The sequence below is a fragment of the Pleurodeles waltl genome, chromosome 11, assembly GCF_031143425.1.
Source record: "Pleurodeles waltl isolate 20211129_DDA chromosome 11, aPleWal1.hap1.20221129, whole genome shotgun sequence".
Classification (NCBI taxonomy): Eukaryota; Metazoa; Chordata; class Amphibia; order Caudata; family Salamandridae; genus Pleurodeles; species Pleurodeles waltl.
In genome coordinates this window covers 13,871,875-13,943,963 of record NC_090450.1, presented here as the reverse complement: position 1 = coordinate 13,943,963, position 72,089 = coordinate 13,871,875, and the positions used below count along the sequence as shown (strand labels likewise).

General features: G+C 46.1%; 1 protein-coding gene across 1 annotated transcript; it reads right to left on the bottom strand.

Annotated features, from left to right (window-relative positions):
• Window positions 1-29,614: 29,614 nt before the first annotated feature.
• On the bottom strand, window positions 29,615-47,866 carry SST (somatostatin). Its single transcript, XM_069215393.1, has 2 exons — window positions 47,533-47,866; window positions 29,615-30,076 (listed from the first exon to the last, which is right to left on the bottom strand). The coding sequence occupies exons 1-2, from the start codon at window positions 47,668-47,670 to the stop codon at window positions 29,864-29,866; spliced, it is 351 nt and encodes a 116-aa protein (XP_069071494.1). The 5' UTR covers window positions 47,671-47,866; the 3' UTR covers window positions 29,615-29,863.
• Window positions 47,867-72,089: the final 24,223 nt, after the last annotated feature.

Below are 72,089 nucleotides of genomic sequence, written 5' to 3'. Positions count from 1 at the left end.
TATCTTCTGCATTCAGCAGACCTCACTGAGCAGCAGGAGTGATGAGGCGGAGGTGGTGAAGTTGTGTGTCTCTGTGTTCTCTCTTGTCACATTGCCCCTCCCCCGCTTCTACCATTTGCCCTCCTATCCCAGTGTCTGTGATCACTGATGGGAATGACAACCAACAAACTTTCCTCCAATTCTACCCTTGCTGGTAGGAGTGTGATTCATTTCCACCCCAATCTCTCTTTCATTGCCACCCCTTGATTTCTTTTTCATTGCCACCCCCTTGATTTCAGTCTAACGCTTGAGTGCCGGGAGCGGGTAACGATGCCCTTAGAATGCGCACCATGAGCAACCAAATTTAGACAGCATAACCTTTCTTCGGCCCTCGTTACATGCGGCCCGCTTAATTGTCATATGTGCAGTAACTGTTGCCGCACATTTCGCAATTACATGTTTTGTGATAAATGCAGTAGGTCAAGCCTCCCTAAGTTTACCGAGGGAAAATGTCCGGTATTTACCGGAACATTGGGATTGTGGTAGAACAATTACCAAAATCTGCATGTTATTCCCCAAAAACTTGTGTTTGAATGGTATCCGTTGCACAGTGGACTTGGATTTTATCAAGAAGAATAAATATTGCACCAACTACCGGCCCACTCGTAATGAGATCCTTGGTTTTCTCCTTGATGTGTCTATGCAAGTGATGATGTCATTAACAGGCGCAGGATGGACTGGCGGTGTGATCTGGATAATTAACAGGAAAATTTGTTATGTCCAAGCTACGCATGAGAACTTGTGGCTGTGCAAGTTGAGAGTAGACTATTTGCCTTTAGCCCTCTTGGCTTGCGATGAAGCAACGCGTGAAGCGTTTCCCGCTGAATGGTTCTGGCGCCAGCAGGATCCTCCCATTGAGAACAGAGGCTGATGATCAAAGCTTGCCCGCGCGCCACAGCCCATGGTGTCATCATGATTCACTCACTCTGCCAGGCAAACACAGCTCCTCTTGGGAATTACATTTGTCCGACTCAACTCCAGGCTAATTGGTTGACCAATCCGCTAATGATCAAGTCAAGCTGAACAATTTAACATCAGCAGCCACACTAGGGAGAATTTAATATATGGAAAAAAAAAACACTCCAGGGCTAAAAATAGCCCCTGCGTTAATAATGTCAGGGAAAATATTTTGCTGCAGTAAATGTACTTCTTAAATGAACCTTAACTAAGCAAGTCAGTGGCCTAATTTTAACATGGAGGACTGAATGAGCAGATAATGCACCGGTTCCAGCGGAGCCAGGCATGAGTAATAGACGTCTACGCAGAAAACATCGCGACTAATGAATCCCACTGCAGCTTTGAACAGAATCAGCTGATTAAAGCTAATGATAGTTTTTTCTTGAAAATCTGACAAGGGTGCATTTAAATATTTTTTATACATAGCAGGAAATAGGGTGTACTTACATTAGTGCCTGCTGCGGGATGTGAAAGGGCTTCCTGCTAAGGGCGGGTGGCTTCTGATCTGTAGGAGCCTCTAAGATGGAATGTAATAGCATCCAATGAGGTTAGGTAGAAAACCAGATTTTTCTTTCACAGTGCAGGGACATTTTTACAAAAGTGCAGGTGCTTGAGCACAGTTCAATGCAAAAGGTGGCGTTTATTTACTTATCGCTGTAAAGCAGAAAACTGCACCTCTGTCAACTTTAGTAAATAAGGGACTCAGCACCATATGACAAAGCATTTTTGTGGTTGGAAACGGCCATATTGGGCATTATCCGACTGCAAAACTGCTTTTAAATATGTACGTAACAGAAATTGCAAATCAGTAACAGGTTACCGCATCGCAGCTTGTGTTTACCATTCGGTATTGTTTACGGCGTTCCTTCTAAGTACCATATATGAATGGAATGTATGAAGGATTTGTAACCGAATTACCAACACAAAATATTCATATTTTACCGACTCATGGTGGTAACACATTTGCAAATGGGAAAGGGTCCCCTTCGAGAATGGGAAACAAATATCTTTTAAGAGCAACCAGTGGTGCCATGGACCACTGTTTACTCATAGAAAAGAAAACTTCAAAGTTCATTTTTTTGTTTTTTAAATACATCCTGTTTTCCTTCAATGAAAACGGGCTGTATTAAAAAAAAAAAAAAAATTGCTTTATTTAAAAGCAATCAGAGACATGGTGGTCTGATGACCCCAGCAGGTCACCTTCCCTGTCATGGCTGTGATTCCTAATGGGTCGCAAATTACGACCTACCTCATTAATATTCATGAACATTCTACTGGAAATCACAAATAAACCTCAAAACAGTTTCATGCATTAGAAATAGCGATTTGTGTGATTCACAGGAAATCCCAAATAAAAAATCACTTTTTCAAATCTTCATGCGTGTGGCACAAAGTTTAAGGCCACAGGTACAGGCAGTGTTACCTTTCGATTGGCCAAACGTCTTGTTTCCAATTCACACAGATTGGGCTTTGGGTCTGCCCCTTGTCCATGATTGGGTGATTTTGTTGTTTACCTCACTTCCATGCTCCCGATTTGATGGCTTTCATCCCTTTTCCTGAGTTGTTCCCACCAAGTTCCATTTCGTCTCTCATCGTTCTGATTGGGTGAGTTTTAGCCTTATAATTCTTAGTTTAAGGGAGTCTTTTTTATTATTTTATTTTCAACACTCCTCGTGAGTTTGTTGCTCTCTCCCCATGTGCTGCCTCTCCCCTCACATTTCCGTGGTCGCCTCCTGATAAGCTTGGATATTGCTTCCTTTGTTCCCCTCTACTCACCTTTGCATTTATTTATGCATTTTTTTAAATAGCCCTGCCATTGCCCCACCACCCCTCCCAATCATCTGTTTTTAAAATATTTCTTAAAATGCAGTTTTGCAAACATTTAATTATTTTTTACTCTCAATTTACCACATCAGGCCTTGGACCAGTAAATTTCAAAAAAACTAAATGGTGGGCTTGTCTTGAGGCATGCTCACGCACACATGATGTATGTGCACGTACAGGCCGTGACACATGAACATCTGTCATGAAGCCTGGAGGCCATCTTGGCATGGGTTTCTTTTAACAGGAACCCCATTTAAAAATGTCAGCCGTACATGCGGAAGAGTTCCCAGGCAGGTGCAACAAGCAGTGGTAGAACCAGTAGGTCCACAATTTACCACCACAACCTACTGCCCCCAAATGCTCATTTTTTCACCAGGGGAATTGTACTGTTTATACGAGCCGCACTTGTAAACTTTGTATTTGCACAGGGTGTTGCATTGGGTATGTGAGTCTGTCCCGACGCTAGATGCCCCTAAAAGCTCCTTATTTTCACGCAGGTGTTGCGCTGCACTGGGAGCTCCCTTCCCAATATCCTTGAAGGCTCCTGATTCATCTCAGGGTGTTTGCTGGTTAGAGAGCAGGTCAGGGTTTGGAAGAGGTTCTGACATGACCAGGGGAGGGGTATCCTAAACTCTCACGCCTGATTTGGAAACCCTGCGCAGCCTCAGATAGTGATTATGACTTGCAGGTGTGTTAAAATAGGACCTGGCTTAATTCAGGCCTTAGAGTCTGATGAAACCAAGCAATTCATAACATCTGGTTTGTGGCTAATAGTTCTTTAAAGTGAAGCCTTCATTCTGTCTTTCTGGGTAAGGCGGTCAGTGTCCATGGAAGAAAGACTAGACCGGAAGCAGTGGTACTGAAAATCACGAGGATAGCACCAGGGGCCGGTTTTTGGTAGGGTTGGACAGGGATAAAAAATGTGCCTGGGCACCAACTGAAAAGTGTCCCATTAATGAACCAAATTAATGCATGTTGGGAAAACGAAGGACTGAACCACAAAGTTTTTAACAACGGAAGCCGAATTGTGACAGTGTCACTTCTACGAACATCTCACCAACAGATGTCAATATCACCTCAAAAATACCATCTCAATGACAACCAGTAAGATGCACACACATTCCAGGAATCCCGAAGTAGTTACTTGAGACTCCAGAGCTGTTTGTTCTAACTCACAGAGCAGCCAACTTAATTAAACTTTTCACTGTGGGACGTGGCTGTGAAAGGTGCGGGACCTCTTGCAAAGAACTTCTGTAAGAGGCACTCCTGCCCCGTCCACACTCGATTGCCCCAACTCTAAAAAGCAAACAAACAAAAAAAAAGAGCAAAAACTTGCTGAGGCTTCTGCCACCGATATCCTGGGCTGTTTTCACACTTCTTAATTGACGCAACGGCTACTCAGCGCCTCTAGAAACGTCAGAAAGGCCCCTATTCTGCAGAGGTTTTCAGCTGCTTACCCTACCACCGTGTGGTATTGGCTCCTCACCTGGTAGCTGTCTGAGGGGAGCCGATATCATGTGACGCACAGTGGCATCGTGTGAGTTGGCAGGCCAGTGCTCAGCACAGGCATCACCCTCCTTCCCCGTCTCTCCGGCAACAGCTCCGGACAGGAACTGAGCTCAGGCTGCGAGCCTGTTAACTTGGGGCGGCTCCTTCACTATGGTGAAGGAGCATCGCCCCACTGGCTGAGCCAGAAGCAGAAAAATAAAATTATATTTAACTATTGTTTTTTTTCTGCTCCTGGCACAGCCAGCAGTGCAGGGAGGGGCGGAGCTCGGGCATAGGAAGTGGGAGGAGGGGAGAGTGCACCGAAGTGCGCATGTGTGTTTGGACGGCTGTCTGGGTCTAGATAAACACACAAGTGAACTTAGGTTTCTCCAGCCCGGCTGTGTATAACAGTGGGGATAGAGAAACTGCACAGACCACAGAGCTGTGTCTGAGCTGCAGTCCGAGCCACTCAGACCAACCCTGGCGCTGCTTTCATGCTAAGTTTAGCATGAAAGCAGCTCCAGGATTTCTGGGGAGCCTGTGTTGGTGTCCCAGCAGTGAATGCTGGGACACCACAAGTGGAGCGACGAGCGAGGTGGCAAGGACGGAGGCAAGGTAAGTGAGTTTTATTCAATTTTGTTTCACCTTGTCAACGTCAACACCCCCCCTACCCCTGCCCCTGAGTTATGGGGCAGCAGGCAGTGCTCTTAACAGAGCAGCAGCACTGAGCCATAAACATGTTTAAACATTTAATTTCCATGAATAAATAAATCGGAATAATAATGGAAAAAACTAGTAATTGCATTTTTCATAATTATTTATAAAAGCATAATAATCAAGAGATATTCGTTTTTTAAGCTTTTTCAAGATATCCCAGATGTACTTTAGTCCTACCTTTCTTTTTACCACAATTTTTAGAGTTTTGCCAGAAGTAAAATGGCATTTGTAATTTGTGAAGAACATAAACAAACATAACCATTGTACGTACAAAATAAATACATATTCAGTCAGAATGTGACTCACATAATTAAATACAGTGAAAAAAATACTTTTATTTCAAATAAGGGCATTCCTCTGAAAATTCGTATATGTGTAGCCGTCCACCATTTTGCTCTCAGCGGTACACTGACTCCGCGCCCGACCCGAGGCTTCTGTGAGTGTCTGAGAAAAGTATATCGTGAACACACTGCCACCTTGCAGTGAAAGTCAGTAAAACGATAACAGCAATGTTAAAACAGAGGGCCTGATTTAGTTCTTTGCTGGACGGGTTACTCTGTCACAACAGTGACGGATAACACGTCTGCCAAAATTGAAATCCCTTGGAAAATAATGTGATTTATATTTCGGCCCAGATTACCTTACATCATGCATATTTTATTTAGAAGATCCAAAAATAATGTATTAATTTTACAAAATCAACAGATTATTCACTAGATCACAAGGAATTTAATTTTGAGACACATGTCAGAAACCTAATAATGTAAGTCAACATTTTAAAAAAATGATGATGCCTTTAAATTCTGAATTAATCAGGAATTTTATGACAATTTTAGAATAATTTGTTCTTTGTTAAAACATCATAATAAATAAACATATATCACTAATACCCAACTTTCAAAAGTTTAAGGACTTGCCAGAGCCCTTGGATGCTACTGTAGAAATGTATCTAGACCGGAAGCGTCCCTCAAGGCAGGTGCTGGAGAGTCCCCGAGGGGATAAATTAATATGCTAACTCTGCGGGGGACATCCTTCAGGGCAGCTGATGGACAGGGACTGGGGGGCCAACTTACCATTCTCTGTCCGCCGGGGCGTCCCTCAGGGCAGCTGATGGACAATGACTGGGGGGCTAACTTACCATTCTCTGTCCGCCGGGGCGTCCCTCAGGGCAGGTGCTGAACTTAGGGCAGGTGATACAAAGATCACAATATCAAATTTAACAAATGGATCCCATTTTTTTTTTGTTTTAACAGATAAATCTACCAACACCAAATCTGCAAAACTGAAAAACTTCACACCATCTTCTACAATAAAAAATGTATTCTCATGGTAACTCGAGAAAATTTAATTTTGAAAAAGAAGTGAATAGTAAAAAAAATTAACTTTAATAAAGCAACAGTGAGATACTATTTTCCCCTTTGAGCAGCAAGATACTGGACTGCTAGTATTTAGAAAAGTACTAGCAGTCCAGGAAGAGCTACTGAAAGATCCAAACTTGTCATACAAGTCCAATTTTCGAAACAAACACACAAAGCAATTGCCAGAGATACTTTAAACTAAATATTTCGTTTATGTAATTAAAAGAACAATATTTTTGTATAGATAAAAAAGTTAACTAACAATAAAACTTTGCACTTCAACAGTACATTGATAATTTTTCTCTTTCTCCCCAGAGTCTAAAAAATGACATGTTCTTTTTCCCTTTAAGCAGATTAAAACACCACTGAACATAAATAATTGCACACACTAAAATTGTTTTAATGTATGTTTAATGTAAGGTTTTCTATGTCTTTTGTTTCTACAGGCCTAACACTTATGGCATATGCAAGACAAGCAATGTACGTGAGGTCAAGCTGTGGAAATAGAATTCTATAGTATGGTAGCTATCTTCATTGCAAGGAGAATATAACTGAGTCCAGGAAGTACTGGAGGTGTGTGCAGTATTTTTCATCCCATCGCACAGGCAGAGATGAAGATAATACATTAGAACATAGCCTCTCTGCCTCTGCAATGGAGATTGAAGTAGGACAAAATATTCAGCACATTAAAATGCTGGCATCCACCTCCAACGATCCCTGTGGCTCAGTTTTGAGGGAGGTAGCTCAAAACACTCCCATGCACGTTGCAAGTAGTACGCCCACTGGACCCAACCTGAGGAGAATGGTGCAAGGACAAACACAGGCAAGTAATCCCCAACGAGCAATCCCTCAAACCTATTCCAACATCAACATTACCCCTGAACTAACTATTACTCACAGTGATAAACCTTTCCTTCTGCAACCAAAACCCTCTTTAAAAATACTCGTATTTAGCCCAACCCATAACCTGGTAACCCTAAGAGAATAGTGATATTTGCATAATGAATGGGACTTCAAAGTCCACCCCGTCCTTTCACCCAAATATGCACTATTTATGATAACGTTAATAACACATCAGTCCCATTAGCGTATGGCTTACTCAGTGAAAAGCAATCCTCAATGTACACTGATTTTTTAGCAAATTTTAAATGAAAAACAATGAACAAAAGTCCTAGAAAAGTAATAATTGACTTTGAACTGACACTGATTAACACAGTTACCAAACTTTACCCTGAAGCTCAAATTCAAAGATTATTTTTTTTCACTTTTCACAGGCATTTTGATGTAAAATTCGAAAAACATCCTTAGTTGAGGAATACATGTCAGAGAGTAAAATGCAGAGTGAATTTAAAAAAAATGTACTGTGTTATGCTTTGTGCCTCCCGCCAGTGTAGATGAATACTATACTTCAGTTACTGAACCAGATTATTTTACCCAAAATGAAAATAAAATGCCCCCGCTGCTAAATTAATTTCAGGATAGATGGATTGCCCCCTGAGCAGGTTGGGTCACAGGAGTAAGCCACGAGTTCCTATTGGATGGTTGAACTGCTTCACGTCATGCTTAGAGGGTGGGACAAAGACTAACAATGCCATTAGGGGTGATGAAATTCCTTCAATAAAACAATTGGTAAACATCACCCCAACCCGTACCATGTTTTAGAAAAATTTGAAGGAGGAACAAAGTTTCCAAGAAATGTGAATTGCACAATCACTGACAGGTAGTCTGAGCCCATGTGTTTAAAAAAATAGTAAGGAGATGTCAGAGTGACTATTGGTAAAAATGTAACAGTTTTCTTTGTTGGTGACTTCAGACTAAATGGACAGTCTTGCATATATCTTACATTACTAATCCTAACAGTAATCAAGATTACTTGCCTGTTTTGGGTTAAGAACATAATTCTTTTGGCTTTAAAAAAAAAAAAAAAAAAATGTGTATCCCAAATTAATACCAATCCAAAATTATACATCTTTTTTATGTGTTCATATTTTTTATTCAACATTTGAGTAAAACTAACTGTCCGAATGTGGGCATACAAACCCAACATTTATGGGAATGTTAAAGTGGTAAAGATCCAAATACCGACATTTTATTTTTACAGACACTTTACCTTCCTCCTCTCTCCATACAATGAACACAGCCACCTGTATGCTTTGAAAACATTAAATGAATCTTTATTACCAAGCCGCAGCACAGACGCACATCCACATACATGAGACCTGACAGAAAAAACAAAAAATAAACTTTTTTTTGCTCTTCAAATCATGGTAAAAAGTATGAAAATACTTTAAAAATTATTAAGAAATATGTTTTTCAGTGTGAATAATTGTATTTACACTTTATTTTTTATTACAAATGCTGTATGTATAACTGTATATTATTAATAAACATTTAAAATATGATTTATGGTGTGATTATTTGGCATTGAAATTACAATTTTTAGAAAGATGTATTTAGTTTGCTGCAAAGTATGTTTTAAAAATTGCTCTACTATTAAAACTTTTTAACAATACCCCACATAATAATGGGTTGATTACTAATACTCAGGTATCTAAATTAATACCTGATTATTAATAAATTTTCCCCACCCAAACCCCTAGGACCCTTGCATCCTGTCCCTATATGGTATTTTTTTTACAGTATTTTTAAATTAATAAGCTATTAATTTTAAAAACGTATACCCTAAATTTAACACATATAATATTACTACTCTGGTATCTAAATCAATATCTGAGTATTAATACACTTTCCCACCCAATATCCTTTGCATCCCAACCCTAAAAGTTATGCGTCATAGTATTTTAAAATTAAAGAAAATATTAGTTCAAAAACCACATACCCTGTATGTAAACCATATAGTATTACCACTCGTATGTAAATTAATACCTGAGTACGAATACACTTCCCTACCCAGTACCCCTGTATTCCATGCATCCTATCTCTAAGAGGCATGCGTTAAAAAATAAAAAATCATTAAAATATTAATTCCAAAAACATGTACCCCGTGTGTAAATCATATAGTATTACTATCCATGTATCCAGATTAATACTTGTGTATGAATACTCTTCCTCACCTAGTACCCATATAGTCCTTACATCCTGTCTCTTAAAGGTGTGTGCTACAAAAATTAAGAATCATTAAAATATTAATTCAAAAAACATATACCCCGTATATAAACCATATAGTATTGCTACTCAGATATTGCAATCAATACCTGAGTATAACTAAGCTTCCACAGCCGATCACCGATATCCCTTGCAACCAATTCATAATAAATAATTACGGTTATTATTTAATGAAAAATATATATGTGTTAATCAGCATAGAAAAAATATAAATACATTAATTATACTTCCCGAATCGACTCAAACTGTAATAAGTCTTATTTCTAGTGCAAGTAGAGGGTGTTCAGCACACACTGAGTATGTTTTCACAGGCAGTTGGGCACACTACTTCCATACCTCTGACGTCAGTGGAAAGTGGGACGCAGGATGCAGGATGCTGAAATGTCTTTCGTCAATTACTGCAACAATTACGAGCACTTTGTTACGTTGTTACTAAGGCTTGCTTTATTAAAGCCCGGATGCAGGAGTTCCTTTCTTCAGTTGGTAAGCTTTGTAAAAATATCAGGACCCTGGAACTCCTTTCTTCAATTACTGCAGCAGTTAGGAGCGTTTTGTTATTAGGTTTCTAAGGCATGCGTTATTAAAAGGCGGGACGCAGAATGCAGGAGTTCCTTTCTCCAGTTGGTAAGCTTCCTTAAAATAGCATTTCGTTATACGAGCTTCCGCTGTTAGAAGCTGTGCATTAAAGTAACCTTCCTTGAAACGCCTTGCCGTTGTTAAGGCTTTGTGGTAAAGGCAATTTGTCAAAAGGGATGTATCCTGTCGAAAACTGCCTGGATTCGAGCTCTCTGCAGCAAATATTTGTTCTGGTATCAGGGAAATCAACAAAACAGAGGCCCACAAACAGCCAAAATAAGTCCCACACACTGACCTGTCAGACCAGCTCTTCAAGTACTGCCAGGCTGCCCTATGGGCCAGCCCGGCCCTGATTTCTGGTGGGGTGAGTGAGCTGTAGTGCTCAGGGATGCCTTGGTTGTCACACCTCTCCGCCAGGTGGAGACCAGTTCAGTTTCCGGGCAACAAGACAGTTCAGTGTAAAATCCTGCGCTGAGCCCTGCCACGCCCTCCTGACCACGCCCCTCTGACCGCCCTCAATGTTACTAAGGGCGTCCGGCCCGCTGAAGCACTTTCTCAGGTAAACTCTGAGGTCAGAGGCCAGATCCCAGAAGGATGGTCTATGAAGAGGGCTCATGAGTTCACCACAGTTGCCCCTCCATCTCTACCCCTCCGTAGTAGAGTTGCGCAGACCATCTGTTTCTACCTCACACTGAGCCTGACTAGAAAAGCAATTGAACTATTCATGACCTCTCACTTACAGGAACCACTGGCTTGAGTGCAAATTGCCTTTGAAATTCACAAAACGCAATTTTGTATTATGGTGTGCCATTGAGTATGAGTAAAGCCTCTCCCATTATCAAGCAGTGTAGTAGAGTTCTGGTAGTAAAGTAAAAAAGAGGAAAACACTGGGCTACAAATACAAATGATAGGGTGTAAAGTGCTATGCACAGTGCCGATCTGACAACCTGCTCCACAGGATTCTATTCTTGCAGACCCCGTATATTTCCTGGTGCCAGAGACTGCTGCCAGAAGTCTCATAGCATCAGCTTTACATGGTCATGTCATGTTGGCCAACAACACATATAGAAAGCTGCAGCTAATTTTAAGCTGTATTACAGGTCTCTTTTGTCAGGAGAAGGTTTTGCTGGGCCCCGGCATTGGTGGGACCCCTGGTATGTATGGAGCTCCGAGGGATATAGGGGTCGCCCCTGGTTACGCTTAGTCAGAGCATGTTGTCTTTTCCCCTCAGCCGTTTGCCACTCGGTACATTGTTTCTCTTGGTTTCCTCCTCATTCTATAATGTTTTATGAAGCAAGTATAACTGTTTGGCTTCAAGTACCGAACAAAAGAAGAAGAGAACTGTTGCCAACTGGACAGAACTAAGCCAGTCCCAACTGGCCAGCCTTTCATTTGCAAACCATAGACAAACAAGCACACCTCCTCCAAGGTCGTAGAAGCAGCAATGCCACCAAGGCATGCTGCCACCCTCCCAATGCAACCACAACAGGATCTTGCCTGGCAGTTTGACCTGGAGTGTTCCCATGAGGAGAAGGGTCAAGACTGATTTGCATATGGCTGGGACCAAGCTGAGGTGGCATGGTGGGCAAAAATAATTATGAAATGTGATGTGGTCTGAGCGATCACCAGTGTCTGAGATTAATTCAAGCATTCCATCCATCACCTTGTTGTTTTTTACATTTGCCACCCTAAGTGCACCGGGGATGCCCAGATGTAGGTCCCAGGCTCGCTATGCCACTGGATTTAAGCTAGCCTGGCTGATGGGGAGGGATACCCTAAAACCGGTCCCAGTTTGCTTGTTTCCAGTCCAGGAAGTACCTGGCCTGGCAGTTCGGCTGGACTGTTCCCATCAGGAGGAGGGTCAAGACTCATTTGCATGTGGCTGGGTCCAAACTGAGGTGGCATGATGGGTAAATAATGATGGATTGGCTGAGACTAATTCAAGCATTCCATCCATTACCTTGTTGTTTTTGCCTTTTCCACCCTCCCAACAGCAGTATGTGCTGGAACGTGCTGGGAGGTATGAGACCTCAAAGTCACCTCTCGGCCTGTTCCTTCCCTAACTAGCTAAGGTAACATGGATCAAACATATTGCAGTCATCACGCTAAAAGGTGTTCAGTTTTCAAGGGCCTGATCTATTTTATAGTAATAACTTTTTTTTTTTATTTAGTGCCCTACAAAACCTTTTGATCTACAGTAAAAGTATCTCTCATTTCCTATGCAAACTGTTGCTGACCACAACGTGGAATCCATATCTCCTACACAAGCCAAAACTGATCTCTTCTCTTCCTGGCTTCTCTTTGATACCTCCCTATGTCCAGTCTAGATCTCAGCCATCCCTCTCGGAATGCAAGCCATCAACCTAAATCTATTTTCCACAATATCTGTCCACCACAGCCTAAAATTCATCTGACCTCTTCCAGTTTTTGTGAGATCCCATCAGCCCTTTTTTAAGTTGTTCCTTTGGCTGAGAACACTCATTCGTTTTAAACAAAGTTGACCTGGTGGGATTGGCTGGTTCTCTTTCTGACGTTACGAAAACAGTTGCTTGATCTTAGGTCTGGTACCTGTTGAGCACTGAAAAACATTCCTTTGTTCAATTACACATAGCCTACTCGGGGGGGTTTTCCTTGCACTTGTGAAATTGAATTTACATTTGTATGTCAACAGCTAGACTCTCAGCTGACAAACATTATACCTGTACAAGGCCTAACTGTGCAGCCATGATGAATTTACAACATATAAACCTTTTTTTGCCACTCTGCTTTGCTATCTCACTTGAAGAAACCAAACTCCAGGTCTACAGCTCACCTGTTTCTCACCCTTCCCACTCTCTGCAAGCAGCAGATGGGTGCATGGTGTATCTCAATATGTGAGGATGCCCCCAAAGTCCCAGCTGGTGTCTGGTGCCCCATCTGAGAGACGCAGCAACAGCTGGTGGAATACCTGCTGTCTCCCTGGGCACAACAGACACCGAGAGACCTTTTTAATTTACACATGAGTTTTGTAACTCAAGAAAAATTGCCTCAGTAATTCCGTGTCTGAGATTAATGGAAGCAATCCGCTTGTCACCCTTTTGCTTTCCTCCTTGTCATGCCCTAAGTGCAATGGGTACGGTCAGACGTGGGTCCTGTGCCCACTGTGCACAAGACTCAAGCTGCACCCTACTAATGTAGTTCAGATAGGAAGAAACCCATCTGGGGCCTTTTGTATTCCTGTTCAGAGGGCACATGGCGTTGCATTTCAGGAGGACTTTTCCTATTGGAGCAGGACCAAGGCTGATTTGCATATGGCCGCTTCCTGTCTGAGGTGGTATGGTGGGCCAAAAACAGTGGACTGGAATGAGGCATAGAACATTTACAAATGGCTGAAAATAATTCAAGGAGTCCATGCCTCACTTTTTTGTTTCCCACATATAGGGCTAGAAATGTCCCACTAACACTTGGGAATACAGATCCATAGGGTGCACATAAGCAAGTAGAGGCAAATGTGGTTCTGCAATCATAGGGCGGAAAGATATTTATGGTATATATACATAGCATCCTGCAGTTTATATGCACATACGGTATAGACAGTGCTTAATTTGACCTGGCGGTTTGTGGTACTCGGTACCTGCACTCAACTGTAAACAATGGCATTTATGACAGTCCGCCACATGGTGGCACTTTTTGTCTAATTCAGAGATGAACACAACATTTGTTTAATAATTTAATAAACATTAAGCATGACTAATACCCGTGACTCAAGCCATTCTTATAGCTTTGGGGGCCCACAATAGTCTGAATTGTGACACTTGTAGGTGAGTGATGGTTAGCAGTGGTTTAGGTGCTGGCAATGGCAGTGGAGGCGGGGGCAATGGGTGGGGCAAGCTGCAGTGGCCTCCTGATGAGGGCCCTGGTACTTATAGTTTTACAAATTAAGCATTGGGTACACATAAGCAAAATGAGCTGGAAGAGGTCACACACTTACCCCTGGGAGCATTGATACATATCATATATATAAATATATATATATATATATTTATATATATATATGTGTGTGTGTGTGTATAGTGTATATATATATATGTATGTATATGTGTGTATATATAAATATATTGTAATTGTAATAGTATTTATATAGCGCTTACTACCCCTGACGAGGCGTTGAAGCGCTATTCGGCGAGTAGCACGCTACTCCGGAACCCAAAAGGAATTGTTGGTGGATTAGTATAGGGAAATATGAGCACAGTTTTCGTATTATTATGAGTTAATTTGGGCCGCGGATATGTGAGTTTGTTATATATACACCCAGGAGAGGGTCAATGGAGCGCAGTGCAGATCTATAGGGGAAGCCCAGGCACCCACACCTCCTCTTACACATTGCCAAAGCCCCCGCCCACCACACCCCTCCCCACCGCTGCCCCCAGTACTGGTCTGTTACACGGGTGCCCTTGTCTGCGATTGTTCCAGGAGGAACAGTTTCTGTTACAGACCAGTTACCGCAGCAAATATATCGATAAACACCGAAAAAATACTTGTTAAATGTCTACCTGGCAGCGAGAACGATTCATGTCGGAATGACTCCATCACATCAAGCGAGATCCAATCACATTGCCTCGATTATGTGGCAGATCACGAGGGAGAAGGAAAAGCCGACCGGGGGCATTTAAACACAAAACTCTAATCCCAAGAGTTAAATGCCGGAGACGAGCCCACGCTTACCGAAGGCTTGAACCCGCTCACAGGGGCCGAGCGCTCTTCAATACTGAACCGACCGTGACTTCCGGGCCACCGAGGACGCTGCAGGAAGTTTGGAGTTTTTGGAGCTCCGGGTTGCGCCACCGCATACATTGCGACGATAGAATATTTCTTTGTGATGATGTTGTGATGAAATCCATGGATTGTGAACTTGGACAGTTTGTATTGCTGTTGCCAGTTCCTTTAAAGAATAATAAAAACACTTGCAGTTCATTTTATTCTGATTACTATGTTTTTTTAGGAACACAATGTTTTTGAATGTAAAGGTGCAAATGGCCAACGGTGTTTATCCTTTGTCTGTAAATAAACTCTACCTGTTGCTCAGTTATGATTCTGGCAGCGGACGTGTAGCGTGTAAATAGCTCCTGGAAGCGGGTGCTGCACGCGGGGTGTAAGCTGTGAAGGGACAAGTGATCCCACAGAATCTGCTTGTGCAGTTTATTTACGAACATCTTCATCTGAACCAGGCACAATCAAAATTGCTCTTGCAAATATACGTGAATACGCAAAAAATGGGTACTTCGGCCGTAGGCGTGGTCACACGTCCAGATCAGAAAACTTCCACTCTGAAAGCGTTCCTTTATCAGAAATAATTGTAATAAATCATTTGTATTCTCCATCTCCTAATACAATTCCTGACTTGCGTCAGGTGGGAACGCGGACAACTCACATCAAGGGAGATAAAAATAGTGTAATGTGAATTGTTTTGGGAATCAACAAATTACTTCATAAGAAATGCTCGTTTCCTTTTATCAAGTTCAGTTTCACAGCTTGACTACTTCATGAAAACTTCCCTTTTGCATATGCAAATTAGGTGGCTTTGATATGTGGCTATTCATAGGTGCCCATCACGGCCTGTGTAGGAAGCAAGTGGCCGGACCTCCTCTTGCAGCCATGTGGCTCCTGCCAGGGCAAGAGGGGGCAGACTTCAGCTAGCCCTGCCTCTGAAATCCAGCTTCCTGTCCCTCCTAAGAGGGATCAAGGAATTGGAAACGTGCATGGTAGCACTGATGTAATGCATGAGTGCAGTAATGTGGGGCTCTGGAAGAGGTCCAGGGCCAGGTGTGGCCCCTCAGGGGCTTGCCTCTTCCCTTTCCGTGGCAGCACTTTGGCAGACCCTGCATAAAGGAAGGCCTCATTGGTGTTGCATTCCTTTGTGTGTCAGTGAATGTACTTGCCTCAATGATGGATATCCAGTCCGCCAAAATATAAATCCAATAGGATATAATGGGGCTAAACTCATTTTTTGAGTGAGCTGGAAAAAACTTTTGTGAGTATGAGCCGGGTAGTGTTACTGGTGCCACACTGTTGGCCGGCTGTCTGCATATCATCCGCGCACCTCTCTCTCTTTTCTCAGACTTCAAAGTCACCTGGTAGGAACTCATCACTTGTGTCTTCACTGTCCCTGACGAAGGAGCTTTTGCCCACTCAACTTATCGACGTGATCCACAGCATTTGCTTGCAAAACACTACATTACATCTGCCTGATGAGAAGTCCCGAGCAACGAAATGTTGGAGGAGTGGGCGGGAAGCCGCTGGTGAAAGCACTGTGTGTATGGTTGGTGTGCATGAAAAGCATTCCTACAGCTATGGGGTGCACACGTAGCTTTAGTGATGGAGTCACATCACTCTACGCCACCGTGAACCCCTATCTGAGTACATGTGGAAATTCATATAGCACAAATCTAGTTAGGAGGTAACTGAGCGCTTTACAGAGGTGTGGGTAGAGAGAATGGTGTAAAGTAGATGAGTGGAGGGACTTTACAGAGGTGTGGTTAGAGAGCAGGGTGTAAAGAAGATGAGTGGGGGACTTTACAGAGGTGTGGGTAGAGAGAAGGGTGTAAAGAAGATGAGTGGGGGACTTCTCAGGGGTGTGAGTAGAGAGGAGGGTGTAATGAGGATGTGTGGGGGGGACTTTACAGAGGTGAGGGTAGAGAGAAGGGGCATAAAGTAGAAGATGAGTGGGGTACTTTACAGAGGTGTGGGTAGAGAGAACGGTGTAAAGGGGAAGATGAGTGGAGAGACTTTACTGAGGTGTGGGTAGAGAGAAAGGGTGTAAAGTAGAAGATGGGGAAAGCAACAACGGGGATTTACAGCTGCGAGGCCATCATCCAGGGGTTACCCATGGGTAAGTTCTTGCTCAAAGGGGCAGGATTCAGTTCCTTCATAAAGAACTGGACTGATGGCCCTTTAGAAGAGGGAGGTCTCCACGTCCCTCCTGAGGAGAAGAAGAGGTTGAGTTTATTGAAGAAGACGTTGTTTCCTTCCTAAAGAGCCACAGTGCGGAAGCTCCTTAAACAACAGGGTCTGCACCACCATCCTGAGGACCAGGAGCAAGGGAGCTTAGAAAGAGGCAACCTTTAGTTCCGACCTTGAGAGATGGAGTGAAGGGGTTTGTAGAAGAAGGCATTCACTTCCTTCCTAAAGTGCCAGAGTGAATGAGCTTCTTAAAGTGGATGGTCCTCACTTCCTTTCTGAGGAGCATGAGTGAGAGAAATTGTGGAGGACTAGAGTCTTCAGTTCATCCTTGAAGAGCAGGAGTCAGTGAGCTTACAAAGAGTTGGATCTTTAGTTCCTGCCTAAAGAGCCAGAGTGAGGGAGTTTGTGAAGAATTGGCCTTTGCTCTCTTCTTGAAGAGCAGGAGTGAGCGGCAGAAGGAAGTTCATATCTCAGGAGTGTGGCTGAGTGACTCCTTTACACATAGGGAGAGCCTACATCCCCCCCTCCCGCAACTCCAAGCTGAGATCTTTGAGGGACTCTCCCAGCAGAGGATCTTTAGCAAATCTCCATAAGGACGAAACTACAGAAATCACCAACAATGGCCAAACAAAGAGCCTGTTCTGCCCTCTAGGTGAAGCTGCAGAAGGAGCTCAATTTCACCCTTTCCTGACTAGATCCACTCAAAAGTTCTGTCTGCTCCTCAAGAGCACCTCGGTGTACACATGAAATCCCAGACCAGTTTCAGCCTGTGTAGGCCCCATGGTTAGGTGCAGGTTGAGGCTGATGGTACAATGAGCAGGAGACCATGTCTGGGGACATCCTTTGCAAAGAGCTTGTACATGCAAATCCATGGGCCACTTGGTGCTTTATTACACAAGTTTTTTGTTATCCATCTCAATGACACTCATTCTATTATTCTTGGATTATTAATGGATTCGAAACTGGGACTGGAGGTCAACCTCAACCCCTTCTTTGGATGGATTGGACCCCTGTGCCATCAGACCCACCTTAACACACATTGCATCATTCAAACACTGGGCCCGTGCTTCTGTTATAGGTCATCCTTTTTTTTACTAAGGATGACCCTGCATTGTGTGCCAATTCTGAGGCCATTAGTTGTTTTTCTGCTTTTTTTTTAATGCTGGAGAAGTGATAAGCATCATTAGCTTTACCAAGCACATCTAGGCTATGTCATGAGCAATTGCTTCATCAGTTCTTTGGCATTAGTCAGACCACTCACGCTGTGTCATGTTGTGTTGTATGGTATTTTGTTTAGCGTTTGTATTGCACTTCTGTCAGTCTCTTTTGGTGTTAGGGGGCACAGGGGAGACCGGGGTGACTGGGCCCCAATCATGGTGGTTGGGGTCTTGGGATCACTCGTATTATGGACCTGCAGTCTGGGCCAAGCACAACCATTTCACACTTGACTCACAGGGTAGTGAGGGTGAACAGTCAAAGGCTTCTCATGGAGGTTGTGTGGGTGGGGGGGCAAGAGTTCAGAAATTCACAGTCACACAGCAAACACAATAAAATATTGTCTAGCCCAGTGCTTACCTTTAAATTAAAATAAGGTACTTTAATCTGACAGCCAATGCTAACTACTATGCAGTTCAATAGATGCATTTGGTATAGGGTTGTAACATCATGCACAATCCTTAGTGAGGCTCTAAACCACCCCCGGTGTCCTCTCCCAACGATAGGATTTCACTAATATCCACAGTGCCCTGTATGGAATGGGAATAGAAATTAACGAGGCACAGGTACAGTTCCCTCTGGATTATCCCACTGGCTAGATGCTGAAATAATTTCATTGCTTTAATTGATGTGGGGGTCACAGTGGTGGCCTCCCTCCAACCACCAGCCGCTGGGTCAGATCAACGTGGCAGGCTGTCGCAGTGGTCATTTTCTGCCTTCTAGTACGGTGCAGATGAGGGCTCAGTAATAGCAGTTGAAGTCTCCAGGCTGGGTATTCAGTAGATGTGATCTTCTAAAATTGCAGCCTCTGGGTAGATCAGTGCTTCCAATTCAGCTGCAATGGGGGATTTTCAGCTGTGATGTTGGGCACCACCAGTCTCCGGTTCCCATAGTAGGATGCAACTCAACATTGTTGATGGCTTGCTCTTAAAAGTCTTGTGGGATTTCACAGTGGGAACTGTTCAGGGAATGGGATACACCTCACAACAATGGTCACTCTTGGCTTCATTCTCTAGGTGTAGCCTATGTGTAGCCAACAGCAGATACCACTAAGGAGGCCCTGACTTAATGGGTCACAACTTGCTTAGCTCCCTCTTTCAAATGTAATTTTCTGCCTTGTTCTCGGACAGAGCCTTTGAGAAAGGTGATGGCACTCACAGCAGGTAGCACTGGTGCTGGATGCAAGCAGGAGTTACCAAAGCGAGGGCACATTGAAGATATGTATCGCCAGCCTTCCTGGAGAAGTAATCAGGGACAGACAAGAGGAGAGGCCCTGCCTAGATTCTTCTTCACCTTCAGCAACAGTTACTGCCGAACCATCACTTACCCTACTATTTACTAAATGGCAGTACTCGGGAAGAACTAATCAGCAGCCGTCTGCTAATGGGCACATCACTGACTATCTTAGGGTAGCTCTCTCGGTATAGTCCCTCACTTCAGGGTCCGGATCTCCATCCTACACCCACAGGAATGCACAGAATACACTTCCTTTGTCTGGGAAGCTGTATCCACCAGGATAAACCAGAGACCATCTAAAACTGATCCTACTGAGAGTCTCACCATCCACTGAGTCCTATTACAACACATGTGCTGCATATCCACAATCCATACGTGCCCTTGACACACACACAGAACGTCAACCCACAGGTCTACAGTCACTTAAAAGCAGAACTCTATATGAGAGTAGACAGCACTTTCCTTTAGGACAGGATAAAGGCTGGTCATAATGATTCCCAAAATCTTGGAGTTCTGCCACCACCGTTTTATGTGAGATACCCAGGGTAGGGACACCGGTCCTCTCTCAGCTATGTTGGCACGATTGGGGCACCCCTCCTGCTTATGGAACAGGTCTGTATCTTGCCTTTCCATGAACAGGCCCAGGCCTTTGCACACACACTAAAAAATCAGGATGCCTGTTTTACATCTAGTGGGACACACCTGCTTACCAAGCGGGGGATGTTCCTGTCCCAAATAAATCGTAGCATTGTCATGGCCCAAAAGCACTCCCCTGGGACGTTGAGTAAGTTGCAACCCCTTTTTTGTGCATGGGAGATGCACTATGGGTTTAAAGTCTGTACTTTGTGAACACAATGATGCTAGTACTGGAAAGCAGAATCCAACATGCTTCTTTAAACAGGAGCATAGCAACAAGGGGCACAAAGCTGAAAAGTCCTTGAATTGCAATCTTGCATATTTTTTACAAAATATTGGAAGCTCAGGACCTGCTGAGGCTAGAGGACAATGAAGGGAGAGGGCAATATTCTGGACAATGCTTCTTGTTGCCATCATGGCTCAGTCATGGCACAGTGAGGACTGCCACGCAGAGTGGGCGCCCACCGTGTCCCCTGCTGTGAGCCCGGAGCATTGCATCCCTGGCTGGCATGTATTACCCATATAAATCCATTCCACATTTGCAAAGGATGTTTTACTTTACTGCTTGGTACCCTGACATGATCACTGCTGGTAATCTTGCAAATGGTGGCCTCTAACCCAATCTTGTCTGATGACGTCACTATCACAACTCTTATAATAATGAGGTGCAATATAAGATGCTGAGCTTTTATCGAAGCATGGTGGGATCATGCAAGGTATTTTGTATTCCTCTTTATTGCGTAGTGCGCTAGTGAATTTCTTCTACCTGACTACTAAAATAAAATTCTTTAAAAAAAAACTTTCATTGAAAAAAGTATGTCCTCTTTTTACAGAAAACTTGGGAGACTCCTGGTGTGACTGCATTATTGGTATTGTAACAAGAGAACACATTCTGTTGGATCAGTACATTATCTATTGGAAAGGTTTCCTTGTCTCGTGTGAGGGGACAAGCTACACACACATCCACCTTTTGGTGCTCAACAAGAAGCTGGCAAAGAGATGTGAACCTCTGGGCAGATGTTCTGTTTCTTCACATCACAGAGATCAGCAGCCAAATGCGCTGCACCGCGATTTACAGGGGAGAATAACACAGAACCGAGACATGTCTGCTTGGATTGACCTGTTTATGCTGGCATCGCCTGCACGGGCGCTTTAATGAGGCTGCTTTATACTCTGATGGTCCCTCACAGCTCAGCACAGCACAGCACAGCACAACACAGCACAACACACCCCTTTGATTCTTACAGGAACAGAGCTGAAGCGCACACCTGGCTGCTGCAAGCTCGGCATGTGTAACACACCTGATCACTACAGTGGTGCACAGTGATATTCTGGGGCACAGTTTTCTTGCATATTACACACTTGTTTCTGCACCATCTCCGCCAGGCTTCCAGTGCCATGCTGCTGCTATGGCATGGCAGACACAACATTCTTAGGGGCACGGGAGTTTAAAAATGAATGCACCAACGTAGAGTGCCAGACTAAGATTCTGGCAGCGCGGGGGGGGGCATTGTGCCCACCACATGGGACCTTTCACTTTTACCCCTCCCTCGAAGGTAACAATATATGTCACACCCCTTACCTCCCGTTAGAGAAGGGAATCATTTGGTGACTATCATGTGCCAACCCCTGGCCCATTGGACAGGATCACGGGATGTTCCGAGCAAGTTATTGGCCATGTGTGACTAAATCAGCCAGGACCCACCGACCGCCAGGCCCCAGTCTCCAGCTTTCCACTTCCATGATTGGTCGGGGCCGGGTGGTGGTCCTTTGTGTAGGAAATAACCAGGGACTGCAGACAACTGGACCGAAGACAGCCTGCATTGGGGCATGCAACCATCATGTTCTCAGGGATGTATGTTTTTATGTGTGGAATTTATTTAATGCTAACCTACCTACAAGACAACGGATCATCTCTCATTCATGGTAACCATCCATCCATCTATCCATCCATCCATTCATCCATCCTTCCTTCACTCAGTCTGTTCAGCATTCAATCCATCCACCCACCCATCCCTCAGTCTGTCCAGCATTCAATCCATCCATCCACCCTAACCCATCCATCCATCTATCCATCCACCCATTCATCCATCCATCACTCAGTCTGTTCAGCATTCAATCCATCCATCCAAACCCACCCATCCCTCAGTCTGTCTGGTATTCAATACATCCATCCACCAATCCATCCACCCTAATCCATCCAAGCATTCAACCATCCAACCATCCATCTCCACCTGAAAGACTAGCGACTACTGTTTATGAATAAGTAATGGATGATGGATTGCAAAAACAAAACTGTATTTGGCTAATCTGTTCCTTGGACAGAGGCATCGTGTCTATCCCACATTCTGCCAAAATAATCCCCAAAGAGTCTGTGATTTAGTAAGAGAGAAAGCCTCTCTCACTCGCCCTAACCTTCTGACCACTGACAAACCTTTAGGGGTTATTACCACTTATGGACCAAACATTGGTGAAATGTTATATATATATATATATATATATATATATATATATATAGGCCCTAAGGTAACTATAACTTTTGCCCTCTTCATGGACTGCTAATTACTGCACTGAAAACATAAATACAAATTACAGCTCTCATGACATCTTTGGTAACATCATTGATAATATCAATGTTATATTTGCAGTAACATTTTTGATGAAAAAACTGTGCATGGCAGGGGTACGAATTATAGATACCTTAGGGCATGAGTTATAGTTACTTGAAATACCTAACAGGGGAATTTCTATGGTTTGCTACATTTAGACTGGGAGCCTAACTATAACGGCCCTGTAACCTTTGTTTTTTTTTAGGTGAAGCTATATATATATATATATATATATATATATATATATAAATATATATATATATATGGGCCTAGCTTTACTATCGTTTGTGCTGATGCAAAGTGATACATTGGTGCTCCTTTTCCAGTGCAAAACGTATTTTGTACAAGGAGAGTGTGCTCTTAGGCTGCCCCCTCCAGCCTAAGGCTCCCCGTGGCCACCACAGAAAGTCCTCTTACCGTCAGGTGCCAGGATGGAGGCTGCAGTCATGGTATCACCCGTGGCTGCACAAGCTCCAGACATGCTGTTGCCAGTGGCGACCTTGGAAGAGGGACCTCCAAGGCACAACGTGTCCGGCACAGATAGGATACAGAGCAGGACTGGAAATTATCACTTCAGGGATCACCTTCTCAATTCTTTGTTTACAGGGACAATGGTGGTCCTCGTGCCCTTCAGCGAGGGTGCACGGGTGACGCGCCCGATGCACGCGGAGTATTAGATATGACGTGCAACAACCATCACATATTCACTTACTGTCATCTGAACATGCTCCACACGGAGGAGAAGAGTTCACCTGGGTAGGAATCTGGTCTACCCTTGGCCAAGCATTGGGACTTGAGTGACGTCATCACAAATTGTGGAATAGCTTATGTACACACTGTCTTGTGTCAGTCGCTGACCATCAAACTGACCACCTGATCGACAAGGGTATCCAGCTAACTGGACAATGATGAATGTGGCAGTGGTTGTTGCTGCGTCCAGAGCTTCTGGCTGAAATTCAGTTGCACCGTAATAAATGAACGATCGATAAGTCAGCAACCTTCCCTCTGTCTCCACGGTATTGTCGTATTTAGATTCAAATATTTCCTTATATTCAGACGTAAAGCAAAATCTAAACATGGAGCTCTGGGCGATACAGAAGGCAATCAGTATTGTGAGTTTAGGAGGGAGAAAATGTGTATCAGATTTTCTGTCCATTTATGTCTCATTTTAATGTTAATTTTAAAAATTCTTCTGGTCTTTAGAGCAACTTTGATTAACGTGCTTTACCTTCCTCAGTCCTCTTATGAAATACTGACGTGATAGGTTGTCCTTCCCACACAGCAGCTCTGGGTAGATACGTTTGTGTGCAGATGAGTTTGATAAGTTTGAGGTATGTGCTCGCAAATATTAGTAAAAGCCAAAATGTTACCCTGAATGTATGTACACATTCGTAAGTGATTTCTTGGGGGACTCCTGTGGCACACCCCAAGAAACTCCCACTATTAAAGCTTAACAGTGGAATGGGTGTGGTAGTGTTGTGTAGGTTGCACTCTCTTGTTTCACAACCTACAGCAGTTCTTAAACCTGTGTCACCACCGTGTAGCTTACACATGTTCACATCACTTCTCGGACTGGGCTGAAATCAATAATCGGTCAAACCGTTTCCTCAACAATAGGAGAGTCTTAAAATTGTCTTAAGACTGTCAAAGGCCAAGATAAAACCCTTTATAATTCTAGTTTACCTTTTTTTATCCAACTGAGAGACACATTCCCACTAAAGTATCCAACATCTCACGAAAAATGAACTAACCACTTTCTCACAAGGAGCGCTTTGAAGCCTTGCCACTGGTATGCAGCTGAAAAGCGCTCCTCCAGTACAATGTAATTTGTGTTTTTCATGTGCACAATTCAGGGGACTCATCTGGGTGCTCGTGTTTTCCAGTATTTGACAATATCTTTTGAAGTTAGGGACTCCTTGCTCTGGTTGAGTTTTAAGATTGGTGGCCTCTGTATTTTTAAAGTCCATATATTTGAAGTTGACTCTTGATAGCATCATATTGCCTCAGTCCGAAAGATGCAATCTCAGTCTACAGGTCTGATCTATAGTGTGACGAACAGTTTCCGTCCACCAGGGTGACGGAGATGCTATGTCTCCCACGCTGAGGGACTATCATCCCCCAGGGAGTTCCTTCCCTGGGTGTGGAAATAATTAGTGGCATATTTATACTTGTTTTGCACCGAATTTGCGTCATTTTTTGAAGCAAATTTGGGGCAAAACTAACTCCATATTTATACTTTGGTGTCAGACCCGTCTAACGCCAAATTTATGGAGTTAAAGTCATTTTTGGGATGTGGAAACCTACTTTGCATCAATAAGATGCAAAGTAGGCGTTCCCGTGCAAAAAATGCCTCTATGGCCTTAGCGCCAAATGTATCCCCCATGCTAAAATCATGCACGGGGAGGAGGGGTCAAATAATGGTGCAAAGCTTGCTTTGCACCATTATTTAATGCCTTGGCCAGGGCAGGCGTTAGGGGACCTATGGGCCTATTTCCATGGTGGAACACCATGGAATAAGCCCACAGGTGCCCTCCCCGGGATCCAGGGACACCCCACCCACACCAGAGGGACAGCGGAGGATGGGGGACCCCATCCCAGGTAAGAGGTAAGTATAGGTAAGTACAGGTAAGTATTTTTGATTTTTTTTAAAGTGCCATTGGGGCCCTGAAATGGGTGCAATGGCCATGCCCAGGGGACCCTGGTCCCCTGTGATGGCCATTGGGGTGGTGGGCATGACTCCTGTCTTTTTAAAGACAGGAGTCATGTGGAATGGATGGCTATGTGTCAGAAAATGACGCTAGGCTGGTTAGAGTAATTTTTTTTTTACTCTAACCTGCCTAATGTCATTTTTTGGTGCAAAACCCTGCTCCCCATATCACCAGCCCCACCTGGCTAATGACATTTTTTTTTACGCTAGCCTACCCTTTGCACCAGCTTACACCATTCCATAAATATGGTGCCTGGCTGGTGCTCAGAAATGGTGCAAGCCGGTGCTAAACTTTTTGGTGCAAAACTGCACCTCCACGTTTTACCACCTTTAGATCATCAGATGAAATTTTCCATCAGCAGAGCTAACGGGGGCCCCTTCGACGGATAGATGGCCGCTCTATTGTCCCTAAATAAGGCGAGACCTCCATCAGTTTGATGGACAGGGTACACCATTCATTTGTAATCGAGGACCCTGTCAAACAAATTATAAATCAGCCCCAAAGTTGGGGGTACAATGTCTGCGCAATTCAGAATATGCATAAAATGTGGAATTCTCAGTAGCGAGTAGGTCTTTGTTAGCGTTGGTGCTCATGTCTCCTTGACATGTTTGTTATTGTGGGAGAAGGCTGGGGTGCCTCCAGTGTATTCTACAAATACACGGAGGCCCCAGTTTACTAATTTATCATACAACGCATCACAGCAAGCAAATTTCCTGTATAAGGTGGCAAACACAGTGCAACTACATATCTTAAAATATTGGGCAGTTGCTGGTGTCACCCCATGCACTGAAATGCAAAAAGGTTGCCTAGCGCAACGCACAGCCTCACACCATGGTGCAGAGGTAAGTGGTCCCTGCGTAGCAAAGTATTTGTACTGAAGGAATACCCTTCCAAGACAAAGTCCATGCGTAGACAAATTCAGAAGTTTCCCACCCATTGGGTGTGTGCTGCCGCTGAGCACACGTGCAGTGTGTGTGTGTGTGTGTCCTTTAATGAATTAACACAATTCCCCTTGTTTGTACCTGTTTGAATAAGGCATTAGTTTATTTTGTAGGCAAAGCCCGGTCTAGCTGTCTTAACGGATCAAGATTTTTTCTCAAAACCTATAGCAGTTTAGGGTCAACTCCAGCAATGCATGTTCTGTAAAGTGGCATTTTTGCGCTTTGAAAAGTACCTTTTTCAATTGCAACATCTATTGCTTTAGATAGTCCATAGCATGTGACATTTTCATTTGTTTGCATAGCGTTGCCTCAAGCTAAGGGTGGGGCTGAGCCTTAATAATTCTCCACTGGAGTGTCTTGAGGAAGCACATGCTAGTTCTTATCTTCTCTTAGGTGACTATTGACTCAGAGGACCTGAATTACAGTTTGGCAGACAGTGTACTCCATCACAAACACAACAACAGTCCCTGTTCACTAAACTGATGGTCCACCAGCCTCCGTTAGAGCTGGCCAAAACAGAAGCATTCAGTTGCTCGAGCCCTGGTGGCCCCATTGATGAAAAACTTGCACCTTCAGCCCGATGGAGTAGGGGATGTCTGAGGAAGGACTTTAGACCTTACACCTTATTTAACGTAGGTATTGTAAAAACGTGTTTTTCCTGTCTGTCACGCCAGGAAAAACCTGACAGTGAGGAACAGGAAGAAAACTAGAATGGCCCCACACCCTGGGGGTTAGCCTACAGGGTGTGGAAGTCATCGTTTTTTGTTGTTTTCAAAAACAAACTTTCACTTTGGGAGTTGTTTTTTAAAAACATAAAAGTTTTGAAAAGTGTGACGTCCAGCCATCACAGCTGACAGCACCATTCCACACGCTAACACAACAGCTCCTGCCAATGTGTAGAGCTGTTCACAGGGCTTGTGGGCAGCTCTAAATTTGGAAGGCAGACGTCCCTTGGGTTGGTGGAGGTAATGTCCGTGCCATCCCAAGGGCTCTGTCCAACAACTTCTAAACCAAACCCATAGTTGCATTATCATCTTTCAACTCATGTGTCTTTTTCCTGTTTTACGGGCTTTGATTGGTCAAAAAACAATGCCACAAGTACAAGTTCATGATGGATGAATGGATGGATGGATGGATGGATGTTTGGGTGGGTGTATGGATGGATGGATGGATGGCTGTTTGGGTGGTGTATGGATCGATGGATTGATGTTTGGGTGGGTGTATGGATTGATAGATGGCTGTTTGGGTGGGTGGATGGATGGATCACGCACGCAACCTGGGCTTCATCCTGGACTCCTCCCTCTCGATGACCAGACAAGTCAACGCCGTCTCATCATCATGCTTCAACATCCTACGCATGCTCCGAAAGATCTTCCGATGGATCCCCACCGAAACCAGGAAGACGGTCACCCAGGCACTCGTCACCAGCCGACTGGACTACGGTAACACCCTCTACACCGGAACCACGGCCAAACTACAGAAAAGACTCCAACGCATCCAGAACGCCTCCGCACGCCTCATCCTTGACATCCCCCGACACAGCCACATCTCCGGACACCTGAGAGACCTGCACTGGCTCCCCGTCAGCAAGAGAATCACGTTCCGTCTCCTCACCCACGCACACAAGGCCCTCCACGACCTGGGCCCCAGGTACCTCAACAACCGCCTGACCTTCTACACTCCCACCCGCCAGCTACGATCGACCAGCCACGCCCTCGCCGCCGTGCCACGCATTAGAAAAGCCACCATGGGAGGAAGATCCTTCTCCTACCTGGCAGCCAAGACTTGGAACTCCCTCCCCATCCACCTCCGTCTGACCCAAGACCACCTCGCCTTCAGGAAGCAACTCAAGACCTGGCTGTTCGAGCAGTAGCAGTTCCCCCTCCCCCAGCGCCTTGAGACCCTCCGGGTGAGTAGCGCGCTTTACAAATTTCTTGATTGATTGATTGATTGATTGATGGATGGCTGTTTGGGTGGTGTATGAATGGATGGATTGATGTTTGGGTGGGTGTATTGATGGACAGATAGATGGCTGTTTGGGTGGTGTATGGATGGATGTATTGATGTTTGGGTGGGTGGATGGATGGGTGGATGGCTGTTTGGGTGGTGTATGGATGGATGGATGGATGTTTGGGTGGGTGTATGGATGGATGGATGGCTGTTTGGGTGGGTGTATGGATGGATGGATGGCTGTTTGGGTGGGTGTATGGATGGATGGCTGGAATGCTGTCTATACTTGGTCTCGTAGCTTTTCCAATTTAATGTGCCTCTCCGATGTGTGGCACGTTGTGTAGCAAAGTACAGCCCTTGCGACTGTCAGCACTGGAGAGATCCTCAGGCACCGCTGTCTCTCCCTCAGACTGCTGAACTCTCGCACCAAATCCCTTTCCAATGTTTATCCTAATGTGAATGATGATGGCAAGAAATCTGCTGGATGAAGGGCTCTGCCCCTTGCCACATTCTATCTACACTGTTCTGTGGGATGTTCTAACATGTGATTAACACTGCACCTGAGCAGTGGTTGATGAAGGTTGACCCAAGGCCCAGTTCTTTATGTATTTTCATATTTGTAGATTCTACTCTATGAATATCATAAGCTTTCTATCTGCTTATCTATCTATCTATCTATCTATCTATCTATCTATCTATCTATCTATCTATCTATCTATCTATCTATCTATCTGTCTGTCTGTCTGTCTGTCTGTCTGTCTGTCTGTCTGTCTGTCTGTCTATCTATCTATTCGTCAATCATTTGGTCGATTTTTCTGTCTGTCTGTCTGTTTACCTGACTTGCTTGTTTATCTGGTTGGCTGTGCCTCCACATATCTGTCTTTCTACTGGTGTGCTCTTCTGTTAATCTGTTTGTCCTTCTCTCAATCAGGCTACCTATCTTCCTGTCAATCAGTCTGCCCATCTTTCTATCTGCTGTATCTATGTATCTCTCTAAACACATATTTGTATGTCTGTCTATCTCTCCATCATTCCTTTTAGCCACATAATTTCAAGGCAAACAGCTGTCAATGTGTTCACTTGTGTTGTAGAAGCCCCACAAAAGTACGATTAAATATAGATGGCGCTGCACTAATGGAGAATTGTGTGTTTTTGCAGTAACATTTTTATTTCCCTGGTTTCTCCTTCCTTTTGCCCCCTCCCCGCTCCCCCAGCAGGAATTTAAGAGCAAAGTGCCATGTGACGCGAGAACAACACATGGCCTCCAAGAAGTGCTCAAAGAAGAAGAGAAGCACTACAGTTTGAAACATAAACTTTATTGCAACAATGAATTAAAAATATTACTTCTGTGAGAACTGCAGAGTGCATTTAAGAACTATTCAGAGACCACAACCCAAGCAAATCATGTACAACTTCAACTGAAGGTTTTATTCAACGCAACGTGAACTCAATTCTGTATTCAGCACAACTGTGAGTTGTATGTACAGTCTTCGGCTCCGGGAGCGGGGGACAGAGGGAGTAGGAAAAGTGGGGTGAGGGCAGAGCTAGCAGGAGGTGAACGTTTTCCAGAAGAAGTTCTTGCATCCTGCCTTGCGCTCTCGGGGTGCCAGGGCCGGGTTGGAGCTGGCAGACCTCTCCAGCTGGAGCCGGACTTCATCCTGGTCGCTTCCTCTGGACAGGTCTTCGGACTCGGCGGCTTCATTCTCTAATTGTGAGGGCTCGGACAGCAGCTCTGCCAGGAAGTACTTGGCCAGTTCCTGTGGAAACACAGAAGATGTGGATGTTAAATGACGGGGAAACCTAGTGGCAGACTGGCATGAGTCAACAGGTGGGACAGTTTGCACCATTAAATTCATCAGTATGGGCTGTTACAGGATTGGGAGACCTGTGGCTGGCTGGCAAGAGTCAACAAAAGAGTCATCAGAATGGGCTGTTGTAAGTTTGTGAGACAAAGAGCCAGCCTGGCATGAGCCAACCTAGTCAACTGGTTGAATGGTTGAGGACCAAAAGAGTCATCAGTTAGGAATGTTTCAAGACTGGGAGACCCAGTGGTGACCTGGCATGTGTCAACAGGTGGATTAGCGGGGCATCTAAAGAGTAATTGGTTAGGGCTGTTAGATGATTGTGAGACCCAGCTGGAGCCTGGCATGAGTCAACAGGTGGGTTAGCTAGGCACCATTATAGTCATCGGTTGGGTCTGTTCAAGATTGGGAGACCCCACTGCAGCCTGACATGGGTGAAAAAGTAGGTTGGCTGGACACTATAAGAATCATCAGTTGGGCCTCCTACAAGATTTGGAGATCCAGCAGCAGCCTGGCGTGAGTCAACAGAAGAGTCATCAAATTGGGCTATTCTAATTTTGGAAGACCCATTGGCAGCCTGGCACAAGTCAACAGTTTGATTAGCTAGGCAGCATAAGAGTCATCGGTTGAGACTCTTACAAGATTGGAAGATGCAATGGCAGTCTGGCATGAGTCAACAGGTTGGTTAGTTGGGCACCATAAGAGGCATCAGTTGAGGCTATTACATGATTGGAAGACCCAATAGCAGTCTAGCATGAGTCAGCAGGTGGGTTGGCTGGACACCATAAGAGTCATTGGAATGAGCTGTTGTAAGTTTGGGAGACCAAGTGTCAGGCTGCATGAGTCAACTGAGTCAGCTGATGGGATGGTTGAGGACCATAAGAGTCATCAGTTGAGGCTGTTACAGGATTGGGAGATGCAGCAGGGGCTAGGTGTGTGCCAGAGTTTGGGATGGCTGGGAATATGGCTATCAAAGGACTCAGCGATCCAACAGAAGTCCAGTACGAGCCAATGGGTGGGTTTTCTGGGAACCATTGCCGTCATAGGGTGAGATGTGTGGGAATGCAGCAGTATAGGATTTAGAGCCGCAGCAGCAGTCCAGTACAAGTAAGCATGTGGGAGCCATATGGGAAAATGGATAGAACCAGTGGGTACATGGCTGTTAAAGCACTCGGAGACCCAACAGCATGCAGTATGAGTCACCTGATTGGGCAGGTGGATTGTGGCTGTTAAAAGATTTGGATACCTAAAGACAGTCCAGAATTAATCCATGTATGGAATGGAGACAACTCAGTCTACTGGGCCAGGAGACTAATGAGTGAGTCAACAAACTTCTGTCCCATCCGCAGTTCCCCAATCAAATCCTTGCGCTTGGCAGACCAGTACAGACTTTCCATCATCAAGATGCCAGAGGTGGCTCCTGTTTTCTGCCAAGGAGCTGGGAAGAGGTCATGGAGGAGACACCATAAGATCTGAAAAGTTCTTTTTAAGCCTTGTTTACTTCCTGTTCCTGCAGCTCCCTTCAGGACCCTTTTTTTGGCGGTTGTACCATGGGCGGTACCAAGGATAGCAAAGGGCAAGCGAGGGTTACCATCTACCTCCTCAGGCTACCTCTAAAGGAAGTGCTATGGAGATCACTGTATCCGATGTGACGCACTCTGATTTCTTTATAAGCGGAAACACAGAATTTCTAGAAATAAGCCAATAATAATCTCTACATAAGACGACAGAACACATACTCTCATGAGCTGTGCCGATGTGCAACTTTCATGGGATTCACACACACATCCTAATGAGTAATCGTGTAAATCTGCTCACGTTGCAGTTTCCTGCACATTACCTGCTGCTCGACATATACTCCAGGAGTCGAGGGGCAGAAACTCAAATCAGCATGACAATATTTGTTCATACTTACATAGAGAAATCACTGCTCCCATAAAAAAAAGCGGTGTTTGGGAGCCATTATCCCCTAATTCGTACACATCTCCAATGTTTTTAGGAGTAAATCTTCATATGAAAGTGAAGGGTAAAAAAGCATTAGGAAGGTTTCTGAATAACCCATGAAATGTACATTATGTGGAGGTGTTCATTGACTTCCCAGTTGCTGCCCTCCCCTCCTACCCTAGGGACTCACATGTAATATGGCCAGCTGCTGCATGTGGTGGGAAGGACAGCTAGCACTGCCATTAACCGCCTTGCCACTGCATTTACTGGCAAGGTCATAATGCAGCCGTGATCACTAGATCACCTCTGCCTCTAACGTTGGAAGTGTGTGTTGGCACGGATTAAGAAAACATCCTGTTTTGGAAGAGCAACAATGGAAAAAGACATGTGGCCAATAGTATAGACTGTCACAGAACTGTGGGAACTTCACACAATGACACAGAAGAACCACTGAATTAGAATATGCTGTCAGAGCATGATGTCACAGAAGAATAATCGATAGACTGTATGGCTCACAGAATAACCATGCTAACGATACACGATGCCACATAAGAACAATGGAAACAGTATACGCTGTCACAGAAGAACAATGACAACAGGGCATATTGTTATTGAGCAACAATGGAAACAATGTATGCTGTCACAGATGAACAAGAGAAACGGTGTAGGCTGTTGTAGAACAATGGAAAGAATGCATGCTGTGGTAGACAGACTATGGAAACAGCGTACGCTGTTGCAGAACAATGGAAAGATTGTTCATTGTGATAGATCAACAATGGGACAATGTACACTGTCATAAACAGACAATGGAAACAGCGTACGCTGTCGTAGAACAATGGAAACAATACATGCTGTTACAGACGGACAATGAACGCAGCAAATGCTGTTGTAGGACAGTGGAAACATTGGATGCTGTCATAGACAGACTATGGAAACAGCATATGCTGTCGTAGAACAATTGAAACAATACATGCTGTTACAGACGGACAATGGAAACAGCACACAGTGCCATTGAAGAACAATGGTTTCAGCTCTCACTGAAGAACAATGGAAACTGTCTGTTCTGTCACACAGGAACAATGGAAACAGCACACAGTGCCATTGAAGAACAATGGTTTCAGCTCTCGCTGAAGAACAATGGAAACTGTCTGTTCTGTCACACAGGAACAATGAAAACAGCAATAGCTGTTGAAATAACAGTAGGGATGGGGTCCTAAAACTCTGCAGCAGTACACTGCGCGAACAGTAATTCGTTGCACTGCACCATATTTACAAAGAGTCAGTACCTGACGATCTCATCATTGGTGGGCATGCAGAAATGTTGATTTAGAGCTATGCCCTGCTACACAATGGTGAGAGAGCAAGCAAGGGTCACCTGGCATTTGTACTCAAGGCACGCCCTCCAGTGTAGATTTCTGTTTCATTTGAACCACTCATGGTCAGAAGCCTAGAATGCGTCACTTCCAGACACTGAGCTGGTCATGTGTGGCACTATCACAATATGACACTGGACCATCGCTTGTGCCTGGGTTCCTTGCTCACACCCCTGGCTTGTGCTAGATTAGTAGATCTGGAGTTGTGGGAAATGGTATGGGCTTCCACCCAGTTACACATTTTACTCTGGCACAAGGGCCTTTGTGTCAATAGAATAGTGGAAGATTCAAAAATTCCTGGAGAAAATAGAGTGGGTGAGAGAAAAGAGGAAAAGGCCTAGATGGCAAAATGGAATATAGAGATGTGGCGAGATGGAGGGAGAGAGGAAAGAGGGAAGGCAGAAGAGAAGCCAAAGGGGAAGGATTAGAAGAGAAAAGGAAGGCATACAGGGAAGAAGAGGACACAAGACAGGAATGCTGCTGGTAGAAAGAGAAATATCGATGACAAACTAAAGAAGAAGCACGGAGGAAGAGAGTGAAACGTAGAATGAAGATATAGAAAGGGGGAGGGCAGAAGGCAAGTGAGAGAGCAAGAATAAAGAGAGCAGGAAGAGGAAGAACTTAAGTGGAAAGAATGGAAGAAGCGAGGAGGACCATGGGGTAAAGATTAATGAATAGAGAAAGAGTTTGTGTGAGAACGGATATATAGAAAAAGTAGAGATGGAGAAAGAGTGGGTTAGAAAAGTGCAATAAGGGAATGGCTGTAGGATGAAGGAAAGAAAGGGGAAGGAAGAGGGGAGTAGGAAGCATGTGAAGAAGGAAGGAAGATGAAAGGAAGGAGGATATGTGTGTCAGAAGGAAAGATGGGGGAAGGGGGCAGAATCATGGAAGAGAAGGAGTAAAGGGAATTAGGAAGGAGGGGAGCGAGGGATTGGTGGGACGAGGGACCCTCGAAGAGTGAAACGTGGTGAGGAAGAGGCAGAGAGAAGGAGGGAGTGTGTGAGAGATGGTGGTAGAGTGTCAGAGAGGGAGGAACAGGGAGAGCTGGAGAAAGAGATGCCCATGAAGAAAGGAAGAGATGGAGAGAGAAGTGTAAAAGGAAGGACAGAGGGAGGGAGAGGGAGGGAGGCACAGACAGATAAAGAGAACACATGGGATAGGGCAGTAGACAGAGAGTGAGAGATACAGCGAGAGAGCTAGTAAAGGAGAGAGAGGCAGAGGGGGAGACACAATGAGGAAGAGATGGAGAAGGAGAGACAAACATAAGGAAAGAAAAAGTGAGATAGGGAGAAAGCAAGATTAGAAAGTGAGAGAATCAAAGAAAGAGGCAGGGAGCAAAAACAAGAAGAGACAGTAGGATTTAGTAAAGGAGAGACTGAGACACCAAGGCAGAGAGTGCAGGATAGAGTGAGGCCTAAGGTGGAAGAGAGAAAGAGACAGGGACGAGGGAGGAAGGGCAGCAGATAGCGTGTGACAGAGACAGGAGGAGAGGGAAGAATGAAAAAGAAATTAGAGAAGATTTGCTTTGTTATAGAAAGTGAAACAGAAGTGCAGAGAGTGGGAGGAGGCAGGAGAGCTGATGCCTCAGGAGAGAGTGCAGGTGGATACATGCGTGTGTGTGTGTGTGTGTGTGTATGTGCATGTTTCTACAAATATATATGTGTGTATGTATGTGTGTGTCTGAGTATACATGTGTGTGGGGGGTATGTGCATGTTTCTACAAATGTATATGTGTGTATGTGTGTGTCTGAGTATATATGTGAGTGTGTATCTATGTGTGAGTGCATGTCTGTGTATGGATGTATGTATATGTGTGTATGTATGTATATGTCTGCGTGTACATAAGTACACATGTGGTGGTGTGTGCATAAACGTGTGTGTGTGTGTGTGTGTGTGTATTGGTGTGGATATGTGCATGTTTCTACAAATATATATGTGTGTATGTATGTGTGTGTCTGAGTATATATGTGTGTGTGTGTGTATCTATGTTTGAGTTCATGTCTGTGTATGGATGTATGTATATGTGTGTATGTATGTATATGTCTGTGTGTACATATGTACATGTGGTGGTGTGTGTATAAGCGTGCGTGTGTGTATGTATTTGTGTGGGTATGTGCATGTTTCTACAAATATATGTGTGTATGTATGTGTGTGTCTGAGTATACATGCGTGTGTGTATGTATGTGTGAGTGCATGTCTGTGTATGGATTTATGTATATGTGTGTATGTATGTATATGTCTGTGTGTACATATGTATATATGTGGAGGTGTGTGTATAAACGTGCGTATGTGTAAGTGTGTGTGTATTGGTGTGTGTATGTGCATGTTTCAACAAATATATATGTGTGTATGTATGTGTGTGTCTGAGTATACATGCGTGTGTGTGTGTACGTGTGAGTGCACGTTTGTGTGTGGGTGTATGTATGTATATGCCTGTGTGTGTATATGTATATATGTGGTGGTGTGTGTTTAAACGTGCGTGTGCGTACAATAATGTAACTCTCTTTCCAGCTCTTCAAGTGAAGCTGACACTGGTTCCGGTCAGAAGTTGTGCACTCGGCGAGGCCCTTTAAACTCTTCTTAAAGACTCTTCTGCTCGCCTTACATCTTGTATACACACGCGCACACGCACGCACACGCGCACAGAGACACGCACGCGCTCAACACACACAGGCACGCACACACACGCGAACACACACGCGCAGATCTCTGCACTGACAGGCAGTAAACGCCGTATCTGAGGCCAGGCAGCCACCACCATAACTCAGCAGACGCCAAGCAGTGCCCGGGGGGCGGCCAGGCCCTGCCCTGTGCAGCTGCTGATAACGAGACGGCAGGCACCGCGCTGGCCCTTCACCCACGGACTTACAAGGCGATGCGTTGAGAGCCTTGTAAATGGAGGCCGAGGGGGTGGGGGCATAGCTTTACAGCTCCAACACTCTCCAAGAGCCTGCGCGACAGCGATGCGAGAGAGCACTTGGGCAGATAACGAGAGTATAAGCAACCTTCATAAAGCGCTGTAAGGAACATCTGGGCTACGAGAACCAGAACACAGCCCTGTAAGAGACCGCAGTTGTTATAACACTTGGACAGAGGGCTGTAAACAGACACCCTGGTGGGTCAGAGCCTGCAGAGAATGCTGTAAGGCGCGTTAGGGATGGCATTACTCTGAAAAGGTGCTGTCAGATAAACTGAATTTACAGCAGCTGGGCAGGGGCTGTAAGAGACCCCAGCTGGTATCACGGTCCCGGGAGACCTCAGTGAGAGATGACACTGGGTTCAGTTCATGTAGAGAGGTTTGTAAGAGAAGCCGGGATTATAATCTTCTGATCAGAGCGCTATTAGGAAAAGTCAGGGATTTGGGCACTATAGACAGACCGCTATAAGGCACAGCACCATGGACATAGCGCTTTTAAGAGAAGGCAAGGGTTTTAGCACCATGGACAGGCCTGTAAGGAAGGCATAGGTTTCAGCACCATGGATCGTGAACTGATAAAACAGGGGTTCAGCTCCAAGGACAGAGAGTTCTAAGGGAAGATGGGGGTTCAGCAGCACACAGTGCGTTGGAAGAGACGACAGGAGGGTTCCGCACCATGAACAGTGTGACAGGCTTCAGCACCATGGACAGCGCACTGTAAGAGAAGACATAGGTTTCAGCATCATAGACAGAGCTCTGTATGGTAGGATATGGGTTTCAGCACTATGGTCAGGGCACTGTAAGAGAAGGCACAGGTTTTAGCACCGTGATAGGTGAACTGTAAGGTAAGACAGGGGTTTCAGCTCTAATAACAGAGTGTTCTGGGGGAAGACCCGGGGGGGTTGGGGGGGTTCAGCACACACAATGCACTGTAAGAGAAGACAGAGGGGTTCAGCGCTATGGGCAGAGCGCTGTGAGAGAAGACAGAGGGGTTCAAAAGACAGAGGGGTTCAGTGCCATGGACATACGGCTGTAAGAGAAGACAGAGGGGGTCAGCACCATGGACATACGGCTGTAAGAGAAGACAGGGGTTTTACCACCATGAACACAGCGCTCCAAGATAAGAGAAGACAGGGGTTTCAGCGCCATGGGCAGTGCGGTCTAAGATAAGACAGGGTTTTTAGCACCATGGACAGAGCGCGGTAAGATAAGACAGGGGTTTCAGCACCATGGACGGAGCGCTGTAGGGGAAGAGATAGGTTTCAGCACCATGGACAGTGCGCTGTAAGCTAAGACAGGGGTGTCAGCACCATGGACAGAGTGCAGTAAGATAAGATAAGACACGACAAGGGATTCAGCACCATGGACAGTGCGCTGTAAGATAAGACAGGAGTTTCAGCACCATGGACAGGGCCTGTAAAGGAAGACATAGTTGCGGGGGGTTCAGCACACACAATGCGCTGTGAGAGAAGACAGAGGGGTTCAGCACCATGGACAGTGTGTTGTAAGAGAAGACAGGGGTTTCAGCACCATGGACAGGGCCTGTGAAGGAAGACATAGGTTGCAGCACCATGGATCGTGAATTGATAAAACATGGGTTCAGCTCCAAGGACGGAGTGTTCTACGGGAAGATGGGGGTTCAGCAGCACACAGTGCGTTGGAAGAGACGACAGGAGGGTTCCGCACAATGAACAGTGTGACAGGATTCAGCACCGTGGACAGCGCACTGTAAGAGAAGACATAGGTTTCAGCATCATAGACAGAGCTCTGTATGGTAGGACATGGGTTTCAGCACTATAGTCAGGGCACTGTAAGAGAAGGTACAGGTTTTAGCACCGGATCGGAGAACTGTAAGGTAAGACAGGGGTTTCAGCTCTAATAACAGAGTGTTCTGGGGGAAGACGGGGGGGGGGGGGGGGGGGTCCAGCACACACAATGCGCTGTAAGAAAAACAGAGGGGCTAAGCACCATGGACAGTGCGCTGTAAGAGAAGCTAAGACCGGGGTTTCACCACCGTGGACAGAGCGCGGTAAGATAAGACGGGGGACAAGCACCATGGACAGTGCACTGTAAGATAAGATAAGACATGGGTTTCAGCACCATGGACAGTGCGCTGTAAGAGAGCTAAGACCAGAGTTTCAGCACCATGGACAGAGCGCGGTAAAATGAGACCGGGGTTTCAGCGCCATGAACAGTGTGCTGTAGGGAAAGACCGGATTTCAGCACCATGGACAGTACGCTGTAAGCTAAGACAGTGGTTTCAGCACCATGGACAGTATGCTGTAAGTTAAGACAGGGGGTTCGGTGCATTGGACAGTGCGCTGTAAGATAAGACGAGGGTTTCAGCACCATGGAAAGTGCACTGTAAGATAAGCTAAGACCGGGGTTTCAGCACCATGGACAGAGCGCGGTAAGATAAAACAGGAGTTTCAGCGCCATGAACAGGGTGCTGTAGGGAAGACCGGGGTTTCAGCGCCATGAACAGGGTGCTGTAGGGAAAGACCGGGGTTTCAGCGCCATGAACAGGGTGCTGTAGGGAAGACCGGGGTTTCAGCGCCATGAACAGGGTGCTGTAGGGAAAGACCGGGGTTTCAGCGCCATGAACAGGGTGCTGTAGGGAAAGACCGGGGTTTCAGCACCATGAACAGTGTGCTGTAAGATAAGACGGGGGTTAGGCGCCATGGACAGTGCGCTGTAAGATAAGACATGGGTTTTATTTCCAAGGCCACAGCGATGTAAGAATAGAGAGATTTCAACGCCATGGAAAGGACGCAGTGTGCGAAGACAGATGTTTCAACATCAAGGACAGGGCACTGTGAAAGAAGACAGAGCGCGGTACGAAAAGACACGGAGTTTCAGCGCTCGCGAGAGCGCGCTTTAAAACAATTTCCAGTGACCGGGGAGAGAGCTGCACGGCAGATCATGTGTAATGAGCACCCTGGGGAGAGCGCTCTAAGACCGATTACAGGGTCAGTATCGGGAATTAATGTTTTAATCACCGTGTGCTGTTAAGTAAGCCGCAGGTTTCTTCGGGTTGGACTAAGCACTATTACACAGAACGTAAGGGTTTCTGCCCCCTAGACAGAGGGGTGTAATATCAGACTATGGTTGTAACACCCAGAAAGAGTGCTGCACAAAAAACACGAGCTTACAACACCTGGACATAGCGCTGCACGAAGAAGCCGAGCTTACAGCGCCTGCCAGGTGTTTATAAAATAATCCATGGTAGTTTATCATCCTCGAGACAGTTTTTTTGAGAGAAGTCGTTCTTGTTCAGTACCTGGAAAGGGGGGGGGATGTTTTGGGGAGGCGGGAGGGAGGTCGCCATCCTGCAGAGAAGCGCTGTAAATGAAGCCAGCTGTTTGTAAATGAAGTGCGCTGTAAGATAAGACGAGGGTTTCAGCACCATGGAAAGTGCACTGTAAGATAAGCTAAGACCGGGGTTTCAGCACCATGGACAGAGCGCGGTAAGATAAAACAGGAGTTTCAGCGCCATGAACAGGGTGCTGTAGGGAAGACCGGGGTTTCAGCGCCATGAACAGGGTGCTGTAGGGAAAGACCGGGGTTTCAGCGCCATGAACAGGGTGCTGTAGGGAAGACCGGGGTTTCAGCGCCATGAACAGGGTGCTGTAGGGAAAGACCGGGGTTTCAGCGCCATGAACAGGGTGCTGTAGGGAAAGACCGGGGTTTCAGCACCATGAACAGTGTGCTGTAAGATAAGACGGGGGTTAGGCGCCATGGACAGTGCGCTGTAAGATAAGACATGGGTTTTATTTCCAAGGCCACAGCGATGTAAGAATAGAGAGATTTCAACGCCATGGAAAGGACGCAGTGTGCGAAGACAGATGTTTCAACATCAAGGACAGGGCACTGTGAAAGAAGACAGAGCGCGGTACGAAAAGACACGGAGTTTCAGCGCTCGCGAGAGCGCGCTTTAAAACAATTTCCAGTGACCGGGGAGAGAGCTGCACGGCAGATCATGTGTAATGAGCACCCTGGGGAGAGCGCTCTAAGACCGATTACAGGGTCAGTATCGGGAATTAATGTTTTAATCACCGTGTGCTGTTAAGTAAGCCGCAGGTTTCTTCGGGTTGGACTAAGCACTATTACACAGAACGTAAGGGTTTCTGCCCCCTAGACAGAGGGGTGTAATATCAGACTATGGTTGTAACACCCAGAAAGAGTGCTGCACAAAAAACACGAGCTTACAACACCTGGACATAGCGCTGCACGAAGAAGCCGAGCTTACAGCGCCTGCCAGGTGTTTATAAAATAATCCATGGTAGTTTATCATCCTCGAGACAGTTTTTTTGAGAGAAGTCGTTCTTGTTCAGTACCTGGAAAGGGGGGGGGATGTTTTGGGGAGGCGGGAGGGAGGTCGCCATCCTGCAGAGAAGCGCTGTAAATGAAGCCAGCTGTTTCAGCGCCCCTGAGAGAGCGCAGTAAGAGAAGACTGGGTCTTCATGACCCCGTAGAGACCGCTTTAAAAGAAGTCAGGAAGTCTCAGCACCCCAGAAACACCGCTGTGGGCGATACCATGGGTTTCAGCACCCCGGAGAGAGCCCTGTAAGAGACGTCTGTTGTTTTAGCACCCTTGGGAAAGCGCTGTAAGAGATATCAAGGGAGTTCAGTTTATGGGTAGAGCGCAGTAAGAGAAACCCGCAGTTTCAGCAATCTTGAGAGAGCGCTGTAAGAGATATCAAGGGATTTCATACGCAGAGAGCGCTGTGAGATATAGCAAGAGATTACAGCATCATGGGTAGTGCATTGTAAGAGAAACCCGCAGTTTCAACATCTATGAGAGAGCGCTGTTAGAGAAGCCGGAAGTTTCAGCCGAGACACTGCTGTAAGAGATATGAAGGGATTTCACCGTCATGTGCAGAGGGCTGTAAGAAAAGCCGGAAGTTTCAGCGCCTTGGAGAGGGAGAGCGCTGAAGAGTTATAAAGGGATTCAGCATCCTGAGAGAGCGCTCTAAAAGAGGACTTGGACTTAATGACCCCAGTGAGAGGACTGTAAGACAAGTCAGCCGTTTTATTTTCCTCGAAAGAGCGCTGTAAGAGAAGTCAGCAGCTTCAGTTCCCTGGAAAGAGCGCTGTAAGAGAAGTCCGCGTTTTCATTTCCCTGGAAAGAGCGCTGTAAGAGAAGTCAGCGTTTTCATTTCCCTGGAAAGAGCGCTGTAAGAGAAGTCAGCGTTTTCAGTTCCCTGGAAAGAGCGCTGTAAGAGAAGTCCGCGTTTTCATTTCCCTGGAAAGAGCGCTGTAAGAGAAGTCAGCGTTTTCAGTTCCCTGGAAAGAGCGCTGTAAGAGAAGTCCGCGTTTTCATTTCCCTGGAAAGAGCGCTGTAAGAGAAGTCCGCGTTTTCATTTCCCTGGAAAGAGCGCTGTAAGAGAAGTCAGCGTTTTCAGTTCCCTGGAAAGAGCGCTGTAAGAGAAGTCCGCGTTTTCAGTTCCCTGGAAAGAGCGCTGCTAGAGATGCAAGGGTTTCAGCGCACTGATAAGAGTGCGATAACAGACAACTGCAGTCTCAGTACCCTGGAGAGAGAGTTGTAAAGCCATATCATGGTGTTGCAGCCCCCTTGAGAGAGCGCTGTTAGAGAAGTCAAGGTGGCTCAGCAGCCCTCAGAGAGCGCTCTAACAGAAGTCGGACGGTTCAGGGCTGGGAGAGAGTGCTTTAAGAAAAGCCTTGGGGTTAAACACCCATATAGAGCGCTGTAAGAGAACCCGAGTGGTTTATGCAGCCGGGGTAGTGTTGTAAGAGATGTCAGCCTAGTCAGTTCCTGAATATAGTGCTGTAAGACAACCCAGCAGCTTCGGCACCCCGCAAATCGGGCTGTGAGAAAACCAAGGGGTGCATCACCTTAGGGCGGTACACAAGAAGACGCGGGTTCCAGGCCACAGGCAGGGCGTTGGGAGTCCTGTAAGAAACAGCGGGCTGTTCTCTCCAGGACAGAGCGCTTTAAGACAAGTCAAGGGTTCAGATCACAACAGTGTTAAAACTGTGCATTCTGTTTAAGTATCACATAAACGAAGATGTAACTTCTGGGCGCTGGAGTTTCATTGTTCAGGCTAAAGGAATATTGTGGGTGCTGGCAGTAGAGATAGTGAAAGCGGGGTGCCACCTCCGTTCAATCAAACATTCAGGGTGCACAACTCGTTCAATGTATGCCCTCGCTCCTGTGCGGGAATAGAAACTCCTCGCACGACCCCGGCTGTCTCAGTCTGGCAGATGTAGCGCTGCGTAGGGGTCTGACGCGTTTTAGCGACTTATCCAGCCTCTTTCATGCATTGAAGGAGATTAACCTACCCGAAGTGAGGGCAGGATGGGTTCACTGGCACAGCACATTGCAGAAGCCCCCTCACCCAAGCTGGCACCGCAAGACTCAAACTTTCACATACAAGACAGGGCATTGCAGGCCCTGCCTTCCATGCCAGCTTCTCGGCAAATTAGGGGCATATTTATACTCCGTTTGCGCCGAATTTGCGTCGTTTTTTTCGACGCAAATTCGACGCAAAACTAACTCCATATTTATACTTTGGCGTTAGACGCATCTAGCGCCAAAGTTCATGGAGTTAGCGTCATTTTTTGGCGTGAACACCTTCCTTGCGTTAATGAGATGCAAGGTAGGCGTTCCCGTCTTAAAAAATGACTCCCAGGCATGTGCGTGGTATTTATACTACCGGGCAAAAATGACGCCCGGGAGTGGGCGGGGCAAAAAACCCCGCATTTGCGCCTCTTTTTAACGCCTGGGTTAGGGCAGGCGTTAAGGGACCTGTGGGCTCAGAATGAGCCCAGAGGTGCCCTCCCCTGCCCCCAGGGACACCCCCTGCCACCCTTGCCCAACCCAGGAGGACACCCAAGGATGGAGGGACCCATCCCAGGGAAGAAAAGGTAAGTTGTGGTAAATATTTTTTTTAATTTTTTTTTGTGGCATAGGGGGGCCTGATTTGTGCCCCCCTACATGCCACTATGCCCAATGACCATGCCCAGGGGACATAAGTCCCCTGGGCATGGCCATTGGGCAAGGGGGCATGACTCCTGTCTTTGCTAAGACAGGAGTCATGTTAATGGCGTCTGGGCGCCCAAAAAAAATGGCGCAAATCGGGTTAAGATGATTTTTTTGCCTCAGCCTGACTTGCCCCATTTTTGGACGCCCAAACGCCATTTTTCCCTACGCCGGCGCTGCCTGGTGTACGTGTTTTTTTTTCACGTAGGCAGCGCCGGTCGGCTAACGCCGGCTAACGCCATTCAATAAATATAGCGCCCGCATGGCGCTTCAGAGCCGGCGCTAATTTTTTTGGCGCAAAACTGCGTTAGCGCAGTTTTGCGTCAAAAAGTATAAATATGGCCCTTAGTTTTTTCACTCTTGGCGCTGTCCACTAGAGTTCGCTGGAGTGGTGTTATAGAATATTTCCAGGTTGACCACCCCGAGCCCACTTTCCCCACCTCCCTCTCCCCCCCCCTACACACACACAAAGGTACAGTACTAGACAGTGCTTTAAATGGAAAAATAGAAGTGCAGGTACTCTGTATCAGAGTACCTGCTTGTTTCTGAGAAGTTCCGGTATTCCCCAATTAAAAGTATTACATTTTTCTTGAGAAGAGCCGGTACTCTCCATCGCAAAATAAAAAAGTGCCGGTACTCAGTACCGGACAGTACCGGCCCATTTAAAGCACTGGTACTAGAGACAAATGCAATGCCACATTTAAGGAGTCCGAGTGACATCGCAGGTGGGTTACTCGCCCAGCGCTGTGTACTCATGTCCCAGTTGGCACTACAGGCAGCACACTCGGACTGTACATCTGGGTCCGCCCTAGGAGGCATACCAGCTGGCATGCGCTGCCAAGATGTGTGGGTCTTCCCTGGGTGGCATGCATTGCCAGGGCAGGTGAGTCTATCCTAAGGGGTATTGAATGGGGTAAGTGCAGCTGGGAACAGTGTTACGTACGGAAGCAACAGGGGGTGCTTTCTGACAGAATATGTCTGTCTGTCATAGATGGCACCATGAGGTAAGTCAGCTGGCATTACAGGTGGCAAGCTCTGCCAGTAATTAGGATTCATCCCCAGACTGCATAACAGGTGGCATGCTCTGCCGGGATATGGGGGTCTGCGTAGCAGGTGGCATGAAGTTGGTACACTATACCAGGTTATAGCGGTCTGGCAAATGAGGCTTTGCATGGGGCGTGATCTACCAGGAAAGAGCATCTCCCAGAGAAGGCATGAGAGGGGCGGGCCCTACCGAAACGCGTGCGCGTGTCCCTGGTGGCACAGCTGGATACCGGGAGCGCGCATCTGTACAGCTGCCACTTTAAGGGTCATATTCAGCGATGGCACCAGGGTTTGCCACATTGTTGGGATCTATTTCGTAACAGTGGTTCCGGCTGGCTTCCTGCAATGTATACCAGCCTGTCCTAAAGGTCACTGCGGACTGAGATACGCTGAAGCAATGTATGCCAGCCTGTCCTAAAGGTCACTGCGGACTGAGATACGCTGAAGCAATGTATACCAGCCTGTCCTAAAGGTCACTGCGGACTGAGATACGCTGAAGCAATGTATACCACCCTGTCCTAAAGGTCACTGCGGACTGAGATACGCTGAAGCAATGTATACCAGCCTGTCCTAAAGGTCACTGCGGACTGAGATACGCTGAAGTCCAGCAGTGCATGCTACTCTGTCCTAGGGACCACTGCAGAGTGACGTACACTGAAGCACTGTATGTCACTCTGACCTAAAGACCACGGCAGAGTGACGTACGCTGAAGCACTGTATGCCACTCTGTCCTGAAGACCACCACAGAGTGAGGTACGCTAAAGCAATGTATACCACCCTGTCCTAAAGGTCACTGCGGACTGAGATACGCTGAAGTCCAGCAGTGCATGCCACCCTGTCCTAAAGGTCACTGCGGACTGAGATACGCTGAAGTCCAGCAGTGCATGCCACCCTGTCCTAAAGGTCACTGCGGACTGAGATACGCTGAAGTCCAGCAGTGCATGCTACTCTGTCCTGAAGACCACCACAGAGTGAGGTACGCTGAAGCAGTGTATGCCACTCTGTCCTGAAGACCACCACAGAGTGGGGTACGTTAAAGCAATGTATACCACCCTGTCCTAAAGGTCACTGCGGACTGAGATACGCTGAAGTCCAGCAGTGCATGCTACTCTGTCCTAGGGACCACTGCAGAATGACGTACACTGAAGCACTGTATGTCACTCTGACCTAAAGACCACGGCAGAGTGACGTACGCTGAAGCACTGTATGCCACTCTGTCCTGAAGACCACCACAGAGTGAGGTACGCTAAAGCAATGTATGCCACTCTGTCCTAAAGACCACTGCAGAGTGAGGTACACTGAAGCACTGTATGCCACTCTGTCCTGAAGCCCACTGCAGAGTCAGGTACACTGAAGCACTGTGTGCCACTCTGTCCTGAAGGCCACCACAGAGTGAGGTACGCTGAAGTTCAGCAGTACGCGCTACTCTGTCCTCGTGACCACTGCAGGGTGAGGTACGCTGAAGTCCAGCAGTGCATGTCACTCTGTCCTAAAGTCCCCCGCAGAGTGAGTGTATGCTGAAGCAGTGTATGTCACTCTGTCCTAAAGACCACCGCAGAGTGAGGTACGCTGAAGTTCAGCAGTGCATGTCACTCTGTCCTAAAGACCTCCGCAGAGTGAGGTACGCTGAAGTCCAGAAGTGTATGTCACTCAGTCCTAAAGACCACCGCAGAGTGAGGTACGCTGAAGTCCAGCAGTGTATGTCACTCAGTCCTTAAGGCCACCTCAGAGTGAGATACGCTGAAGTCCAGCAGTGTATGTCACTCTGTCCTAAAGACCACCTCAGAGTGAGATACGCTGAAGTTCAGCAGTACATGCTACTCTGTCCTCGTGACCACTGCAGAGTGAGGGTACCCTGAAGTTCAGCAATGAATGTCACTCTGACCTGAAGGCCAAGGCAGACTAAGGTACGCTGATGTTCATCAGTGTATGCCACTCTGTCCTAAAGACCACTGCAGAGTGAGGTACACTGAAGCACTGTATGCCACTCTGTTCTAAAGACCACTGCAGAGTGAGGTACACTGAAGCACTGTATGCCACTCTGTTCTAAAGACCACTGCAGAGTGAGGTACACTGAAGCACTGTATGCCACTCTGTTCTAAAGACCACTGCAGAGTGAGGTACACTGAAGCACTGTATGCCACTCTGTTCTAAAGGCCACTGAAGAGTGAGGTACTCTGAAGTTCAGCAGTACATGCTACTCTGTCCTCGTGACCACTGCAGGGTGGGGTACGCTGAAGTCCAGCAGTGCATGTCACTCTGTCCTAAAGGCCCCCGCAGAGTGAGGTACGCTGAAGTTCAGCAGCGTATGTCACGCTGTGCTAAAGTGTATGATACTCTGTCCTAAAGATCACTGCAGGGTGAGGTACGCTGAAGTCCAGCATTGCATGTCACTCTGTCCTAGAGACCCCGCAGAGTGAGGGTATGCTGAAGCAGTGTATGTCACTCTGTCCTGAAGACCACTACAGAGTGAGGCACGCTGAAGTCCAGCAGTGTATGTCACTCTGTCCTAAAGACCACCGCAGAGTGAGGTACGCTGAAGTCCAGCAGTGTATGTCACTCTGTCCTAAAGACCCCCGCAGAGTGAGGTACGCTGAAGTTCAGCAGCGTATGTCACGCTGTGCTAAAGTGTATGATACTCTGTCCTAAAGATCACTGCAGAGTGAGGTACGCTGAAGCAGTGTATGTCACTCTGTCCTGAAGACCACTACAGAGTGAGGTACGCTGAAGTTCAGCAGTGTATGTCACTCTGTCTTAAAGACCACCGCAGAGTGAGGTACGCTGAAGTTCAGCAGTGTATGAGACTCTGTCCTAAAGACCACTGCAGAGTGAGGTACGCTGAAGCAGTGTATGTCACTCTGTCCTAAAGACCACCGCAGAGTGAGGGTATGCTGAAGTCCAGCAGTGCTTGTAGTGCACCCCCCAAGGCTCTCCCGGGCAGGAGGACAGTTGTATATCAAGGGCAGCCCGGGGGCAACACGTGCCCTCGGGGCGGGTTTCCATACCCCCCGACCACCCCAAACCGTTTCTCTGACAACTGCCCTGGACTCCCCTCCAGTCTCCCCTCCCTGCCCTCGCCTTCCCTCCAGCCAACCCCGGGAGTTTGGCGCATGACTTGTACCAGGCATACCTGTTTGCCGGCTGCTGCTGCAAGGGATTTCTGGAGGAACTGGCGGAGCCGGGGGTCTGTGGGGGCTGCTGACACGGTGCTGACAGCCAGAGCCAGGGAGAGGAGCGCCAGGGCACAGCGGACTCGGCAGGACAGCATCTTGAGGTTCAGCAGCGGGCCCGGTGGCTGGTGCGCGCAGGAGGGTGGCTGGTGCGCGCAGGAGGGTGGCTGGTGCGCACAGTGGTTTCTGGCTACTGCGCCGAGTGATTCTCCGCCTGCTGCTGCTTCGGGGGGGCTCTTCTGTTCCTTCTGCCTCTGCTGTCTCTGCTGCTTGTGGGATCTCCCCTGCAGACGCCCCCTTTTAAGCCCTGGCTCTCACGTCAGCGGTGCCGGCCCCCACCCTCTCCAAGATAAGGAGCGCTTTTCCGCACCATTAACCTCCGGCACATAAATCACCCGGTGACATGGATGACAACATCTGGGGGGGCACTCACTTCAAGAACATGCTTTACTTTGTGCCCAGTGTTTGCCCACTCTTCAGATGGAGGTGTGAGTGTGTAAAGGGTTGGGCGGAGAGGGTGAGTGAGGGTGCACCTGTTCAGCCTGGCATGGCGCACCATTCCCTTTCGCATCAATGGGAAATGTTGAATGTACAGATTATTATGACGCAATCTGCTGCCTTACCCTGAGGGGAATTAGGCTGGAGGCACCCCTCAGTGAATGGACTGTCATGCCACCCCCGCACTGGGCCACGGTGGTACGCTCACCTCCCCTAGGTTTTCCCGCCGGAGCTCAGGCACCACTTTAAACATGTCCAAAGGTGGCCACTTCTCACCAAGAGGGCAACAGGTTGGCACACTCTGAAATAACACACACTGGTGATTCCCGGTGTGGGGCAGCTGGCCACTCACCCAAAGAGTCACTGGAAACTCGCTGCAGACCAAGCTGGACTCTTCCAGTGTGCGCCAGCCACAACAAACACACTCACTACAACTCGCAACCACTAACACGGGCACTCTCTCACACACACTCTCTCCCGCTCTCACACACACTCTCCCTCCTCAAGCAAACTTCAGCTCACCATCACTTACTATTCACTCTCTCCCTCATACACACACTCTCCCCTCACACACTCACTACAACTGACAACCACTAACACGGGCGCTCTCTCACACACACTCTCTCCCTCTCTCACACACACTCTCCCTCCTCAAACACACTTCAGCTCACCTTCGCTTACCATTCACTCTCTCCCTCATACACACACTCTCCCCTCACACACTCACTACAACTGACAACCACTAACACGGGCGCTCTCTCACACACACTCTCTCCCTCTCTCACACACACTCTCCCTCCTCAAACACACTTCAGCTCACCATCGCTTACAATTCACTCTCTCCCTCATACACACACTCTCCCCTCACACACTCACTACAACTGACAACCACTAACACGGCCGCTCTCTCACACACACTCTCTTCCTCTCTCACACACACTCTCCCTCCTCAAACACACTTCAGCTCACCTTCGCTTACCATTCACTCTCTCCCTCATACACACACTCTCCCCCTCACACACTCACTACAACTCGCAACCACTAACACGGGTGCTCTCTCACACACACTTTCTCCCACTCTCACACACACTCTCCCTCTTTCACACACACTCTCCCTCCTCAAACACACTTCAGCTCACCTTCGCTCACCATTCACTCTCTCCCTCATACACACACTACCCCCCTCACACACTCATTACAACTCGCAACCACTAACACAGGCGCTCTCTCACACACACTCTCTCCCTCTCTCACACACACTCTCCCTCCTCAAACACACTTCAGCTCACCATCGCTTACCATTCACTCTCTCCCTCATAAACACACTCTCCTCCTCACACACTCACTACAACTCGGAACCACTAACACGGGCACTCTCTCACACACTCTCTCCCTCTTTCACACACACTCTCCCTCCTCAAACACCCCTCAGCTCACCATCGCTTACCATTAACTCTCTCCCTCATACACACACTTTCCCCCTCACACACTCACTACAACTCGCAACCACTAACACGGGCACTCTCTCACACTCTCTCACACACACTCTCCCTCCTCAAACGCACTTCAACTCACCATCACTTATTCACTCTCGCCCTCATTCACAGACTCCCCTCCTCATACACTCACTTGAACTCACAATCACGTACACAGTCATCTCTCTCTCATACACACACTCTCCCCTCACACACACACTCACTACAACTCGCAGGCACTAACACGGGCGCTCTCATTCACACACACACTGTCCCCCTCTCACAAACACACACTCCACCCTCACACAGACACTCTTCAACTCACCGTCACTTATACAGTCATTCTCTCTTTCATACACGCACACTCGTCCCCCTCACACACTCATTGCAACTCGCAATCACTAACACGGATGCTCTCTCACACATATTCTCCCACACACACACTCCCCCAACACACTTTAACGCGTGTACACAAACACAGTCATTCTCTCCCATACACACACTCTCCACTCACACACTCAATTCAACTCACAATCACCTGCACAGTCATTTTCTCTCTCATACACACAGACTCTCCCCCTCACACATTCACTACAGCTCCCAATCACTAACACGGATGCTCTCTCTGACACACACACACACATACACACTTCCCCACACACTTTAACTCATGTACACTTACACAATCTCTCCCATACGCAGCACACCCCCAACACACACTTCAACTCACAATCCCTTGCAGTCATTCTCTCTCTCATACAAACCCTCCTCCCTCACACGCACACTTCAACTCACGATCACCTACACAGACATTCACTCTCTCATACACACACACTCTCCCCCTCACACGCACACACACACACAGACTTCAACTCGCAATCTCTCACACAGTCACTCTGTCTCTCTCTCTCTCTCTCTCACACACACACACACACATACTCTCGGCCTCTCACACACACTTCAACTCACAACTACTCGCACAGTCTATGTCACACACTCCCCGTCCTCCTTTCGTTCTCTTGCACACGCACACACACAAACGCTAACACGCAACACCACACAATCACCCAGTTATTCACTCAAAAACTCACAAGCACACACACGCTCATTGGCACAAACTGTCACAAATACACTCGTATCTACTCAGATCCACACACTCACGGATGCGAACTGATACAAATACACGTTCACTCAAACAACACTCTCACAGGCACTCAAAGACGCCCTCTCACACACGCAGTTACACATTGACTATGCTCTCTCCCACAACCGTACACACTGACTTTCGCTCACACTCAGACTCACGGGTTCCCTCACAACCACGCGCTCTCGGAGCCACCCACTCACAAGCACACACTCAGAGCCACACTTTGTTGCATTCTTACACACAAAACTCATCCAGTCAGAGCAACAAACACACCCTCCCACACTCTATATAAAACAGACGCTCGACACGAACAAACTCACCAATAAGCACACACACTCACAACACAGCACAGGCAGTGTTAAAGCACACGCGATCTCCCTCCTGCAGATACACACCAACCCTCTCCCTCTCTCTCTCTCACACACACACACACACACACATTATCACACAGACATTCACACAGAAGCAGTTCACCACTGGACTCACCAGAAAACACACACACTCACAACACAACACAAGCAGTGTTAGAAGCACGCGCGCTCTCCCTCCTGGAGATACACACCACCCTTCTCTCTCTCTCTCTCTCTCTCTCTCGTACACACACATACATTATCAGACATACATTCACACAGACTCACTACACAACTAGACTCACCAGAAAACACACACTCTCACAACACAGCACAGGCAGTGTTAAAGCACACGCGATCTCCCTCCTGCAGGTTCACACCAACCGTCTCCCCCTCTCTCTCTCACACACACACACACATTATCACACATACATTCACACAGACGCACTACACCACTAGACTCACCAGAAAACACGCACACTCACAACACAGCAGACGCAGTGTTAGAAGCACGCGCGCTCTCCCTCCTGCAGGTTCACCCCCCTCTCTCACACACACACCACACGTACAGTTACACACACGTTTTCTAAAGAGAACAGCTCCGCTGGTTGTGAAATCACATTCGATTTTAAACGACCCCATCGTGTCCTGCTGCCCACGCGGCTTTTTCAATTTTCGTTTTAACTGCCTCGAATTTTAAAGCGCCCCGAAGACCGTGCAGTGTGAGCGTACACAAAAAAGATCGAGCGCGAGAGGAAATTTAAACGCTTTTTAACCCTTAGTAATTTCTTAATGTCAGTCCTTGCGTTAGGCCCCGGACTACTGGAATCACAGAAAACATGGTAAATACGCAAAATAACTTCTCGGAAATCGGGGCGCCCTTGCCACCTTCTGTGCCACGAGATAAAACTGTTTACAACGGAAACACACACAATCTACCCGTGTAGGCGTTGCAACAAGATGTTATGTGGCTGTTTGCTCACCAGTGTAGCTCACCGCGGGAACCGAGGCGCTATAAATACACTATTTGCATTATTACACGGCGGCATTGATCTCTAGGTGCATTTTGTAAATTAAATAAACTGCGGTTTGTGTTAACCCTGCTCTGTGAAAGCGTCGGGGGATCATTCCGTTAGCGCAGCACAATATTTTTGTTCCCTACTCAAACACAGACATCTTTCGTTATCAATTTCTTGGGATTAAATTCTCATTTTATTGTTGAAAAAAACTCACGCGTTGAAGTGCCGTCGAAGGAGACGAGTTTAGTGCATTTGTGCATCGCAACATCTCCCTCGGGGAGTGGGGTGTTTGGGTGGGGGGCTCGTTCTGTCAGATGTCGGGGTGAGACATCATCTCTGCTAATGAAAACAAACCTGGACTGAATGAGATGGGGAAAGTGACCCTTTGGGGCGACGACCCCCTGCCAAAAAGACTGTGGTAAAGGGCGTTTAGGCGCAGCGTTCAGTTTATGTATAGCGCCTATACCTCGCGAGTGGCCTGTTTCTATGCGCCCCGTGTGGCAGACACGGGAACAGAAATACAAGGCGATTTTGGCGATTTGATAGGGGTCCCCATAAAGCTGATGCGATTGGGGCCGCAGGAGTGGATAATTGCTCACCCCCGGTGGCTCACTGAAGCCCTCCTGGTACATGGCACGTACCTCTTACGCTCCTTGCGCACAAGGATCCGTGCGCGACTCAAAGAGATGGGGCCACAGGGGTTGTGTGTAACTGGCAGCGCCGTACAAGATGCAAGGGGTGGGAAGTTGAGTGTTCTCTAGCCTGGGAAAGGGTGCAGGTTTGTGTTACACTGTACCCTAGTCTAGGAAAGGGACCGGGCTTGTGCTACACCGTACCCTAGTCTGTACCCTAGTCTAAGATAGGGTCCTGGCTTGTGCTACACCGTACACTAGTCTAGGATAGGGACCGGGCTTGTGCTACACCGTACACTAGTCTGGGATAGGGACTGGGCTTGTGTTACACTGTACCCTAGTCTAGGATAGGGACCGGGCTTGTGTTACACCGTGCACTAGTCTAGGATAGGGACCAGGCTTGTGTTACACCGTACACTAGTCTAGGATAGGGACTGGGCTTGTGTTACACCGTACATTAGTCTAGGATAGGGACCGGGCTTGTGTTACACCGTACCCTAGTCTAGGATAGGGACCGGGCTTGTGTTACACCGTACCCTAGTCTAGGATAGGGACCAGGTTTGTGTTACACCGTACCCTAGTCTAGGATAGGGACCAGGCTTGTGTTACACTGTACCCTAGTCTAGGATAGGGACCGGGCTTGTGTTACACTGTACCCTAGTCTAGGATAGGGACCGGGCTTGTGTTACACCGTACACTAGTCTAGGATAGGGACCGGGTTTGTGTTACAATGTACCCTAGTCTGAGATACAGCGGTTTGTGTTACACTGTACCTTTGGCTAGGATAGGGACCGGGCTTGTGTTACCCTGTACCCTAGTCTAGGAAAGGGTGCAGGTTTGTGTTACACTGTACCTTTGGTAGGATAGAGACCATGTTTGAGTTGGTCTGTGCTCTGATTTAAGATATGGGCCATATTTGTGTTACACTGTACCCTAGTCTAGGATAGGGACCACTCTTGTGTTATGCCGTAACCTAGTCTAGGATAGGGACCGGGCTTGTGTTTCACTGTACCCTAGCCTAGGATAGGGACCAGGCTTGTGTTATGCCGTAACCTAGTCTAGGATAGGGACCAGGCTTGTGTTTCACTGTACCCTAGCCTAGGATAGGGACCAGGCTTGTGTTATGCCGTAACCTAGTCTAGGATAGGGACCGGGCTTGTGTTATGCTGTAACGTAGTCTAGGATAGGGGCCAGGCTTGTGCTACACCATACCCCAGTCTGTACCCTAGTCTAGGATAGGGACCGGGCTTGTTCTACACCGTACCCTAGTCTGTACCCTAGTCTAGGATAGGGACCGGGCTTGTGCTACGCCATACCCCAGTCTGTACCCTAGTCTAGGATAGGGACCGGGCTTGTGTTACACTGTACCCTAGTCTAGGATAGGGACCGGGCTTGTGTTACACCATACACTAGTCTAGGATAGGGGCAAGGCTTGTATTACACCATACCTTAGTCTAGGATAGGGACCGGGCTTGTGTTACACTGTACCCTAGTCTAGGATAGGGACCGGGCTTGTGTTACACTGTACCCTAGTCTAGGATAGGGACCGGGCTTGTGTTACACTGTACCCTAGTCTAGGATAGGGACCGGGCTTGTGTTACACCATACCCTAGTCTAGGATAGAGACCGGGCTTGTGTTACACTGTACCCTAGTCTAGGATAGGGACCGGGCTTGTGTTACCCCATACACTAGTCTAGGATAGGGGCCAGGCTTGTATTACACCATACCCTAGTCTAGGATAGGGACCAGGCTTGTCTTATGCCATACCCTACTCTAGGATAGAGACCGGGCTTATGTTATGCTGTACCCTAGTATAGGATAGGGACCGGGCTTGTGTTACACCGTACACTAGTCTGGGATAGGGACCGGGCTTGTGTTACACTGTACCCTAGTCTAGGATAGGAACTGGGCTTGTGTTACACTGTACCCTAGTCTAGGAAAGGGACCAGGTTTGTGTTACACTGTACCCTAGTCTAAGATACAGCGGTTTGTGTTACACTGTACCTTTGGTAGGATAGAGACCATGTTTGAGTTGGCCTGTGTTCTGATTTAAGATATGGTCCATATTTGTGTTACACTGTACCCTAGTCTAGGATAGGGACCAGGCTTGTGTTATGTCGTATCCTAGTATAGGATAGGGACCGGCTTGTGCTACACCATACCCTAGTCTAGGATAGGGACCAGGCTTGTGTTACACTGTACCCTAGTCTAGGATAGGGACCAGGCTTGTGTTACACTGTACCCTAGTCTAGGATAGTGACCGGGCTTGTGTTACACTGTACCCTAGTCTAGGATAGGGACTGGGCTTGTGTTACACCGTACACTAGTCTAGGATAGGGACCAGGCTTGTGTTACACAGTACCCTAGTCTAGGATAGGGACCAGGCTTGTGTTACACCGTACCCTAGTCTAGGATAGGGACCGGGCTTGTGTTACACTGTACCCTAGTCTAGGAAAGGGTGCAGGTTTGTGTTACACTGTACCTTTGGCTAGGATAGGGACCGGGCTTGTGTTACCCTGTACCCTAGTCTAGGAAAGGGTGCAGGTTTGTGTTACACTGTACCTTTGACTAGGATAGAGACCATGTTTGTGTTGGTCTGTACTCTGATTTAAGATATGGGCCATATTTGTGTTACACTGAACCCTAGTCTAGGATAAGGACTAGGCTTGTATTACACCATACCCTAGTCTAGGATAGGGACCAGGTTTGTGTTACACTGAACCCTAGTCTAGGATAGGGACAAGGCTTGTGTTACACCGTACCCTAGTCTTGGATAGGGACCAGGCTTGTGTTACACAGTGACCTAGTCTAGGACAGGGTGGCTTGTGTTACACTGAATCCTAAACTAGGACAGGGAGCATGTTATGTTACACTGTACCCTAGCCTAGGATAGGGACCAGGCTTGTGTTACGCCGTACCCTACTCCAGGATAGGGACCGGGCTTGTGTTACGCTGTACCCTAGTCTAGTATAGGGACCAGGCTTATGTTACACGGCACCCTAGTCTAGGATAGGGACCGGGCTTGTGTTACACCGTAACCAGTCTAGGATAGGGACTGGGCTTGTGTTACACCGTAATGCAGTCTACGATAGGGACCGGGCTTGTGTTACACCGGGCTTGTGTTACACCGTAACGTAGTCTAGGATAGGGACCAGGCTTGTGTTACACCATACCCTAGTCTAGGATAGGGACCAGGCTTGTGTTACACCGTACCCTAGTCTAGGATAGGGACCAGGCTTGTGTTACAACATAACATAGTCTAGGATAGGACCGGGCTTGTGTTACACCGGGCTTGTGTTACACAGTAACGTAGTTTAGGATAGGGACCAGGCTTGTGTTACACCATACCCTAGTCTAGGATAGGGACCAGGCTTGTGTTACACCGTACCCTAGTCTAGGATAGGGACCAGGCTTGTGTTACAACATAACATAGTCTAGGATAGGGACCGGGTTTGTGTTACACTGTACCCTAGTCTAGGATAGGGACCAGGCTTGTGTTACACTGTACCCTAGTCAGAGATAGGGACCAGGCTTGTGTTACACCATACCCTAGTCTAGGATAGGGACCAGGCTTGTGTTACACCGTACCCTAGTCTATAATAGGGACCAGGCTTGTGTTACTCTGTACCTTAGTCTAGGATAGAGACCAGGCTTGTGTTACACCATACCCTAGTCTAGGATAGGGACCAGGTTTGTTACGCCGTACCCTAGTCTAGGATAGGGACCAGGTTTGTGCTGCACGATGCCCTCGGCTAGGATAGGAATCAGGGTTATTTTACATTGCTCCCTGGCATAGGATTGGGCCAAGTGTCTGTTACACTATTACACTCTCCTTCGGTCTATGGTGGGGCCCAGGTGTGTGAAGCACTCCACTCAGGTGTGTGATGGAAATCAGTGCGGTGTGACACTGTTCTCTTGCCTCTGATAGGGCACGGGCTGTGCTACACTGTTCTCTCGCCTGTGATAGTGGCAGGGGCTGGTGGTACACTGTTCTCTCACCTGTGATAGGGCAGGGGCTGTGTTACACTGTTCCCTCGTTTGTGATAGGGTCAGGGGTGTGTTACACTGTTCTCTAGCCTCTGATAGGGCACGGGCAGTGTTACACTGTTCTCTCTTCTGTGCTAGGGGCAGGGGCTTTGTTACACTGTTCTCTCACCTGTGATAGGGGCAGGGTCTGTGTTACACTGTTCTCTCACCTGTGATAGGGCAGGGGCTGTGTTACACTGTTCCCTCATTTGTGATAGGGTCAGGGGCTGTGTTACACTGTTCTCTCGCCTCTGATAGGGGCAGGGGCTGGTGTTACACTGTTCTTTCATTTGCGATAGGGGCAGGGGCTGTGTTACACTGCTCTCTCATTTGTGATAGGGGCACAGGCTGTGTTACACTGTTCTCTCGTTTGTGATAGGGGCACAGCCTGTGTTACACTGTTCTCTCGCCTGTGATAGGGGCAGGGGCTGTGTTACACTGTTCTCTCGTTTGTGATAGGGGCAGGGCTGGTGTTACACTGTTCTCTTGCCTCTGATAGGGGCCGGGGCTGTGTTACACTGTTCTCTCGTCTGTGATAGGGGCAGGGCTGGTGTTACACTGTTCTCTCGCCTTTGATAGGGACAGGGCTGGTGTTACACTGTTCTCTCATTTGTGATAGGGGCACGGGCTGGTGTTACACTATTCTCTCACCTGTGATAGGGGCAGGGCTGGGGTTACACTGTTCTCTCGCCTGTGATAGGGGCAGGGGCTGTGTTACACTGTTATCTCTCTGTGATAGGGGCACGGGCTGTGTTACACTGTTCTCTCCTCTGTGATAGGGGCCGGGGCTGTGTTACACTGTTCTCTCGCCTGTGATAGGGGCAGGGGCTGTGTTACACTGTTCTCTCGCCTGTGATAGGGGCAGGGGCTGTGTTACACTGTTCTCTCATCTGTGATAGGGGCAAGGGCTGGTGTTACACTGTTCTCTCCTCTGTGATAGGGACAGGGACTGTGTTACACTGTTCTCTCGTTTGTGATAGGGGCACTGGCTGTGTTACACTGTTCTCTCATTTGTGATAGGGGTAAGGGCTGTGTTACACTGTTCTCTCGCCTGTGATAGGGGCAGGGGCTGTGTTACACTGTTCTCTCATCTGTGATAGGGGCAGGGGCTGTGTTACACTGTTCTCTCATCTGTGATAGGGGCACGGGCTGTGTTACACTGTTCTCTCACCTGTGATAGGATGTAATTTCTACCTTTTTAAATTTGATTTATAAATACAACTCTGTACTTAATTCTATTTGTTGAATTGTGGGATTTACTGAGAGAATTGGAAGTACTTTTTAAAATCTTGTGTGAGTGAATGGGGATATAGGATGAGTAGCGTTTTTTTATTTAGAACACTACTTCACATTAATTGTGAGGTTTGAAAGTACTATTATTGTGTTTTTAAGGCATTATAATTATCCTTTTTTGTATACATATAGACATTTGTAAAAATCTATCTTCAGCAATTAAAATAATTATTCAGTTTAATATGTTTTGTACATAAGCAAAGTGTGTTTATGTTTTTTCATTATGTGTGTATGTCTACTTTTTACACTAAAATAATCACGATTACATTTGGATCCCCACTTTTAAAATATATACTTTCATGTTTAATAAGATATATTGCAAAATTAAGTAAACAATTTAAAATTATTTCACAAATGTCTTTAAAAATGAATTAGTGAGTATTTTTATATGACTAAATGTGTACATATTGTTTGATTGGGACATTTAATCTTCTAAATATACCAATTTCCACAGTTTGTTTAAGAAATTGGAGTATGGATAGAACATGAAAGTTTCTGTTGTATAAACTATTTTCCCAACCTCTCTGGCCCTGCAATTAAAACAGCAAAGGTAAATCCTTCTAACAACAACAAAAATCACCAATGTTTATGGTATTTGAGTTAAAATAGTAAATTTCACTTCACTAATAAATGCAATTTTTATTTCAGGCTATTGATGAGACATTGCATCATTTTACAATAGCAGTATATGCTCTAATATGCCACGTGCCTGTCTCTCCATGGTTCTTAACATGTATCAGTCACTGGTAGCAACCACATCCTGAGGCCAAGGTCATACTAGTTAGAGCTCAGTAAGTTCCATTGCTAGCCATACATATTACGCCTGGTTCATCTCTGTGCAAACAACACAAATGCAATGATGCATAAGGGAATGTTCTCTGACTTAGAATCCTTTTTTCAGGCGCAAAGAGCAGTTTGCACCAGACACAGAATCCAACGGCATCTAGATTTGTACAATCCACTATCTGGATTCTTACAGTCTCGCCATGTCTTGGCTCCTGCAATGAGACCAGGTCACAATTTCTACAATCCAACGACTATCCAGTCTCCCATAATCTAACCTTGCCTAGACTCCTATAATCTGATCAACTGTTACTTCCACAGCCTGACAATGTCTAAACTCTGACAATACAACAATGGCTAGATGCCCGTCCAACCATGTCAACACTCCTTCAATCCAACCACATGTAGATTTCTAAGGCCAGTCTCTAGAATCTCACAATCTGACCACATCTAGACTCCCACAACGTGACCATGTAAAAACTCTCACAATCTGATGGCATCGAGATGTCCACAGACCGATATCTGGACTCTCACAACCTACCTTGTCTAAACTGCCACAATTTGACCACTCCCAGACTCCCCAATATCTAACCGTGCCTAGATTTCCACAAATCGTTTAGAGTTGCAGAATCCTACCACATCTATGGTCCCATAGTCAGACCATAACTAGATTCCTGTAATGTTAACACATCTTGATGTTCACAGTCCTACCAAATTTAGAATACAACAATCCAACCATGTTTATCCTTTTCACAAACCAAACGTCTCTGCATTTTCACAATCCTAACACAACGTTGCTTACACATTCGAAAAGTGAATATATTCTTACAAACTTACATCTAGACTTTCACAATATTACCACATCTAGACTTTCACAAAGTTAGCACATCTAAACTACCACAAATCGAGCACATCTAAATTCCCACAATGCTTTCAGATTTTTGTTCCCATAGTCAGACCACAAGTAGATTGTCATCAATATACAAGTTTAGGCTTTCACAATCTTACCAGGTTTTGACTCTCAGAAACTAGAAACATCTAGACTGCCACAATCCAACATGTTATTTAGAATAAACTCACACAAACCAAGTGCATCTAGATTCTCTCAATGCAGCCAGGTCTATGCTCCCACAATTAGACCACAACTAGAATCACACAATCTTATCAGTCTAAACTTTCACAATTTTACCACGTCTAGACTTTCAGAAGCTTACCATAATTAGACTGGCACAATCCAACACATTTAGTGCAGATTTACACAAAGTGAGCATGTCTAGATTCTCACAGTACTACCAGCTCTAGGCTCCCACGATCAGACTATAACAAGAATCCCACAATCTTGCAAGTATATACTTTCAAAATTTACCAGGTCTCACCACGTCTAGACTTTCACAAACTTACCATCTCTAGACTGGCACAATCCGACACATCCTCTAAAGTAGATTTCTAGAAACTAAGCATGTCTAGATTCTCACCGTCCTACCAGCTCTAGGCTCCCACAATTGGACCACCACTACATTCTCACAATCTTACATGTCTAGACTTTCTCAATCTTACTATGTCTCTGTTGGTACAATCCAATATGTTACCTAGAGGAGGCTCTCACAAATCAAGCATTTGTGAGGTGTGGTGCAGTGCTGCGTTGTGAGGGTGGGATGGTTGTTGTGGATTGTGTGTGCTCTTGATGTGTGTAATGTATTGGTTGTGCTGGTGTGTGCTGAGTGTGATGTGTATTTGTGCCTATAGTGTAAAGGTGCTATCTCTATATAATTGCCTGCTCTCTGCTGTGCCCCTGAATGGCATTTCGGTTGCAAAGGATTGTGGGTTGTGTAGGAGTGTGTTATATTGTGCAGTGAGTAGGTGTGTCGGGTGTGTGGATGTGTGTCAGGTGTGGGATATTCAAACTATCCAATGTGGTGTTGTGTTCTGACAGTAGTCATTTCTGACCACTGTGGTTCGCACCGCTAATGGTTTTCTGCCATGGAAAGACCGCTGTGGTGATTTGTGTCTCGTAATCTGGTAGGTAGATTTTTCTCCGGCTGGCGGCGGTGCTGGTGGTGGGACCACCTCTTTCCCATCCTCCAGTGTCCTGGCGGTTTCAGAATATTGGCTGTCTTCACAGTGTGACTCTTAATATGGCTGTCGGATTACCGCCAACATGGCGGTCTTTTGGCCTCTGCCACTGCAGATGTCTTGCCAAAAGACCGCCAAACTCGGAATGTGGCCCTTAGAGTCCAACATATTTGATGAGGGCTTTGGTGCCCCACAATCGCTATTTGGTGGGGGTCACCAGCCAAACCAGCAATGCTGGCCACCGGACACCGGCACATTACATTGGGCAATTCTTGACGCTGCCCTAAATCTAAAAAACATTTGGGAATTTGATTTGGCCAAACATGAAAAGTAGACTAGACAGAAACTAAAATCTGAAGAGAGTAACGTAATTTCAGACTTCATCTTTTGTAATTGTACTGACTTATGGAGGAGAGGCAGTCGATTGTCATATAGCACAGACAGTCATCAGGGCTTCTTCTAGGACCCTTATTAGTTCAAGCTGCATTAAATACTGCACAAAGAGTCCCTGCAGATGAAAATGTATGAGTTAAATGAGATTAATTTTATGATGCAGCACTCAGACTCTCTGGTGTGTTAGCTAAGATCTTATCTGATCTACAGCAGAGCAGGAAGTCTCCATCTGTCTGAAGATGCTGGACAGGGAAACCTCTCAAAGTAGCTATGGGCTGCTGTGTGTTCTGCCACACATGATTCTTCTGGAAAAAGGTCAAGGATTTTACGAAAGCAACAGACACCAAAATGATGGAGGAATGCTTGAATTAATCCCAGATGCTGGTGAGCACTCTGGCATATTGCAAATTTTGCAAGTGGGGAATCATTTAAAATCCAACAGTTTTGTATGTGTCAGTAGAGCCATATTGGATTTTTGGAGGGTGCATGGTGTGTTTAAGAATAATCTGGAGCAGTGGTTCCCAACCTGTGTTCCGGGGACTCCTCTGGGTCCATGAAGCCTCCTCAGGGGGTCAGTAACTGCATAGAAAATTAAATAATATTAACAGATTAGGTCCCCAGCTTTAAGTAGGGGGTCCCCGAATTCTAATAATGATTTAGTGGGGGTCCCCGGGTTCCAGTATCGATAAAGCAGGGGTCCACAGAAGTCAAAAGGTTGGGAACCACTGGTCTGGAGCACACTGAATAGACACTGTGGCCCTCATTCTAAGTTTGGCTGGCGGCGGGCGCCGCCAGCCAAATGGGAACCGCCAAATGGCCGCTCCGCGGTCAGAAGACCGCGGATGCCATTCTGGCTTTCCCGCTGGGCCGGCGGGCGACCGCCAAAAGGGCGCCCGCCGGCCCAGCGGGAAAGACCCTGCAACAAGGAAGCCGGCTCTGAATGGAGCCGGCAGAGTTGCAGGGGTGCGACGGGTGCAGTGGCACCCGTCGCGATTTTCACTGTCTGCAAAGCAGACAGTGAAAATCTTTATGGGGCCCTGTTAGGGGGCCCCTGCACTGCCCATGCCACTGGCATGGGCAGTGCAGGGGCTCCCAGAGGCCCCACAACACCTGTTCCCGCCATCCTGTTTCTGGCGGTGAAAACCGCCAGAAACAGGCTGGCGGGAAGGGGGTCGGAATCCCCATGGCGGCGCTGGGATTCCCTGGGCCAGGGGAAAACCGGCTGGAAACCGCCGGTTCCCCTTTTCTGACCGCGGCTTTGCTGCCGCGGTCAGAATGGCCCTGGAAGCACCGCCAGCCTGTTGGCGGTGCTTCCGTGGTCCCCGGCCCTGGCGGTCATGGACCGCCAGGGTCGGAATGACCCCCTGTGTCTGCTTTGTAGTAATAAGCATTGCTTGTTTTAGAACTGGGCTGATTGTGATTTAGTAATGGATAGTTTTAGAACTGGGCTGACTGCCATTTAGTAATGGGCATTGCTTGTTTTAGAACTGGGCTGATTGCGATTTAGTAATGGGCATTGCTTGTTTTAGAACTGGGCTGATTGCGATTTAGTAATGGACATTGCTTGTTTTAGAACTGGGCTGATTGCGATTTAGTAAAGGGCATTGCTTGTTTTAGAACTGGGCTGATTGCGATGTAGTAATGGGCATTGCTTGTTTTAGAACTGGGCTGATTGCGCTTTAGTAAAGGGCATTGCTTGTTTTAGAACTGGGCTGATTGCGATTTAGTAATGGGCATTGCTTGTTTTAGAACTGGGCTGACTGCCATTTAGTAATGGGCATTGCTTGTTTTAGAACTGGGCTGATTGCGATTTAGTAATGGGCATTGCTTGTTTTAGAACTGGGCTGATTGCGATTTAGTAATGGACATTGCTTGTTTTAGAACTGGGCTGATTGAGATTTAGTAAAGGGCATTGCTTGTTTTAGAACTGGGCTGATTTTGATTTAGTAATAAGCATTGCTTGTTTTAGAAATGGGCTCATTGCGATTTAGTAATAGGCATTGCTTGTTTTAGAACTGGGCTGATTGCGATTTAGTAATAGGCATTGCTTGTTTTAGAACTGGGCTGATTGCGATTTAGTAAAGAGTATTGCTTGTTTTAGAACTGGGCTGATTGCAATTTAGTAATAGGCATTGCTTGTTTTAGAACTGGGCTGATTGCGATTTAGTAATAGGCATTGCTTGTTTTTAGATTGGGCTGATTGTGACTTAGTAATGGGCATCGCTTGTTTTAGAACTGGGGCATTGCCTGTTTTAGAACTGGGGTGACTGCGATTTAGTAATGGGCATTGATCATTTTAGAACTGGGCTGATTATGATTCAGTAATGGCAGTTGCTTGTTTTAGAACTGGGCTGATTGCGATTTAGTAATGGACATTGCTTGTTTTAGAACTGGGCTGATTGAGATTTAGTAAAGGGCATTGCTTGTTTTAGAACTGGGCTGATTTCGATTTAGTAAAGGGCATTGCTTGTTTTAGAACTGGGCTGATTGCGATTTAGTAATAGGCATTGCTTGTTTTAGAACTGGGCTGATTGCGATTTAGTAATAGGCATTGCTTGTTTTAGAACTGGGCTGATTGCGATTTAGTAAAGAGTATTGCTTGTTTTAGAACTGGGCTGATTGCGATTTAGTAAAGAGTATTGCTTGTTTTAGAACTGGGCTGATTGCAATTTAGTAATAGGCATTGCTTGTTTTAGAACTGGGCTGATTGCGATTTAGTAATAGGCATTGCTTGTTTCAGATTGGGCTGATTGTGACTTAGTAATGGGCATCGCTTGTTTTAGAACTGTGCTGATTATGATTTAGTAATGGGAAGTGCTTGTTTTAGAACTGGGCTGATTACGATTTAGTAATGGGCATTGCTTGTCTTGGAACTGGGCTGATTGTCATGTAGTAGTAAGTATTGCTTTAAGTGCTGGGCATATTGGCGTCTATTCACAAACCGCATTTTGTAACATGTTTAATTAATACCACTATAGTACTACAAACATGCCACAAAATGCTATTCACAAGCCTACGTGGGGAAGTCTCTGTTTCTCCTACCTTTTATGCCTCCACTCTGGATATCTACACAAACATGCACATGTTTTAATAGTAAATGTGGGAGAGAGAAGAGGAAGTGGCTGGAATATGTGAATACTTACTACTTAATGGGAGGGGTTAAGTGAGAGTAGGGGAGGGGTTAGGGACAGGTATACACCAACCCACAAATGAGTAAACCCATTGCTTTTCACACAACTGCACTTCTATAGTAAAGCCAGAAGGACTCAGAACACTGATAAATTACTCCAGCTGAGAGCTGGGATAAGCCCAGCACCACACAGCCCAACCACTGGTATTTCAGCGTCCTCCCATAGAAAACAATGGGGGTAGGGACTTGAAATAAAACCCTATAAAAAATAATGTTAAAATAAATTAAATTATTCCAACTATTTAAAAATTAAAAAAAAATGTTTTTTAATGTTAAAAGTGTCTATAAATATAACAAAATAATTATTTTATTTTTAAATATTTTATTAATCTTTTTATGCTTAAAAAATAATTTAAAATTGGTATCTATTAAAATTAATTACACTACTTTAAATTCATTTTAAACATCCCTTTTTATCATTTGCATCTTTATTCTATTTTCTATACCAATACATATGTATACTTTCCATTACAGAAGAACAAGCAAAATGTAAATAGTGGGAAGTAGGACAGAAGAAAAAATAATAATAAAAGGGATGCTGAGTGAACATCCCCACTTCAGGCAGTAATATTGAGAATCCAAATTTAATTTGAAGAACTAAGGTAATTTCATATTATACCTAACATGGGGTAGATTGCTGAGTTCTATTTGGTAAAGTTCAACAGTCTTGAAGGATGGCTAAAGCAAGGCCCACTAAGCCTCTGGCTACAGAGCTCGTGCGCGTCATATAGGTAGTATGTATGGGAGTAGGTGCTATCGATGCTCCAAGTCAGAATTCCCTGATCTTTAGCAAAACACATTTTCAGAATAAGGGTGACACCAATGTCCTAAGACAAGGGTGATAAAAAGGGAAACCCTGTCAGTTCATATGTCTGACATTATAGGCAACACTTAGCACCAAGGGTGTGCAACATTTATTTCACTGGCTTTTTAGGTTTACTGGTTTATCTGCACCAATGTAAAGTTTTTCTGTGGATTGTGAGATAATATTTGCTACATCACAAGATCTTTATGAATCCAATTGACCCGAGGAAAGCTGAAAACCTTTAAACTAAATTATACAGGACTGTGCATTTATCTTTTGTGGAACTTTGTCGCATCACACAGTGGACCTGCCCTAGCAGAGAGGAAGCCACCACTTCAGTTAACTATTTGTGAGACAAAATAATAACATACAGTGTCTAGGAACCTGGTAGTTATTCCATGTTTAAAAAAACTGAAAGATGTCAATAACATTTGCACTTTTTAAAATCTTGGTAGTAAAGGGGTAGGAAACTGGGTTACTGGTTGAGGGGGTTTAAACACTACTCAAGCAGCAACCACAGTTCATGTCAGGGTGAAACACAAGCAAACCCCAAATTAACCTGTGCTTTACCCTCTGGTAGCTTGGCGCAAAAGCTGTCAGAGCTAACTGAGTGACAATGCGTAAAGTGCTTATGCAGCACACAAACTGTAATAAAGTGAAAACACTACACAAAAATCTGACACCCATATTTTGGAAATGATAGTAAAACGTAAAATATTCCTGTGACACCAAAATGGCAAAAATCCAATTAGTAGGATCGAAGATATGCTATTTTCAATGGGTTTGTGAAAATCAAGTGATAAGAAGCAAAAAGCCCCAACCGAGGTTATAAGGTTGCGGGAGCCCCAGTCCAAGGCATAAGTTCAGGCTGACCGAGCTGGAACATGGGCCGGACACAGCACAGAGTTTAGTTTGCTGAAAAGTGCCCTGGGCTTCGAGGTGCGAAGTTCTTGTCTCTAGCTGCACAGGTCTGCATCGAGATACGCCGCACAGCGGTAAAGTCAAGGTCCACCAACAAAGAGCTGAGATGCAAGGTCATGCCTTGTCGTTGAGGAAGCCAGTGGGGCTTGCAAAGACTTATGCTGCAATGCTTCAAGGCAAGGATAGGATGTGTCATGCTGGGCCAGTATCGGGGTGTGTTGGCATTGAAGAAGCTGCCGGGTCTTTCAAGGATATGCACTGAAATGCGTCGGCATCAAGGACGAGCTGCATTACACTGGGTTGGAGTCCATGACAAGCTGCATCAAGATGCAGGACGAGGCTTCCATGTCTAAGAAACCTGCTATGTATGTGTGGGTTGAAGAGGGAATCAGCCAACTGACCCTTAGAGTTTTCCTGGAGTCCTGGGTCCATTCAGGTAGGCAGGATTCTGCAGGGCAGCTCACAGCAGCAAAAGAGAGTCCTATTGCAGCAAAAGCAGGTCTTGAGCAGGAAGGCAGTCCTTGGTCAGCAGGGCAGACTTCACAGCTGGGCAGTCCTTCTTCCTGGCAGAGTCCACAGGTTCAGAAGTGATCTGAAGACTTAGGTCCGAGGTTCCATAATTTATAACTGCAGCTTACTTTGATGTGGGAGAAGCTTCTAGAGTTCTCCTCTTACAGAGATGTCTGGAATTTCCTTCCTCCCTGCTCTGGTCCTGGCATGTCTGGGGGCACAAAAAACTAGTGTGAAACCCTTTGTGAGTGTGCTGAAGCAGTTTTGTGATATGCAAGTGTGGTAGGTGGTAGCCCCACACTCCTATCAAGTCAGAGATTGCGCATTGTGCCAACACCTATTCTACTACTACTTAGGAGAGTTGCACAATGTGTGCTGCAAGCCCACTAGTAGCATTTAATTTACAGGGCCTGGGTCGGAGTAATGCCACTTTAATAGGGTCTTACAAGTAAATTAAAAGTGCTAATTGGAAGTAAGCCAATTTCACCATGTTTAAAGGAGAGAGCGCATGAGCTTTAGCACTGGTTAGCAGTGGTGAAGCTTGCAGAGTCCGAAAGCCATCATAAATGAGTTCAGCAAAAATAGGAGAGACCAAGGCAAAACATTTGGGGGACCACCCTAAGGCTGATAGTGCTAACAAAAGGTAAGACAAACTATTTGAGTAAATTAAAGTTCTACCCTGGGCCCAGATACTACAGGACGCACTGGCCATCAGCAGGTTCAAAATCACTTAGGTTCTGAAGCTGGAAGTCATAACTTAAACACACTGCAATACAGAGAAGTGCTTGACTTCCTGGTTCATATTTGAACATTTTCTGGCTTTTTAGATTTAATAAACGTGCAACAGAGGTTAGTACCTACAGATGCCGACCAGGCACTTGTCTTCACAAGCTGAGAAAGGACCACTATTGTGAGCTGTGTTACAGTGGAAAAATAAACAATCATTCATCAGAAAAATCTGAATTCTGGCCCCAGTTTCACCATTTGATCAAAAGTGTGTGATCTTGGATGAATCACTAGCCCTTCGGTGCTCAGTTTCCTTTTCTGACACAATCTGGGCACTTCGTCTTGATTTACGCTGACAAAGGCCTCAAACCAAAAGTTAGGTGTGCACTTCAGTTCACGGGTGCAAAGGCACCGGCTGATGCCAGGCCTAGGGGTGTTTCCATCAGCACCTCTCTTGCTCAGCTCATCCAGTGGCATAATGAAACTTGAGGGAGCCCCCCTGCAAAGTACATGAAGGCCCCACCCAGTGGTCCACCACCTACCACTTTTGTTGAGGGTGGCCATTGGAGCTTGGGCCACCCCTGCACGGCAGGGGCTGCGGGGGTGTATGTTACACCACTGTGCTCATCCTTCCTCACCTGAGAGGCCTCTTACCAGCATATCTTGCTTTGCACCATGCTTAAATTCCATTTTGTGCTCTGCCCATCTGGCAATGACTTTATGATGTGTACAAAATGTTAATTAGTGCGGTGCTCGTTCACGTTCTTTATGATGACCCCCCGCTGTGCAGGGCACCTTTCTCGGCTGACTTCCTTTGAAGGTTAAGTGATGAGCAATGTAACTTGGGTGTTTCCTCGAGGAAGGCTGAAGACGCAGCCTGCCAGCTGGAGAGCAATATGTGAGACGCTTTCAGCCGCTGCCCACGCCTTGCAGCGCCATGCGTGACGTCATCGTGGAAGCTGAAGGACGCCGCTGGTAGACCTTCCACCAGGACACATAGGCGCTGGAAGTCGGGGCACGGGAGGTGCTGCACCACCCTCAGTAATAACCGCGCTGGAGTTCAGAAGGTGATTGAGCAATAACGATGCCTTGAGGGTTTGTCTTCATCTTGTTACATTTGCTGTGCGTTGAAGGCCAGAGGTCAAATGTCAAGGGTCTTTCTTAGACACATTGCTGCTTATTCCTCTAAAGATATCAGTGTTTACTTTTCTTTTTCTGACTGCAAAGTGAGAGGATTTTGTAAAGAGAACTATGTGGCAGTCTTGCTGGAGTGCAGGCAATGTGTGAAAAGAAAGACTTTAGGATGTCAATAAAATATAAATACATGTAAATGCATTTCACAAATATTTGAAAATATGCCAACAGCTAAGGAAGCACAAATGAAGCACTGTTTTTGTAATTCTGAGGTGGGGTTTGGAGCAAAGATTTTTAATGGGTTGAAAACAAATCAAGACATTTTATTTAGAGATGTGCAAATGATAATTAGTCACTAAAACTCGATTTTCTCACATAATGATTTGCACGCTGTAGTTTTATCAGTAAATGTGCATGTCTGTGAAAATTTAGTAGGTAATGGAAAACGTGCTGTCGATAAATGAAAGTGCACTACCATACCGTGCTAATTCAATATATTTCCAACAGCGTGCTCCAAAACACACCTTCGGCTACATACACACCCTTCCTATTCTCCTGCTGAATGGGCGTGGCTCACATGCTTCACTTGTTCTTTATGTGATGCTTGGAGTTTTCACAATCAATCAATCAGGATTGATAAAGCGTGCCAAATCACCCGTGAGGGTCTCAAGGCACTGGATTTGCTAGCTGTTTTGCGGTGGTCTGTTCATTCGAATAGCCATGTCTCTATGACTTTGGTCATGTAACATTGATGGCAGCATCCCCACTCGGAAAATTGTTCCAGCACCTCCGCCAGAACATTTGAGATCATGTCTTTTGTGTGGGAGGTAGTGAGTTTTTCAGATGGAGGGGGTCTTCGTTTGCTTGCACTCAGCCTCACACATGACAAGAAGCCCTGAGAGCCGGCGTGTTCTGCATCCGGTGCACACAAGCCTTGTGGGCAGGTATCCCCTCAGCTTAAACCTATAATTTATTTCTCTATTACCTTAATGGAGACCATGGGGAGAGGGGTGGATGTGCCAGGCTAAGCGATGAGATCTTTACAGGCCACTCTGTGGCACTAACCTCAGGGTGAGGAGTATATAACTTGGCCTGTTATCCTGCTGGATGCTCAATCCCTTGAATACTAAGTCTATGCTAATATCATTTTAATTAGGAGATGCATATCTCAGACATATCTCGTGGCTCTTTGGGTTGAAATGGAAGCAGAAGTGCAGTACATTGGAGATCACATTTCACCCAAGGGGGCATTAATGAATCTCAAATGAATGACCTAGCAGTGATCACTGCAATTACAAACCATTGAAACACTAACAAGGAGCTATTAACTACTACTCACCGCCTACAAGGGAAATCATGCAGCCGGCTCCGGGTGCGGCGCGTCGTGAGAATGTCCGTGCCCTGGTGACCATCAACACGATGGTGCAAGCATGGCCAAGGACATGTCCCTTTCCTAGTAGACCATTGCAGAGGCGAAAGAGAGTCAAGAGACATTATGAAGGGGGTACAAGGATGTCCTCCAAAGTATCCAAGCAATCCCTGCCGAGATGAGGTACGTCTATTAGTTCTGTGGTCCTGATTAGTTAGATGGCCCTGTTAAAGCGTTTTGCGAAATATGCAAAATCATATGAAAATTAAATTTGAAATGTGTTAGTTTCATTGATGCACAGAGTTGTAACCGAATACCTGATGGAATTGAAGTTAAAACAGATAACCTAGGTTGTACAGAAGAGTAAATAATGTTATGAGTAGTTATGCCCCATTTTCATGAACACCATTATTATAAAATGAATGCAGATCCCAGTGTTCTGTTCATCTTGTCCAGCTCATTCCTTCTTCCCAACCAGCGTCCCACTGCAAAGCTATCTCTCTCCTTTTTCGTGGAAACTTCGAGTGAATGAAGTCAATATAGTGGCAGTGCACAACATCTTCCAGATGCTTCCATTATGAACCCAAAGTATCACTTTCAAGGACTTCTGCTGGAAGTTCCACTGGAGACGTGATGGTGTTAGTTTTATGACCCACTGATTAAGATGTGTTTCATTTGTATTGAACATCTCTGGAGTGCAGTTGCTGAAGAAGCAAGTGAAAGATTTCCTTTAGCCTGGGTTAGTGCTAAACAATTGCATAGTTTGTAATCATTATGTTGTGTTTTCCTGATGTGCCAAATGTGACCCTAAGTATGATCCTACCATCCTGAACTTGCAGAATCTCTTTATAACTTATGTGATTTTCCTACAAAACTTTTAGGATTCTGTGTTTCATGGGCTTACTTTGCCATTTTCCTTGTAGGCGACCAGTGATGCTGACAGCCCCCTTCATCAGTCTTACTCTAAGAATTTTTGCTTAGAATATGTCTAAGTAGGGTTTTAAGATTTTGCATTTATTCTGTATTTTCGCACGTTGGGACTTTATGACAATTCATGCATTTTCTTTCTCTGTACCACATGTTTATTATGTGAGCTGCAAAATGCAGCACACAAAGAAAGAGGTAAAAATGAGAAGAAATAAAGATATTTCTACTGTTATACCTCACCTGGGGGAGTCGTAGCAGTTTTGGCACATTCCCGGGTCTGCCACTTATGGTAAGTCTGGGACTGCATCAAAACCCAGGGGTGTTGCGTGGGAGCACCCACATCCACCCATGACACGCCTCTTGGGGCAGTGTTTTGCAATACGTTGCGTTGTGCCAGATTTATCATGCCACACAAGAAAGCCTGGTGTGGCTTGATAAATGAAACTTAAGGGTTGCGTTGTTTTTGCACCCCGTTGCATGGTACAAAAGCAATGCAACCCTTTGATAAATATGCCCCAAAGCAACCGGTCAATGTTTATTACTGGTTACAATTAGTCATGGTATTCATGACATTCATCTTTAGAAAACATACCATTTATTTGCCATTTTTTATGAACAAGGATGCATTGTGAAACTTGGGGTCTGGTTTTTGTACCATTTTACCTTCTCTATTGCTGTCCATTTAATATATTTTCAGTGTGTTCCTGTTGTAAATAAGGTGAACAGTCACATATTTAACCTGGCATGTCTTATACTGCTTTTGTGCTCCATAATTCAGAGTTGGTGTTAGTTGTTGTCACATCAACATAGCAAAATCAACACCGGCACATGATGAGCTATACTGCCTTCTTGCTGCTACAGTTAGTAAAGGTATCTTGTTCCCATGGAGTCATTAAGGCAGTTTGTATACATTTGGTTGAAGCAGTGTTTTTACACAAGCACATATACCACACTGGCCACCAGACAGGGTCCTGTGACAGAGGGAAGGATCCCTAAAGTGCTCTGTTGTTTGTGAGCTGGGTTTTGGTTGTGAGTAAATGATGTGTTTGGTGAATTGCCTGCTCCATTTAAATAGAAACAAATAGGTTTTTAAAATCTAAGTTACTGGTGTGAAAGGGGTCCAATGTTTGCTAACAATTCTTTAGAATTGATTTGTCATTGGCAAACAGCTGTAACACATGTAATCCTTTCAGATTTACTTTTCATATGGGTCTCCAGAATTGCTTCTCTATGGCCATTGGCAAC

Bases quoted from the DNA above. Each gene is read 5' to 3' on its own strand.
- SST (XM_069215393.1), bottom strand. From the start codon at position 47,670: ATGCTGTCCTGCCGAGTCCGCTGTGCCCTGGCGCTCCTCTCCCTGGCT. The intron at 30,077-47,532 runs GTATGCCTGGTA...GTGTTTCCACAG, and splicing joins CAGCAGCAGCCGGCAAACAG to GAACTGGCCAAGTACTTCCT.